The 60948-nt window shown below is 41.0% G+C and overlaps 2 protein-coding genes across 2 annotated transcripts; one reads left to right on the plus strand and one right to left on the minus strand.

The window, feature by feature from the left end:
- The first annotated feature begins 14756 nt into the window (after nt 1-14756).
- Nucleotides 14757-15266, plus strand: LOC108937308 (guanine nucleotide-binding protein G(I)/G(S)/G(O) subunit gamma-T2-like). The gene is made up of 2 exons (XM_018757136.2): nt 14757-14840; nt 15141-15266. The coding sequence occupies exons 1-2, from the start codon at nt 14757-14759 to the stop codon at nt 15264-15266; spliced, it is 210 nt and encodes a 69-aa protein (XP_018612652.1).
- A 12564-nt stretch (nt 15267-27830) lies between these two features.
- tbl1xr1a (TBL1X/Y related 1a) lies at nt 27831-60140 on the minus strand. Its single transcript, XM_018757405.2, has 17 exons — nt 59639-60140; nt 40948-41015; nt 37936-38002; nt 34152-34254; nt 33786-33931; nt 32837-33053; nt 32405-32537; nt 31757-31898; nt 31097-31160; nt 30693-30790; nt 30463-30523; nt 30219-30340; nt 30044-30118; nt 29741-29868; nt 29468-29633; nt 29070-29171; nt 27831-28258 (listed from the first exon to the last, which is right to left on the minus strand). The coding sequence occupies exons 4-17, from the start codon at nt 34207-34209 to the stop codon at nt 28232-28234; spliced, it is 1539 nt and encodes a 512-aa protein (XP_018612921.1). The 5' UTR covers nt 34210-34254; nt 37936-38002; nt 40948-41015; nt 59639-60140; the 3' UTR covers nt 27831-28231.
- Nucleotides 60141-60948: the final 808 nt, after the last annotated feature.

Consider the following 60948-nt stretch of genomic DNA (forward strand, 5'->3'; position numbering starts at 1 on the left):
GGCGCAGTGGGTTGGACCACAGTCCTGCTCTCCGGTAGGTGTGGGGTTCGAGTCCCGCTTGTGGTGCCTTGTGACGGACTGGCGTCCCGTCCTGGGTGTGTCCCCTCCCTCTCCAGCCTTACGCCCTGAGTTGCCGGGTTAGGCTCCGGTTCCCCGCAACCCCGTGTGGGACAAGCGGTTCTGAAAATGTGTGTGTGTGGGTGTGTGTGTATATACACACATACACCGCCATCTAGTGGGCAATTAGAAACCTAACAACAGTAGAGTGCCATCTAGTGGGAAATTAGAAATCCAATGACAGTAGACTGCTAGGCAGTGGGAAGTGAGAAAACTAATGAGAGTAAGTGATATGATGTCAATTTAAATTTATTCATTTAGCTGATGCTTTTCTCCAAAGCATCTTACGGTGTTAAGGTTACAGTTATCATTTACCCACTTATACAGCTGAGTAGTTGCCATATAGTGGAAAATTAGAAAACTAACAAGAGGGGGACAAGATGGCGCAGGGGATTTGGCCACTGCCTACTCTTTGCGGCGTCTGGGGTTCGAGTCCTGTGTGGGGTGCCTTGCAGCAGCATGGCGTCCTGTCCCACTTTTACCCCGGGTCTTGTGTTGTGGGACCAGGCTCCTGCTTGCTGCAACCCCGCTTTGGAGAGTTGTTTGGGATGTTAGACAGGTAATGACAGTAGACTGCCATCTAGTGGGATATTAGAGAAGCAAAGACATTATACTGCCACCTAGTGGGAAATTGCACACACTGTCTGAAATCACTGCTCCCAAGGGGGGTTGCAGCAAAAACCCGCTCTGTCACAATGCATCCCAAGCAGGACTCGAAGCCCAGACCCACCAGACATCTGGACTCAGCCAAACTGGCTGTGCCAGTGTGCCCCCGAGTACAAAATTAGAAAATGACAATAGGTTGCCATCTAGTGGAACATAAGAAAACTAAGGCCAGTACACTGCCATCTGTTGAATAATTAGATAAACTAACGACAGGAAAGAGTCACAGCGTGCTTGGTTCTTCGGTCAAGTGGTTAGCGTTGCATGTTGCGGTGCAAGAAGTCTTGGGTTCAAATCCACATGTGGGGATCTTCCTGCTTTTTAATCTCTTTGAAACTAATGTCTGTCAAAGGTACATGAGATGTTTGTAGACAAGCGCTTGTCAGCTGTGGAGGTGTGGCAGAGTGGTTAGTGCAATGTCCTCCTGGGTAGCAAAGCTACATATCAAATCCTATTGTTTTGACAACCCTGCAACAGTCGCATTTAATAACACAAGAGCGCAAAAAAAAAAGAGACAGGTTGTGGCTGCTTCTGTGGTGTGAGGGGTTAAGCACTGCACTTGAAGGAAGACAACCTGGGGTTCAAGTCTCAGACCAGGGAGGAGCAGTACATTTAAGGTAAGTGTAACAAATCTCTCCTATCTACCCAATGCATACTTGAATGTCAATTTGCCTAAGTCTCCCTGGGGGAGATGGTCTCCAGTGTGTAGAGACAGAGTTGACTGCCCAAAGACCCTTGAGAAAGGTCAATAAATGAAACTACAAGTTAAAGAAAGTAAACTATTACTTCTTGTTGAAAGACTATAGAAAGGCCCTGGACAGGGCACTTTTTTTTCCCCTTAGACATTCACTCCAAAACACCCTCACACCTCCATCACTCACACCAACGGATCCTGAAGCGCTGGTACCATGGGCAGCAGCAGGCTCAGGTGCACAGTCCATACTTACCTCCCCGGGGAACCGAACCAAGGACCTCGTGACTAGGAGTCAAGCTCCTAACCTGTTACACCACACCACTGCCCAGGAATTAGACCTTCTAACATCTCTGTTGTTCCTCCACAGCTCAAGGCTTCAAACAGAAAGGTAGGTTAGGGTGCCTTGCAATTAAAGAAAGAGGGCACAGAGACTCGAACCAGCAACATCAGAGACTTATTCCTGCACGATGCCAGTGAGCTATTCAAGAGTTGGGACTTTTTCTTTTTTTTTTTTAACTTTGTACCGGTACCAAAGAGCTGAGCCACATGACTCAAGAAAAGTCCACCTTGAAGTCACCAAAAGTGGAACAACCAGGGATTGAACCAGAAAGCCTGACAGGGAAAGCACGTGCACTTTGACAGCAGACTACAGAGCCTCTTGCCTTTTGTCCCTCCCAACTTCCAATGGTTAGGGCCACAGGGATTCAGCAAGCAGGACTCAAACCAAAAACACCAAGAAAAAAAAAGCGCACACTGTTAACCACAGCCCTACCAAAGAACTGCTTTGCGCTTACGAGTACGAGCCACGTTATTCAAAAGCTGTATGTCCGCCTTCAGAGGATTCGAACCCCCGGTGCAACGGGTCAGCATCCGTCAACTGCTGCGCCACATGGACCCATCGCTCGTCTCTCCAACGACGCTCACTTTGGCTCACAAAGGAGGTGCAAACTGTTGTCTGAGCCCCGATCCAGACAGCGTTACATCACAAAAGAGTCTAACAAAGAGTCACAGAGGTATAAATGTTTGTTCATACTGAATTGAGTACTTCACTGACAGAATGAAAATGACATTCCTCAAGGTCACACTATGGACATTACTACAAGAGCAAACGCCTTTGGTGCCACAAACACAAAGGGGCCCACGGTCTTTTGACTCATGGGTGATTTTTATTTTATTTAATTTTTTTTCCTTGTTCTTTTATGATTTGCTTCTGACAGCCCCTCCAAATAAGCTTCTAATTATCGATGTGGACTTAAAATTAAAGTAACTGTAACTTGTCAAATACATTTTAAAAATCACCCAAAGGTTTCTGGGAAATTAAAAGGTAAACAAAACACTGACAGGGTTATTTTGCCTTAATGCAAAAGCAGCAAAAAACATGTCTACTTTGCATGACTTTTTCATGTACTCGCGGTTGGTTTGGCCAGCGCCCCCTGTGTGGCAGGTCGGGGGTTTGAGCCGTGCTTGGGGTGCCTTGCGGCTCACTGTCGTCCCATCCTGCATGTGTCCTCTCCCTCTCTAGCCTTGCACCCCGTGTTGCTGGGTTAGACTTTGACTTGCCGTGACCCCACTCAGGACAAGCAATTCAGAGACCCATGGATGGATGGAAAACTTTCCAGAGTAGACTGCCATCTAGTGCCAAAGTAGAAAACTAGCGACAGTAGATTGCTAGCTAGTGGGAAAGGAGAAAACTAACAACGGTAGAGTGCCATCTAGTGGGAAATTAGAAATCCAATGGTAGTAGACTGCTAGGTAGTGGGAAATTAGAAATCCAATGGCAGTAGACTGCTAAGTAGTGGGAAATTAGAAACCTAACAACAGTAGACTGCCATCTAGTTGGAAATTAGAAAACTAACGACAGTATACCGCCATCTAGTGGGAAATTAGAAACCTAACAACAGTAGACTGCCATCTAGTGGGAAATTAGAAAACTAATGACAGTATACCGCCATCTAGTGGGAAATTAGAAACCTAACAACAGTAGAGTGCCATCTAGTGGGAAATTAGAAATCCAATGGTAGTAGACTGCTAGGTAGTGGGAAATTAGAAATCCAATGGCAGTAGACTGCTAAGTAGTGGGAAATTAGAAACCTAACAACAGTAGACTGCCATCTAGTGGGAAATTAGAAATCCAATGACAGTAGACTGCTAAGTAGTGGGAAATTAGAAACCTAACAACAGTAGAGTGCCATCTAGTGGGAAATTAGAAATTCAATGGTAGTAGACTGCTAAGTAGTGGGAAATTAGAAACCTAACAGCAGTAGACTGCCATCTAGTTGGAAATTAGAAAACTAACGACAGTATACCGCCATCTAGTGGGAAATTAGAAACCTAACAACAGTAGAGTGCCATCTAGTGGGAAATTAGAAATCCAATGGTAGTAGACTGCTAGGTAGTGGGAAATTAGAAATCCAATGGCAGTAGACTGCTAAGTAGTGGGAAATTAGAAACCTAACAACAGTAGACTGCCATCTAGTGGGAAATTAGAAATCCAATGACAGTAGACTGCTAAGTAGTGGGAAATTAGAAACCTAACAACAGTAGAGTGCCATCTAGTGGGAAATTAGAAATTCAATGGTAGTAGACTGCTAAGTAGTGGGAAATTAGAAACCTAACAGCAGTAGACTGCCATCTAGTTGGAAATTAGAAAACTAACGACAGTATACCGCCATCTAGTGGGAAATTAGAAACCTAACAACAGTAGACTGCCATCTAGTGGGAAATTAGAAATCCAATGACAGTAGACTGCTAAGTAGTGGGAAATTAGAAACCTAACAACAGTAGAGTGCCATCTAGTGGGAAATTAGAAATCCAATGACAGTAGACTGCTAAGTAGTGGGAAATTAGAAACCTAACAGCAGTAGACTGCCATCTAGTTGGAAATTAGAAAACTAACGACAGTATACCGCCATCTAGTGGGAAATTAGAAACCTAACAACAGTAGACTGCCATCTAGTGGGAAATTAGAAATTCAATGGTAGTAGACTGCTAAGTAGTGGGAAATTAGAAACCTAACAGCAGTAGACTGCCATCTAGTGGGAAATTAGAAATCCAATGACAGTATACCACCAGTGGGGGGTGCGGTGGTGCAGTGGGTTGGACCACAGTCCTGCTCTCCGGTAGGTGTGGGGTTCGAGTCCCGCTTGTGGTGCCTTGTGACGGACTGGCGTCCCGTCCTGGGTGTGTCCCCTCCCTCTCCAGCCTTACGCCCTGAGTTGCTGGGTTAGGCTCCGGTTCCCCGCAACCCCGTGTGGGACAAGCGGTTCTGAAAATGTGTGTGTGTGTGTGTGTGTGTATATATATGTATATGTATATGTATGTGTATGTATGCATGTATGTATGTATGTGTATATATATATATATATATATATATGTATGTATGTGTATATATATATGTATGTATGTATGTATACACATACACCGCCATCTAGTGGGGAAATTAGAAATCTAACAACAGTAGACTGCCATCTAGTTGGAAATTGGAAAACTATCGACAGTATACCGCCATCTAGTGGGAAATTAGAAACCTAACAACAGTAGACTGCCATCTAGTGGGAAATAGAAAACTGATGACAGTAGACTGCTAGGTAGTGGGAAATGAGAAAACTAACAACAGTAAGTGATATGATGTCAATTTAAATTTATTCATTTAGCTGATGCTTTTCTCCAAAGCATCTTACGGTGTTAAGGTTACAGTTATCATTTACCCACTTATACAGCTGAGTAGTTGCCATATAGTGGAAAATTAGAAAACTAACAAGAGGGGGACAAGATGGCGCAGGGGATTTGGCCAGTGCCTACTCTTTGCGGCGTCTGGGGTTCGAGTCCTGCGTGGGGTGCCTTGCAGCAGCGTGGCGTCCCGTCCCACTTTTACCCCGGGTTTTGTGTTGTGGGACTAGGCTCCTGCTTGCTGCAACCCCGCTTTGGAGAGTTGTTTGGGATGTTAGACAGGTAATGACAGTAGACTGCCATCTAGTGGGATATTAGAGAAGCAAAGACATTATACTGCCACCTAGTGGGAAATTACACACACTGTCTGAAATCACTGCTCCCAAGGGGGGTTGCAGCAAAAACCCGCTCTGTCACAATGCATCCCAAGCAGGACTCGAAGCCCAGACCCACCAGACATCTGGACTCAGCCAAACTGGCTGTGCCAGTGTGCCCCCGAGTACAAAATTAGAAAATGACAATAGGTTGCCATCTAGTGGAACATAAGAAAACTAAGGCCAGTACACTGCCATCTGTTGAATAATTAGATAAACTAACGACAGGAAAGAGTCACAGCGTGCTTGGTTCTTCGGTCAAGTGGTTAGCGTTGCATGTTGCGGTGCAAGAAGTCTTGGGTTCAAATCCACATGTGGGGATCTTCCTGCTTTTTAATCTCTTTGAAACTAATGTCTGTCAAAGGTACATGAGATGTTTGTAGACAAGCGCTTGTCAGCTGTGGAGGTGTGGCAGAGTGGTTAGTGCAATGTCCTCCTGGGTAGCAAAGCTACATATCAAATCCTATTGTTTTGACAACCCTGCAACAGTCGCATTTAATAACACAAGAGCGCAAAAAAAAAAGAGACAGGTTGTGGCTGCTTCTGTGGTGTGAGGGGTTAAGCACTGCACTTGAAGGAAGACAACCTGGGGTTCAAGTCTCAGACCAGGAAGGAGCAGTACATTTAAGGTAAGTGTAACAAATCTCTCCTATCTACCCAATGCATACTTGAATGTCAATTTGCCTAAGTCTCCCTGGGGGAGATGGTCTCCAGTGTGTAGAGACAGAGTTGACTGCCCAAAGACCCTTGAGAAAGGTCAATAAATGAAACTACAAGTTAAAGAAAGTAAACTATTACTTCTTGTTGAAAGACTATAGAAAGGCCCTGGACAGGGCACTTTTTTTTCCCCTTAGACATTCACTCCAAAACACCCTCACACCTCCATCACTCACACCAACGGATCCTGAAGCGCTGGTACCATGGGCAGCGGCAGGCTCAGGTGCACAGTCCATACTTACCTCCCCGGGGAACCGAACCAAGGACCTCGTGACTAGGAGTCAAGCTCCTAACCTGTTACACCACACCACTGCCCAGGAATTAGACCTTCTAACATCTCTGTTGTTCCTCCACAGCTCAAGGCTTCAAACAGAAAGGTAGGTTAGGGTGCCTTGCAATTAAAGAAAGAGGGCACAGAGACTCGAACCAGCAACATCAGAGACTTATTCCTGCACGATGCCAGTGAGCTATTCAAGAGTTGGGACTTTTTCTTTTTTTTTTTAACTTTGTACCGGTACCAAAGAGCTGAGCCACATGACTCAAGAAAAGTCCACCTTGAAGTCACCAAAAGTGGAACAACCAGGGATTGAACCAGAAAGCCTGACAGGGAAAGCACGTGCACTTTGACAGCAGACTACAGAGCCTCTTGCCTTTTGTCCCTCCCAACTTCCAATGGTTAGGGCCACAGGGATTCAGCAAGCAGGACTCAAACCAAAAACACCAAGAAAAAAAAAGCGCACACTGTTAACCACAGCCCTACCAAAGAACTGCTTTGCGCTTACGAGTACGAGCCACGTTATTCAAAAGCTGTATGTCCGCCTTCAGAGGATTCGAACCCCCGGTGCAACGGGTCAGCATCCGTCAACTGCTGCGCCACATGGACCCATCGCTCGTCTCTCCAACGACGCTCACTTTGGCTCACAAAGGAGGTGCAAACTGTTGTCTGAGCCCCGATCCAGACAGTGTTACATCACAAAAGAGTCTAACAAAGAGTCACAGAGGTATAAATGTTTGTTCATACTGAATTGAGTACTTCACTGACAGAATGAAAATGACATTCCTCAAGGTCACACTATGGACATTACTACAAGAGCAAACGCCTTTGGTGCCACAAACACAAAGGGGCCCACGGTCTTTTGACTCATGGGTGATTTTTATTTTATTTAATTTTTTTTCCTTGTTCTTTTATGATTTGCTTCTGACAGCCCCTCCAAATAAGCTTCTAATTATCGATGTGGACTTAAAATTAAAGTAACTGTAACTTGTCAAATACATTTTAAAAATCACCCAAAGGTTTCTGGGAAATTAAAAGGTAAACAAAACACTGACAGGGTTATTTTGCCTTAATGCAAAAGCAGCAAAAAACATGCTTATTTACCATCGGTTTTTTGTGTTCTCGTGGTTAGTTTTGAGCTCCACGTGTTAATGATCTTTTTGTTCAGCTCTTTTTATTCAGAAATACTGTGCTTGTAATGCTGCATCAAAACTTGCACCACTTGAGAACTCTTAGGAAAAATGCTACTTAAAATATAGGTTTAGTACTACAAGTATTGAAAAAATATCTTTACATAGAGCCACAGCTGCCTTAGTCATGGTGCTGCACTAGTACCAGGTTACTTAGTGGAAAAAAGTAACACTTTTTGCTAAGTATGTTAAATTCCATTGACTTCACTAAAGTGACCTGGGGTAGACAGTTCTGGAAGTCTAGGTGGACTGACAGATGCACTACATTGGACTTGTAGCTCAGTACACAACATAGATTATAAGTAACATGGTCTGGGGACAAGAGTTTTCATGGAACCGTCCTGTCACCTATTACTTTTCCAGTTTGAAACACCCTTACTATCATACATGCATACAGATCCTGAAGTACCAGTGGATTTACACATGCTTACCTTTCCCTGGGACTGACTCAACTTTACAGACAAGACGCAATCCTATTACCTGTTGTATTACACTACATTCCAAGAGTAAGGTTTTGAAACACTTCAGTTCGCATCGAAATACTGGTTAAGTTGACAAAAGAGATGAAACTTCAAACAGCAATCTTGACAATGTGCAACAAGGAAGAAGATGATATAAGCCCCATAGCTGAAAATTTCTCTGCTCTCAGCCTATCTGGGTACATCATCAGACACAATAGGGTGGCCAGCTATATCCACTGGGAAATGAGCAAACAAACACCCGGGGGTCCAAGTGACCGACGAGGCTGAAAAACTCTGCAAGTACCTGGAACGAAAGTCAGTAGAATGTGCAACATCAAGAGCAGGGAGATAGATACCAGTAGTGGTGGGGGCACAAGGAGCAAGAAAGGCTCTATAACAACGTTGGAGATATAAATACCCACAAAACCCATCAAGAAACACAGGCCAATGAAATGCATCTGAAGTTCATAAGAGGAGAGGGCTGCAGCTCACTTGCTTATTTTCATTGCAATGTGTTTAGAACTGTAATTCATTGATGGAAATCTGTTTTTTTCTGCAACTTTTTTCAAAGAGTGTCAGTAAGAAAAATACAACTGTTCTCCTCCTGTGGACACCAGTCACTACTGGAATTATATTCATAAAAACTGAAGTTCTTTATACAAAGTGCAGTACACCGAAAAGGTTATTTTCACAATATCATTCATCTAATGTCAATAACAACTTCTCTTGAGCAAGGTTGTGGTGATTTGGAGCCTATCCTGGCATCACTGGGCAAAAGGCTGGCGGAGGCGGGGTACACCCTGGATGGGATGCCACACCATCACAAAGGTGTAACTGTTATACACTATTAATATTAATATTAGTTCTGGCAAAATCTTGACATAACTTTCATCTTGGATCAGAATCCAGTGGAGGGATGGTATCTGCTGACCTGATGGCACCTGTTGACGAGTGAGGTTGTTCCACGACCCCCCAGTAGGACACTTTTGAACAAAAGGGAGGTGGTGATGAGGAGACTAGAGACATCGGTTATAAGTATTTCTGTAATCCCAATTTTCGCTCATAAAGGAATTAAGTCATTTATGAACCAGTTGAGACAACTGGCATATTTAAAAGATTAGACAACCATGAGGTTGGGAAAAAGTGTTCTTGAATCGTAATGCATACTGGATCGACTGAAGGAAATTCATCTATTCATCCACAACACAGAAGTCACTTTTTTTGTTCTCAGAGATGTATGTCACTTTGGTGAAAAGCACCTGCTAAATAAATGTAAATGCAATAAAGGGAGTTTTTTTCCATGGTCTTTTGTAATTTGTTTTGCATCTTTCCATGTATTAGTATGTGCTTATCTGTTGCCATTTAGCACTAAATTTAAGGACTTATAATAAAATGACCCCTGTAACTTTTTCAGTTAATTGCAGTCTTAAAAACAAAGTGGGCTTTTATTTCCTTTGAATTTCTCAGATCTTTACACTTTTTTAAAATATGGTTGACGTTAATAAAATTGCATACCCAAGACTATCCATATTGTAACGGCCCACGTTACTGTTCTGAGCGGGAAATGTGCTTATTCTAATTGGTTAGCATTTGGTGACATACAGAGAATATAAGGGGGCGATTGCGTCTGCTGGGAAGAGAAAGAGAAGAGAGCCTAGGGACACTAAGCAGGCTGGGAAGACTGGCTAGATGCAAAGGTCCTGGAGGAAACGGGGTCCTCGGACCGAGAGCATTATTTCCCTGTGTGCCGGTGTTCAAATAAAACGCTTGAAATGAAAGCTGCCTCTGCGTCCTTCTTCGCCTCATCGAAACCCACGGCGCTGCGCGCCACAATATGGAGCTTCTGTTGCAGCCTTAGTCTTGACAGAAGCTACCATTTATTGTTTGTAGTTTAGAAAGATGTATGTTCTGCTTTGATAATATCACAGTACTTCACTTTTGGTGGTGTTCTGGCTCTTCTCAAGGAAGATGCTACCAGTTCTTTGATGCCACCTGAAAGAATCCCTGGACTAGCACCAGAGTAAAGTTGAGAGTGACAGGCCTCAATACTTAATCTTTAACATAAGGACAATCACAAATCCCCAAAACAGGATTAAATTGTGATGCAAGCACTGTAAGGAGCTTGAGCTGGGAAAAGTGGGTAACTTACTTGTAAAGTTTAATTTGAACTGACATTATATAGCCTGAATTACAAATTAAGGCACTGGATCCAAGTCAAAACTGTATAAGTCTTGCTGGTGAAGCAAATTTTTGCATAAAGTTTTCCATGGTGCCATTTTTCAAGAGGTAAGACAAATACAGCTTTAATGTCAACTTTGACATTGCCTGTTGTAAAACATTTTACTACCCCAAACAAACCATTCATATATTGTACAAAAACAAGGCACATTCCCAAGAGCTGTAAAGTTTTTAATATTGAGAAAAAGAAAATTCAGCCTTAAAAGCCCTTCTACTACTTTATTTTCAACAAACCTGAGAAAAATACACTCAGCAGAACAGAAACACCACAACATGGCATCTGCAGTCCACCTGACTACAAGAGCAGAACTTCATTTCGTTTGATTCGGTAACATCAAAACACTCAAACAAGTTGCAAGCCAGATGAACAATGTCACTGGAACATTAACTGAATTACTACATCGTTGACTTAACAAGCCCTTTCACTTTAGCACAGAGGACTACAGTTCAGTAATACTAGGAATCTACTATCAAAAACAAAATAAAGTCCATAGTGCAAAGAGGATGTGTATCTGAGAAAGAAAAACTGTTTAAAAACGTTCAAACGATAGGGGTGTCAGCTATGCTGCTATACAACAGGTTTCCTGTTGTGGACCCATTCTCTGGCTTACATTCAACTGCAGAGATCACACCCTGCAGTCATGCCAAGGTCTTTGGCCACTTTATTGAATCAAGACCAAAAAGATTTGATGTGGTCACAGTCAAGGGCCCTAAACCGCTCATGGTGTCAGAGTAAACCATTAGATCGCACTTGGCACAGTACAATCTTTATTACTTTCGTTCTGAGTACGACAATAGTGTGATATTGCAAGTCAGATGTAAATCAAGAAGTTAATGAGTTTACTGTACCTCATGGCCAAAAGTAACAGTGACCTATGAAACCCTTGGACAGCCTTCATACAGAGGTTAACAATCTTAAGTCCATCACATCTTGGGTGTGAAAGTATTACTTGCTTTAAGCACAATTTGCTGAGGTTAGCAGCTGTCTCTGAAATACAGGTCTGTTTGATTCCCACTTTGTAAAGTGCAGATAAGAACCTCATAAAGGTCATAAAACCTACATAAAGGTTTTAGTAACAAAAAAGCATGCATGACAAATCCAAAATAAATAAATAAATGAATAAATTTTAGAACAGTCCACATAAAAGCACAAAAACATTTTTACATATACACACAAATTTACATTAACTTAATCAGCTCTGGTTAAACAGCAGTCCTGAGCTTCATAAACCTCTTCCAACGAAGTGCATGACTAACAAAGAACCTCTTATCTTGTATTTAAGTGGTAATTGACCCCAGATATAACTGGTATTTAACTTATATATTCAGTAATTGACTTACTAGCCTCACCCAAAGTAGCACTTCACCAAATTAATGTAGCCATAAAAACTTAACAAAATAATAGAAAAAACACAGTTACTGACAAAGTACAATTTACCTTCAGTTCCTTGGAACTTTCCTCATATCCACATAGGAGAAAAGGTAACACTTCAGCGATCCATGCAGGGATACATTTTCATTCCTCAAACAGGAGGGAACCGATAACAGTATATGCCACTGGAAGACACCCGGGTTGGGAAGTGACCGGGAACAAGCACATTTGTAGCCTTTATTACTTCCCTTTCCCCAATTTAAGGAACACAAATGAACACAGGCAACTTAAGTAGGCTTTTTGGCTCTAAAACAACAAAGAAACAAAAGATTTAACTATTAATCAGACATCTGAGAAATAAAATACAGCACATTTTTTAAAAAAAATAACCCTCCAAATATGACCAAAGACCAAAACAGTACAGCCCAATGCAAATATTTTGAAATATATAATTCCTTTATTATTGTTGTTGTTATTAATGGCAACCACAACAATAACAACAACAACAATAATAATAATAATAATAATAATAATAATAATAATAATAATAATAATAAAACCTCCATAACAGCTGAAAAACCAATCATCTTTCCACCTCTTGAAACTTTCTATTAAACACTCTTTAATTACATTAATCGGCCACACTTGGTGCTTCTTTCATCATGACAAACTCTAGGTGCAGTAAGGGGCTGGGTGTGTTGTATTGACTTCTTCCTGACACATATTACTGTTATTAAATTGTTCTTCATTTATAATGCAATAATACATTTCAGAAGCATTCTGTAACCTGTCTAAAAGTGAGGTCAAAAAACCTAGGAATAAAATGACAAACTTGAAATGGTTGAACTCTTGACAGAAATCAACACAACTGTTAATGGTGTGTGCGCACAGGCCACTTTATGTGCCTTTTTTCATTATTGAGAAAGGCCACTGCTGATCTGGTTGTTTTACTAATTAATTTATTTAATTGGGCTTTCAAAAAGTGTTTTCACCTTTAACTGTCATGTTGAGGTGAGCAGGATATGCAGCTTAATGCATCTGTCTTGTAAAGGTCCAACTGCCAAGTAGCGAAAGCAAGGAAGTGGGCGAAGCGTTGGCCACGGCCTCCTTGCTACCTTCCTACCTTTCTGTGCTCTGGCCTCCATCCAGGCTTTGAGGTTAATGTGATTTGGAGACTGACATTTGGCTTGCTAATTACTCTGAAGGTCTAAGCCGATGCAGGGATTCTGCGATGTCCGTTAACCGATCCTCACCACCTCCTCCTTTTCCCATCCGCCATCTGGATGGAGCGCTGAAGAGAGGTGGCCTTCTAGGTAAAGAGGTCAGTCTCACGCCCGTAAGCTGTCTGCTCCTACAGGAGGGTGCCGGTTCTGCTCTTCTTGCTCCCTCTACCATAGGTAAGAGTTTTTAGCATGACCTCTAACTGCTTGTTTGGTGATGGTAAAAGGAGGGATGCATACTTAGAGCATCACAGTGAATGCATGTCCAGTACTGGAATAAACTTTTGGTTAGTGATTTAAAAGGTTTGTTTTTCTTGAGGCTTGTATTGCCTTGATGTGACATATGAATTTACCTACACTGGGATTATTAATTGTTTAGACCAAAGAAAAATGCTAACTCATGGTTACTGGGAGCCAAAGAATTGATGGTGTCCAGAGTACCATTACACTAACACTTACCTTTTCAGTTCATGCTCTTCTCCAGAGTGACTTAGTATAAAGTTAATCATTATACATTTGAGTAATCCTTGTCAGAATATAGTGTAAGTACCTTGTTCCAAGTATACTACAGCAGGAGGTGAGTTGTAAGCCTGGGTCCTTCAGATGTTAAGTGGCAGCTCTAAACACTGTGCTCCCTGCTGTGATGGTGTTTCTAGAATTGTTTCAAAATTGTGAATTGGTGAAATTTGTGACTGGAAAAAGAGCAATGCCTGCTGTAAAACGTTTAAGAAGCATGACTGAGGACAGTAGGTAATCTTCCTGTATTGTATATGAATCATGTTGCGCAGTTAATTTCATTTCACAGTATTTACTTATTCAGTTAGCTGCTGCTTTTCTCTAAAGTGGCTTACAATGTTAAGGTTACAATTATTACAGGCTGGCAATTATTTATACAGCTGGGTAATTTTACTGGAGCAATGGAGGGTAAGACATTGCTCAAGGGTACTACAGTCAGGTGGGGATAAAACCTGTGACCTTTGGATTGAAAGGCAGCAGCTCTAACCACTACACAACCAGCTGTCCCCACTATAACTTTATGGCACATTTGTCTTGTTTTTAGGCTTATGACACCAATTTCTTTGGCATTATAATGGATGTCTTTTCAAAAGTAAAGTGTTTTAATCAGGGAAAATAAGTATCCTACTGCAGTTTGTAACACATCTGTGAAGAAAGGGCGATATGGTCGCTTCCTATAGTTGGGATCAGAAAACAAGGTGTACTCTGTGGATTTCTACACAAATATTGTAGAACACTTGAATGTTGAGGGGATAATGCCCTGCTGTTACACTTAACAGTAACATTTGTGTGATTCATGACAATCGCCAGAAAAACTTTCAAAAATGGAAAAACTTGCACATGAAATGTGTAACTATATTAAAATGGGTCATTAACCAGTGTTGGACAACTACATGTGAATTTTCAAAAGTCTTCTACTAGCTAAGCACAATCCCTGCTGGTGGACATGGTCACCAGTCCAAGAAAAAAGAACTTGGGCTGAAGACAGAACAGGGAGGGAAAAGCACAGATGTAGCAGGGATAACAGATCACCTCCTAAAACTCCTCCTCTCGAGATTAAGGGTTTCAGAAATGGGAGTCAAAGCCTCTTTGGTACAAAGGCCTGTGTGATCCTGATTAATACGGAATGGAAATGCTCTTAGAATTAAACGGTAAAACTGAGAGTAGATTGTTTCTACTTCTGTCTTTTCTGCACTTCAACTCATGAGAATTTGAGTCAATCTTCTTCCTCTTTCTTTGTCTCAGGGCAAGATGGCGCGTGACATGTCTGATATCGACATCCTCAAGATGGAGCTGCAGCAGCTCCAGAAAGAGGTGAAAAACGAACGGGAGCCGGTAAGTGTCCCTCGTGGTGTACACCAAGAGACAAAGGAATTGAAGAGACTGCAGAACACACAACTATATTATTCAACAAGGCAAAGTGCAGGAATGTCGAGCATCCCAGTTAGGTGGATATTTGGCTTGTCTTTGGACTGTTGTAGAAAGATGTTTCAAAGTTTGTGATGGTGGGACATTTCGGTTCAGACTAATTCTCACTCTCCCATGTAACAATGTGGAGAGGGGAAACCAACACAGCGCCAAATCGGTAGCCGTTACCTCAGTTTAAGTGTAGTGTGACTCCTTCCGATCTCACAGGTCTCGAAGACGGCCAAGGAGCTGGTGGATTGGGTTGAAGCCAATTCTGCTGAAGACATCCTGCTCAAGGGTGTGCCAGAAGATAAAAACCCCTTCAAGGAGAAGGGTGGCTGCATAATAACATAGCCCGGGGATGGGTGCCCCGGGCTCAAACGCAAGAGGACTTGTTCTCTTTAAGCCTTTTCTTGCATAATTTAAGAAAAGCTATAAGCGCTATAATTACTTTGATGTATGCATATTTATATACAGTGGATACAAGCAAATTCTTACCTCAGTTAGGTATGGCGGACTGCAACAATGTCTCTTCCAAATACACAGCTGACACAGGTAAGAATGGTACCAGTGAAACTCTGTTCTTTGGCCTAACTACTTTAAAAGAGCGTTTTCCTGTCCGAAAAGAACTCTGAAGCATACCTGTGATTCTTTGTACCAGGAAAAAGCCCAAATGTGTCCCCCACACCCATCTGTGTATCCTTGCTGTCCACTCATTGGCTCAAAGTGAAACATTCAAAGCCCCGTAGCAGTTCTGGGTGGTCAGGGTCTGCTTTTAAATAAAGCAAATTTAGCCATGCAACACTCAACTCGTTTACTTCTTTCTTTTTTCCATCTGATACTTTTATTGAAGAGGCAACTTGTAAATTCATAGTGCTGGACATTGCAGATGGAGCAATCCATGTTACCCTGTCTAAGGTCACAATCGCAGGACCTCTGGTGATGCTTTAAATATTTGTCTTTAACCAAGTCATCTGCTCTCCTGCCGGTTTCCTCAAACATTGTTTGCCCTGTTCAGAGCATTTGAGGGGGAAAAAAAACTTTTCTGAATTCTCCATAGGCCACATAAACATATCAAGAAGAAACTCAAAACAAAAATTTTAGTTCCAGGACCCTCCAGTACTCGGAAGCGTTGTTGTTTCTATGTTAAACACAAATTTGGGGGGGAATAGGGGAAAAACATGTACTAGTGCATTCTCCTTTATTTTTCCTCCCTCTGCTATCTGAAGGAAACAGTTCCACCTTTCCATTAGCAGGAATTATTTACAAGGGGGGTAAGGATCTAAAGTCTCAACAAAAATCAGAAAACATTCAGCCTGTTACTACAGGTGTGACTTAATTGATTTATCATGACTATATATCTGGATAAGTGACTGCATATGTGCATGTAAACAAAGTCAAAATTGCTGTAGTTCTGTTACCCACTATATGCTGAATGAAAAGGTATCTGCATAATATGATGCATCGCCTACATAACATCTACTCTCCCTCCTACGCTGGAGCGTAGCCTTCCTAGTCTTTTACTGTTTGAGTGAGACCTTCCTCTCTGGCAGTTCAAATGAAAAATTGTACATTGCCTGTCAGACATGGCTGAAAAAACACTGCACTGCCTTAGACGCAGAGGGTGGCGGTGTTGGTTAAGTTTAACACAGCGCTCTTCCCTTTTCACCTAACTGTTATTACACGGCTTTACATTTATTTGATACTTTTCTCTGGAGTGACTTGGTGTCATTACCAATGACACACCTGTTTTCACAGGTGCGTATATGAGAACTGCAGCAATTTAGCATATGTACCTTGCAGCTCAGATTCAAATGGAAGGCTGCAGCTTTACCTACAATACTACCTGTGAATCACAAAGCAGTGCTTTATATTCTCCTGTGTACACTGAAATCTGGAAACAAAATGTAGGAACTTAACTCACAAAGCTTCTTTCCCCCCCCCCCACATTTTCTAGCAATCAAGTTTACATGGAGATCCTTACTCATCATTCTCTACTTATTAACCTTTACCAAGGTGACACCACAGTAAGGCAACTTACAATGTTACATAACCAGCTTGACAGTGACATCCATTTATGCACAGGGCAATTTTATTGTATTGGTTCAGGGTGAGAGATTTGAACCAAAGACCTTCAGCTTACAAGGCAACAGACGTAACCCTACGCTACCTGCAGATTATTGCTGACCTGTCACTGTCAAGCCGATTACAAGAAATAAATCTGTCGTTAATGTGCTCAATGGAATGACTCAATAAATATTTTTTTTCAAACAAGACTGTACTGAAAGAGAATTATTTGTAATTTAACCACAACAAACCCAGATGTAGTACATAGCTTCATAAATGCCTGGTGAAATGGAAGTCTTTGTGAGGGTATAAAATTAATTGAATGTTAATGAAGTTAAATAATACTATATACTGCTATCATTTATAGCATTATTTAACTTTGTTAGACTGCCATTTTGAACCTTGGCACCCACTGGATCAGTAAATATTCATTCCTTATAACATCCAACATATTCCTACTAGCGGTGGTCACTGATTTATGATGCTGCGACTTACGATTTTTCAACTTTACGATGGTGAGCTGGAGATAGACATTCAGTAGAAACCATACTTCGAACTTTGAATTTTCATTTTTTGCCAAGCAAGCAATATGCGGTACCATATTCTCTTGCGATGCTGGGCTGCGGCAGCGATCCGCATCTCCAAGTCTATCACGCGGTTGTGTTTTGCACATCCATAATGTCACAGAAACATCCATCTGTATCTCGTGCTACTGGTGGCAAGAAGAAACAGAGGGCTATTACTCTTGAGGAGAAACTCAAGATAATTGCCCAGCATAAAGGCGGTAAGCCCGTAATGGACATCGCACATATGCTAGGCTATAATGTTCGGGAGGTTGTGTATTAAATGCATTTTCACATTCCTGGCAAGAGACTTCCATCTAATGGCAAAATAGAAAACTAACGAAAATAAACTGCCAGCTAGTGGGAAATTGGAAGACTAATGACAGTAAACTGCCATTTAGAGAGAAAGTTGAAACTTAAGGAAAATAGACTGCCATCTAGCTGGAAATTAGAAAACTAATGACAGAACACCGCCATCGAGTGGAAAATTAGAAATTTAACGACAATAGACTGCCATCTAGAGGCCAATTAGAAACTTAACAACAATAGACTGCCATCTAGTGGCCAATTGGAAAACTAACGACAGTAGACTGCCATCTAGTGGCAAATTAGAACACTAACGACAGTAGACTGCCATCTAGTGGCAAATTGGAAAACTAATGACAATCGACTGCCATGTAGTGGCCAATTAGAAAACGAATGACAGTACACTGCCATCTATTGGCAAAAAGAAAACAAACGACAGGAGACTGCCATCTAGTGGCAAATAAGAAAACTAACAATAGACTGCCACCTAGTGGAAAATTAGAAAACTAACGACAGAAGACTGCCATCTAGTGGAAAATTGGAAAACTAACGACAGTATACCGCCATCTAGTGGCACATTAGAAAGGAAACGAAAGTAGACTGCCATCTAGTGGGAAATTATAAGAGTAACGACTACAGACTGCCATCTAGTGGCCAATTAGAAACCTAACGACAATAGACTGCCATCTAGTGGCCAATTAGAAAATTAACGACAGTATACCGCCATCTAGTGGCCAGTTGGAAAACTAACGACAGTATACCGCCATCTAGTGGGAAATTAGAAGACTAACAACAATCAAATGCCATCTAGTGACCAATTAGAAAATGAATGACAGTACACTGCCATCTATTGGCAAAAAAGAAAACAAACGACAGGAGACTGCTATCTAGTGGCCAATTAAAAAACTAACGACAGTAGACTGCCACCTAGTGGAAAATTAGAATACTAACGACAGTATACCGCCATCTAGAGGAAAATCAGAAAACTAACGACAGTACACTGCCATGTCATGGCCCATTAGAAAACTAACGACAGTAGACTGCCATCTAGTGACAATTTAGAAAACTCACGACACTATACCGCCATCTAGTGGCCAATTGGAAAATTAACGACAGTCCACTGCCATGTCGTGGCCAATTAGAAAACTAACGACAGTAGACTGCCATCTAGTGACAAATTAGAAAAGTAACGACAATCAAATGCCATCTATTGACCAATTAGGAAATGAATGACAGTACCCTGCCATCTACAGGCAAAAAAGAAAACAAACGACAATAGACTGTCATCTAGTGGCCAGTTAGAAACCTAACGACAGTAGACTGCCACACACACACACACACACACATCTTCAGAACCGCTTGTCCCATACGGGGTCACGGGGAACCGCAGCCTAACCCGGCAACTCAGGGCATAAGGCTGGAGGGGGAGGGGACACACCCAGGACGGGACGCCAGTCCGTCGCAAGGCACCCCAAGCGGGACTCGAACCCCAGACCCACTGGAGAGCAGGACTGTGGTCCAACCCACTGCACCACTGCACCACCGCACCCCCTTCAGTAGACTGCCATTTAGTGAAAAATTAGAATACTAACGGCAGTATACTGCCATCTGGAGGAAAATTAGAAAACTAATGACAGTCCACTGCCATGTCGTGGCAAATTAGAAAACTAACGACAGTACACTGCCATCTAGTGGCCAGCAAGAAAACAAACGACAGTAGACTGCCATCTAGTAGGAAATTAGAATACTGACAACAGTATAACTCCATCTAGTGGCAAATTGGAAAAGTAACAATAGTTGACTGTCACACACACACTTTCAGAACCGCTTGTCCCATACGGGGTCACGGAGCCTAACCCGGCAACACAGGGCATAAGGCTGGAGGGGGAGGGGACACACCCAGGACGGGACGCCAGTCCGTCGCAAAGCACCCCAAGCGGGACTCGAACCCCAGACCCACCGGAGAGCAAGACTGCAGTCCAACCCACTGCGCCACCGCACCCCCTCTAGTTGACTATCATCTAGTGGTAAATTAGTAAACTAACGACAGTAGACTGCCATCTAGTGTCAAATTAGAAAACCAATGACAATAGACTATCTATCACTCACTCACTCACATCTTCAGAACCGCTTGTCCCATACGGGGTCGCGGGGAACCGGAGCCAACCCGGTAACACAGGGCGTAAGGCCGGAGGGGGAGGGGGAGGGGACCCACCCAGGACAGGACGCCAGTCCATCGCAAGGCACCCCAAGCGGGACTTGAACCCCAGACCCACCAGAGAGCAGGACTGTGGTCCAACCCACTGCACCACCACACCTTCCAATAGACTATCATCTAGTGGCAAATAAGAAAACAAACGACAATGGACTGCCATCTAGTGGCCATTTAGAAAACTAACGACAGTAGACTGCCATCTAGTTGGAAATTAGAATACTGACGAGAGTATAACACCATCTAGTGGCAAATTAGAACACAAACGACAATAGACTGCCATCTAATGGCAAATTAGAAAGCTAACAACAGGAGACTGCCATCTACTGAGAAACTGCCTCTACTAACCACTTCAAGTGTGTACTCTGGCCACGTATGTGGCAGTGTAAAACATCACACGGTTGCCAAAAGAAATTTTTTTAGTTTTTAAAATTAAGTATGTTAAAAATAGTGCAGTGGTTGCACACCTTAATGGTGCATACAAAAGTATCTCTTGAAAGTGGGGGGAAAAAGCAGTTTCACTCCCCCAGAACGAAAGGAGCGGGCTGGACTGCCAGTAGTCTGCAGAGAGGAGGCTGAACGGCTCACTGCTCCTAAATTAGATCACAAATTTTCTGGCTCACAGCAGTATCTCGGTGCTCACCCTGGAGGCAGAGTTCCGCACAGATTACCGCGTCACACCCTGCTCTTACTTTACCCACGTTGTTGCCTCTTAGATGCAGGAGCTAAAATGCACATTTTGGGACACTCCTGGTCACTTTCCTTAAAATCCAACAAATTATTCCTGCCTAAGACTTTAATGCAAGTGATATCTATTGGCAGCACAGCAAACAGAGGTGGAGGAGAAGAGAAGGTTGGTAAACTACAACTGGCATCAAAGTGGAAGTCGATGTCTGGACCTCGATTTAGGATTCCTGCTATGGGTGTCTTGCCATCAGTCCTTCCTTGAGCACGTGTTGCCTCGCCTGCCCTCTTCTGCTTCCACCTTTTCTCTTGCAGCACAGCCACTTCCCCAGGCTGTTCTCTAGGCACCGCTGCCTCCCTCCGCTTGTCCTTCCGCGAGCGCACACTAACCGTAACCTCTACTTGCTTCCTTTAATCCTATCATTTAATCTATCAAATATTGATTAAACATTTTCAGATTGCATTTTATGGAACACATTCATTTTTATTTGGTGAAGAGCACATTTTCGGAGGCAGAGGTTCTTCCCTCATTCGTGTTATGTTAATATGTTTTTTTTTTTTTCCTTCCCCCACTCTCAAGATCATTATTCAGAAGTACAGCCACTTCTCCTGGGTGACACAATTAGTGGAAACTTTTATTGCTGTTAGTATCACAGTGTCATTTATAGTGATGGGCTCTGCAATGAAACACTCAAGTATGTATTATTATAATAGTTCTTATTTTTTATGCTTTTTATTGTGGTGCGTGTCCTATTTCATACAAAACTTTTACATAAAGCGGTTCTCACAAAGTTTTTTAATATTTAATATTTTCAACAATAATTTTTTCATGTTTTTGCTATTAAAGTGTTTACATTTTTGGGATACTCAGATTTTTGCTATGTTCTTGAGAGACTATATAACAGCAATTTTATTGTGTTTGCAAATCAACTGTGTGAATAATGTTTTACTGGGGTGACACACACACACACACATTTTCAGAACCGCTCATCCCATACGGGGTCACGGGGGAACCAGAGCCTACCCGGTAACAGAGGGCGTAAGGCCGGAGGGGCAGGGGACACACCCAGGACGGGACACCAGTCCGTCGCAAGGCACCCCAACCGGGACTCGAACCCCAGACCCACCGGAGAGCGGGACTGCGGTCCAACCCACTGCGCCACCACACCCCCGGGGTGACACAGACAAAGCTGAAAGGGTCCAAGAAGAATTTGTGTTTTCTGAGAGATGACATATCAGACTAGGTGATGGGGTGCGCATAACAAGTTCCAAATTGAACACTTACTGTAATTTAATGTGTTTTTAATTCCAGTTTGTAGAATGCCTTCTGTTGCTCCCAGGCCCATTTGTGATCGTTGTAATGCTGGCCTCAGTAAATGGTACATTCATCTGCAGTGTCCCAGTCTGTGGGGATTTGAATTTAGGGACTGGTTGACCTCACTTCCACTTTTGACCTTAAGTACGTATCTGATTTTTGAATGGAATTCTGTCACTTTTTTCCAACTTTTTTCATTCAGCTGCCATTGAAAACCAAGCAGCAGCATTAAATTCTCTACTTCAGTGCCGTAATCACGGACATCAAACTAATTGTGCTTCAGCTGAGGACAAAGCTTTCACTGGGGCGTGTGGTGGGTGAGTGGGTGGGTGGGGGGTCCTCACAGCCCTTGCTGTCCCTCATGGGCATCATGGTGTTGATCTGTAATTCTCTGCATTGTGTACAGTCTTCAGAAGCGGTGCACATCAAAGCATATATGTATTTGCATTATTTATTATGATATGCCAGTTAATGCATTCCTCTTTATCTAGCTTAATAAGCATGGAAATATGCAAAAGCCGTGCGCATAAATTAGCAAACAACATTTGATGATGTCTGAAAACACAGTTATGCTAAATTTTCAGGATGGAAACACAGATAACTTCCTTGTGTTATAAATGCTGTTTAAATACCACTATGTAAAATTCATATACAGTTTATATCTAAGAAAAAACTATGCAGGAAAAGCAGTTCATCTTTAGTATTTCTTGAACAGCTATAATTCATTTGGCTCTTTTATAAATTGACTCAGATTTTAAAAAAAAAAAACATCTGTGCCATATTGTTCATATAGAATGTTGCCAAGCACATGATTTATTCTCTTTAATTTTGACACTTCAGCTGAATATTGTTTCAGCTGACGGTTTGGTAAAAGTGCACTGGAACATGAAGATGACATGAATGCCCAAATGTTGTGAGAAGACACTGTCACGCCACCTTCAACGGTGTAACTTTGCCAGGTACGGTGTGCTTTCTGCCCTTTTATACTGGACAGGTCAAAGAACTTCTGTTTCTTGTTCCTGGGTATTGTTTAAACCTGATTTCAAGAAATCTCCTGTTTCTAAAATTGTATGAAAGTGTTGATTTTTTTTTTTTTCCTTTTTTTGTCTTTTTCCATTTATCCAGTGGATTCGCATGTTTCCTTGCATTTGGACTCATTTTCATTGTTGCATCATATGATCCAAAGGTTTGTCTGCCTTTAAACAAAGGTTTCATGTTTCCATTAAATAAACTTGTCCTTAATTTTACTGAAAACACTATAGTTGTATAAAAAATTGCAAGTTTAAACATTATTGCAGATAATTTTATTTATTATTTTTTTTTTTTTTTACATATTTCAACTTATTCTTTTATTGCTGTTTCACTTGAAATAAGTTTTTTTTCAGGTCACATCACAAGCTAACAGAAGTGGATTCTTAGACAACGTTGAACCATCTCAGTTTATTCACCTGCAACAGGAAGTTCAGTGGTTGGAGCTGCTGCTCAACTCAAAGGTGAGAGGTTTGAATCCTACCTCCTGCTTTAGTACCCTTGACCAAGGTACTCACCCTCAATTACTCCAGTAAAAATTACACACCTGGAGTAATAACTTTAAGTGTCTTCTAAGTTGCTTGGGGGAAAAAGTGTCATCTAAATGTATTTGATATAGCCCATTTAACTAGTGTTCATGTATTTATACTCTTCACCCCAAGGAACACACAATGATTTACCCGTTTTATACAGTTGGATCATTGTTGCTGTTCTAATTCAGGATGAATACATTACTCCAGGGTACTACAGCAGAAGCAAGGATTCAAACCCGGGCCCTTCAGGCACAAGGCAGGCACTCGAAGCACTATATTACACACTGACACCAGGACTGAACTACATTTGATCCAGATTTAATAAGACTGGGAGAAACAATTAATATCCAGTAAAATTCAGTTTATTATTTATTCCAAAAACATTGGATTTGAAAGAAAAATGGACTGTGATGAATATTAAATGTGATTGCAAAGTAATTCACTTTCACTTGTGATTAAGAAGCATGTGGAAAGCTTTCTACCAGTGGCGCAGGGCAATTATTATTATTATTATGTGTTGGTTATTAAAATTCCTTTGATCCACACTGCTTCCGTGGATTACTTTTTGTTTCTCTTCCAAAGAAATCAGTTCCGATTCTTTTGTTATGTTTGGTCACTTACTCAACTAATGTATTTTCCATATAATATGAAAGAGCAGAATTAAAGTTAGTAGAAGCACTATACTTGTAGGTCAGTAGCTCTGTATGATAAGATAAAATTAAGAATAAAAATATAATTAAATCAATAACCACAACAAAATTTCTTGCATTTGAATAATTTGTTATTCACAGTCGAAAGCATTTAATATGCACTCTGTGCAAAGCACAGCTGTTTTAAGGCTTATTTGAATTGAAGAAATGGAAATAATACATTTATAAGTGCGTTTTCACTTGATGGTATCTGACATTTCCATATTGTCACTCAGTCCCATCTTAGTTAGCACAGCATTTAAACCGCAAGTATGTTGGCAGACAGTAAATTTAGCTGCAGCAATGCATTCTACATAAAACTGACATACAGCAGTTTTAAGATGAAGCAGTTCAGCTTGACCTCATGGCTGAATTCCATCTTCGCTAAAATTATAAACCAACCGTGTAAAAAAAGGTGCAGGTATTCCTCCTCAGAACTCATCCTATTCAGCTTAAATGATTTATGTTTTTAAACTATTACAAATGGTTTAATATCAGCCGTCATCATCTTCTCATCTATTTTTTCAGGCCTTTGTGGTAATTTTGGACAAGGTGGTGTCCTTCTCCTTGAATATAGAAGTGGGATTATTTTTTGTCACGATGCTCCAGACATCCAGATCAGAGCTGTACCAGTGAGTGCTTTGTGGCGTGAAGCTCCCGCTCTGTTCTCCTTCAGTACTTCTACCGACCTCATTGTCACGTCCATCATGTTCAGAGACCTCACCGTGTTGCTGCCCGTGGGAGAGCGCTTCTTCACTCTCTGCTGGCTCCTGCCCCTCTACTTCCTCTTCGCTGTGGTCTACGACATCGTCGAGAGCTTCTCGTACATGTTGAACAGCTGGACCCACAACCCATCCTCACTTCCCAACTCGTCCTTTCACTGAAGTAGAGATGAGCAATAGCTTCATCGCAGCTCATTCAGCGGTCCATGTCCACAGCAATTCAAACTAATTACACTTTAAATGGAGGGCAATCACTCAATGCTTCCCTTAAAGGGTAAAAAATATGCAGTACCAATAATGGCATCGCCAGTGTTGCGAGGACTCAGTTAACCCCGTGATCAATAGTGTGTAGGACACACAGAGAAAGCCCAAGCAATATTTTTATATGAGTAAATTAAGGCTCTGTGTAATTCCAATCAGTATTTTATATGGGCTTTTTAATGCAGTTATTTGGCTTTCTTTATATCATTGCTACAATAGTTACTTAAACAATGATCTAATTATATATATATAAAAAAAAAAAGGATAGACAGTGTGCCAAAGAAACTGTAATAAAGAAAATAAAGAATAAGAAAAACAGCTTCTAACGGAAGAAGGAAAACTTTGGTAATTAAGCAAAATATTTTTCTGAGCATAATTAAAAGATTGCTCAAAATTACAACAGAATTCAACAGCTAGTCATTTTACATTTAGTCACAGTTACTATAAATAAAAACAATGTTTCATTTGGCAATTTCACAGGCATTCTACTTCAGTGTTACATAACCCTTCGGTCAGTTGCATAATTTACCCATAAGGGTTCATGTAATGCCATATAACTAAAGATTTGGGGAAGGTTTAGCAGTTGATGACTGGAAAGCTATTTCAGCATTATTTTCAAATTCATTCATTTACAGCCATACCGAGATAGTTACATAAACGTGCACTTTTTAGACATTACCAAAAAGCCAATACTCCATCAGCAGCTACTACGCAATACAATTATAACCTTTATATTAAACAGTACTTTCCAAAAATAGGCAAACAGCAATAATATCAAAATATATTTTAATCTGGACTTCTTTTTCAGATCAGTTTCAAATTACAACAGTCAGACCAATACAACGCAAAGGGAATCGGGGGGGGGGGTGATTTAGTAAAGCAATAAAGGCTGGGTGTGGGCAATCAAACGCAGTGTGGAACTCGAGATAAACTGCGTATGTACATGGTCCAGGATATACTATTATGTTCAGTTCTTGTTTTCAATTCTGTTTTTTACAACTACAAAGAAACATGAATTATAAAAGGTCCCAAAGAATAAAAAGCCTCCAGGAGGCGCGCACGCACACACACACACACACACACACACACACACACACACACACACACACACACACACACAGACAAACTGTTCCTGGGGAGGTGACAGCTGAGACAATAAAGAGGGAAGCAGAAACTGGACAGCATCCCTTCCACAACAAAACAAAACAATAATAATAACAACAATAATACAGTGTGTCAAAATGGTGGATCTACTTACAGTAGACTGAACTGAAAGTGACGTTCCAAAAAAGAGACCGAGAGGCTCTCGGCTGTGCTGGGAGGTCGACATTTGACATTGAGCTAACAATATGCCGTTTTTAATCGAGTAATATGTACAACACTAATATCCATGCTGAGCTATAACAAGTTGTGTGACCAAAGTACTATTACCAAGCCAATATTTTAAACAGCCAAATCCTGGGGACAATTTATTTAAAAAAAAAAAAAAAAAAAAATAGTTTCAGCCGCCAAAAGACATGTGAGACAGAAGACAAAAGAATGATCCTCTTTAGGAGAATCTTATTGGATTTTCTGAAGCAACAACTGAGAGAACCACTGTCTGGTAAAAACATTCCACGTAATGTGTAATTTCCACACACTGGCAATTGTGTTTTAAACGGCACAAAATAATACACTATAAAACTACCCTTATTTATGAGTAATATATAAAACAATGTCCTGTGAATAAGGTTTCGATGTGGTTACAATGCTTGTTCCATATCACTCTCTGCAGTTTCTTCCACCTGCCCAGCACCCAGACTGGCTTTAAGCTTTTAATATTTAAAACAACATTTGATGCTGCACTACTGCATTTCTGTCAAAAAACTAAATATGAAAAACTATGAAACATTAACTGGAAAAGTTCAAGTTTACAAGTTTATCAAAAAAAGCAAGTCTTCCCTTTTCTAGTGATATATTGTAGATGTTAGTCTATCTAATGTTCGTTTTTAATAAACTGTGCCATGCACATTTCGTATAGGCTACACCTCATCAGTGATTAATACTGAAGTCTAATTTTGTTGTGAACCAACAAGTTATCTGCAATATACTAATGAAGGGAGATTCCTGAATACACTTACAGCAGTCATCCTTTGTCCAGAATGTTCTATGAATGAACATTTTTATGTTGCTTTATCAATAGTGCACAATCTAACCATAATTATGGTTTTAAAGCAAAATGATGCATAATGCATCTTCTCAAATTTTTGTGCCCACCTTATTTTTAGTATTCCTTTATATTCCGCAGAATAAATATCCCCTTAAAAAAATCTGCTGCACCTGTATGTCAACAGTAAAACCATAGTCAAAAGTAGAGAAAGGAAAATTAAAAATTAAAATAAAATAAAAAAACAGCAGCCCCACGTGTTTGAACCATATTACGTACAGTGCCAAAGACATTTTAAAACTGCATTCTCTCCAGAAGAAGTGGAGGAAGCCGATTCGACTCCGCCATTTCATGCAGCTGTAACCTAAACAAAAAAATTCAAATTAAAATTAAAAAAAAAAAAAAAAAAAAAAAAAAAAAACGTTTAGAAAGGAAAAAATCCTCCTGCCACATGTGAAGCAGATATGTCACACACATAGTGATCTACCAATAAAGAATAAAAATCCTTGGTTTGGCTAACCAAAAGAAATCTTTCAGATTTTGGTACATGTATACGGGTCCTTATTCCTCCGTTTCCAAGTCGACACATAACATCGGTTTTGCGTCAGTGGGTGGTGTCCCCAGCGTGGACAACAGGGTAGGAGCGCGCCCTCTTCTCTTCTTCATTCTGCTTGTTTTGGCTGTAGTGGTCGGCCATGGTTCCGATGGGACCGCAGCAGTAAACGAGGCAGGGACAGTCAATTTTGGCTATGTACACATTCATAGTCGGTCCATGGCTTCCAACAAGCAGTGTTATTTCCGCAGGTCTAATACACACACCTGTAAAGAGCAAGACAGGAAGAACACGTACAAGCTCATTCTGTTTGACAGTTTCACCTGCCAAAACGGTCATTCTAAAACTCCTCAGTTGTTCTCGCTGCGCTATTTTCACTTTCGTTACTAATTCTATAGCTCTTTCGATGGCTGCTTCTCTTCCGTACCACCAGGACACTCACTTTTTCACTTGCTTGTCATTTTAAATAAACACTAACTTGAAGAGAATCACAAACAAGAAGCTTTATAAAGAAACCAGAGTCACTGCTGGACACCCAAACACTGAGTGAGACCCAAACAGTAAAAAACATGGGTTCCTTGATATTGTAGAGTAGGCAGAGTGGTCATCGTCAGGCCAAATGTGAGGACTCAAAAAAAAAAATAAAAAAAATAAAAATAAATAAATAAATAATACGGTGGATGAGACGGCCATCATCAGTCCAAGCAGTCATAAGTTGAGAACTACCAGTACTTTTTGTCCATGCATCTGCCTTCCTCACTCTCCCTCGAACCCCTTCTGTATTATACTGAAATGCTGACACAGGACATGTGTAGCCCATGAAGAAACTGATACAACCGCGAGTTAAGGTAACCAAGTTATCTTGGTCATAAATCCTTGCCCCAGCAGAGCAATGCAAATAATATTAAGCCCCTATGTAAATACTGTTCACGTCAGGCTAATGACACTGTTTGAGCTCAAAGCACCGGGGGGTCCAGTGTGTGCTTCGAATGAGGACCACCCAGCCCCTGAGAATCAGTTTAAAAATAAAACAAACCCCTTTGAAGAAAGAACAGCATGACGTTTGTAACCACTTACCGATCCGTCTGATGCACTTGCGCCCACTTTGTCCCCTGTGGCATTCCAACAAACCTCAAAGATGCCTCCTGTTCCCCTGTAGCTATGAACTAAAGAACCAGTCTGTGAACAGGGAGAAGAAAGGCATATTATTATTATTATCATTATTATTATTAAAATGCGTATTATTACCAAGGAAGGTGTGGAGAACTGCTCAATGACTGAACACCTTCACAACTTAAAGGTCACTGACTGAACCCCTGTGGAGAGTACACCAATTACTATTCTTAATGTTATTAAAATTTGTTACCAATTACTATTCTTCATCTTAATGCTTACCGTTAAGTTTTAACAGCAAAAGCTTGCCGTGTCCAAATATCTACACAAGTGAACGTGTAAAAAGCTGTACACAACTATACCTGCGTGTTCCAGATATGGACACACTTGTCAAAGGAGCCACTGGCCAAGTATCTGCCGTCTGGGCTGAAGGCAACACTGTACACGGGTTCCTGATGTTTGGTCAATGTGTGGATGCAGATCCCTCGGTCGACATCCCACAGTCGAACAGTCGAGTCGAAGGACGCACTGCGAGACGATTTTAAACGTTAAAGTCAGTGATATTCAAGGAATTGCTGAGCGTGAAAAAGTACTCCACCCAAAATCAATGAAACCATGCGTATGTGTAGCAGTACCTGGCAAGCATAAGGTTGGCATTAGGGTTGTTGGTTCCAGGCCCAGTGGGACTCCATTTAATAGTATAAATTTCTTTGCTGTGCGCTTGCAAATCATGAACACAGGTGTCTTGTTTCATACTCCAGATCTGCCAAGAAGCCAAAACCCTAAAACTCAGTAATAAAACCATAGTCAAGTGCCAATGCCCTCTGTGACACTTCAGCATCTGATGGGCATCGCTACGGCTTAATACTGAATTGTTAAATGTCCGTTTAAGGTTTTATCCCTACCCCAAAGGGAGCCGATTATACCACGAGACTGACCTTCAGGGTCATGTCATCCGAACAGGATGCCAGTAGATTGCCAGTCGGATCCCACTTGATTGCATTCACTTCATTCTGAAAGGACAAAAACAGGAGGCAAACACTGAGCAAGGGCATCTTCAAAACCATGTTCATCTTTTTCAAAACCATGAGACAGAGCTAACACACAACTTACTGTGTGCCCCTGGAATGTCTTGATGGGTCTGTCCTGGCCAAGTTTACACACGTGGATACACATATCAGTGCTGCACGAAGCAAACGTGTTGTTACTTTGCCAGTCCACATCCAGTGCAGGAGCTGCCCGGGTGAAGGACAAACAAGACATGTCTGTGACACCACTATTTGTTGCCACCAGATCTTTCAAAAAACACAGCAGGTATGATGCACTGATTTGCAAGTAGGGAAGAACTGTAACTGACCTGAATGAAAGGGAAACTGTTGCTTTGCTTCTCCGGTGTGAGCATCCCAAATGATTGTGGTCTGAAAAGGATGAATCCAACCGTCACATCTGCATTGCCTTTAACTCTCAGTATCTGTGCGTCGTGACAGTGCATTTGTACAAGACAATCATCTTTAAATAAAATTTGCATGAATCGCAAAAATTAACTAAACATGAAAGTGTAAAGCTCAATCTATTTATCCACCTTACCTTATCAACACCAGCACTGAGAATGAAATTTCCTTTTTTATTCCACTTCAAGGCAAAAATAGGACCCTTGTGCTGACCCAAGGTACTGGCAAGATTACCTAGAAAGCAGTCAATGATTTAACATCAAGAACTAACTCCAACAAAAGATCTAACTTCCAAGGCCAAATTAAAAATTTTTAAAAAATACGCATTTTTATATATAAAATATATAAAAATCACCAGTGCAATATACAGTGTAAATATTTAGATATGCATACATGTATAGTACTGATGGTAGAAAACTTGACACAGTGATCTGTTCAGGGATTGACACCTGCAAAGAAGCCAACTTCCTTTTCTCTGTATATATATTAACGTGCCAAAGAAATAATGTATCACACTTAAAGGAAAACAGTGATCCATACCATCTTTCGTCCATATTCTTGCAAATCCATCATAAGAGCCAGTTGCTAGTAGTGTGCCTTCACTCTGTCGCAGAACACAATCAGTTTAAAATTAGCCACACGTTAACACACATATACTGAAACGCGCAGTTTAACCATGTTACATAACAGTGTTTAATGGTACATTTATTCATTTAGCAGATCCTTTTCTCTAAAGCGACTTCCACTGAACACTCTGTAGTGGTGACCCAAGGTGACTTACACTGCAAGATACACAATTTACAAAGGGTTACTCATCCATACACTAGTGAAACACGCATTTTTTTTTTTTATTTTATTTTTGATAAAAAGGGTCACCCATTCATCTGAACAGGCCATCTTTGGACTATGGAAGGAATGCAGCTCACCCGGAGGAAACCCACACAGACACAGAGTAAATATGCAGACACCACACAGACTGAGCGGGGGTCAAACCCACATCATCTCGCACTGCCCAGGCACTGTGAGACAGCAATGCTACTCGCTGTGCCACCCTGCTGCTCATATTAAACCACAAATGAGAGCGATTACAATTTACTGCTGAATGAAAAGGCAATTTTTGTGCTGTTAAAGCACACCACAGGCCTGAGGCTGCTAGCACCCTTTACGAAACGTATGCCTCCTCCCGAAGCGTGAACTCACATTCCAGTCTAGTGACGTGACGTCCTTGTTGCTCGGCACATCCTGCCCTCCTTCTCGTATGCAGTGCCGCAGCACGAGCTGCGTGGAGCCGCTGCTACTGTTCTCGCTCAGGTTCCAGATGCGAGCCGTCGAGTCCCCGGACCTGCACAGAAAGGTGCCGTCACACCCATCACCTGTCACTGTGCGCGAACAGTAGCGGTGACCCGTACTGCACAACGCTCCGTTTTCACCACACTGTGCTGTTCCACCTACACCTTGACAGTAACACACTGGGCAAACAGGCACAACCTGCTGTTGCAGGGAAATCACCCAACAGTAACCTGAGGAATACACCTGCAAGTGGAGCTACTGTAGCATCACACACACACACGTGTGAACACTTTCAGCAACAGATCACTTGAAGCAGGCTTAATAAGGTCAGTTTAAAGCACAGAGGAATAGTTAACGTTCCCATTAAATTCATGTTTTGGGACTAATTTCTAAAATCACACCGGTGACATTCATCTGTTCCACGGGCCCTCAGTGACTTGCAGTTCCCCTGTGAGCCGCCCTGATCTTGCTGCAGAGACAAAGTAAGAGGTTTGAGGGTGGGCGCAAGCTGGTGGGATGGGATCAGACTGTGATGTTGACAGCGACAGCGACACTGACCCAGAGGCGAGGAGGTCACTGACAGGATTCCAGGCGCAGATGAAAACCTCTGACTCGTGGCCACGTAGCACCATGGCTTTGTTCTGCGGGATCTCCACATCACCATCCACCTCCATCATGTCGGCATGGTTGTCTGAGAGTAAGAATCACATACTGAATCCATAAAATATATATTTACATTTATTCATTCATTCATTACACTTTATTTTTCTGCCAAGTCACTGAGTGTTACATACCATACGGTGCACCAGGCTTTGGAAAAATGATAAATCAACCATTGCAAATTCTGTACAATAATTCAGATGTTTCAAATGTTTTATCACAATAATTATATCATATCTCCTGGCATTAAACGCTGTACCAGGGAAGTGACCAGGCAATTCAGGTCAAACTCATGTATCTTCTGTCAAAATTCCTTGTATGCCGGCTCACTTGCTAAGGTGTGAGCCCCATTCTCCTCGCCGTTGGTGGTGCTCTCGCCATTCTTAGCGCTGCCCTGCAAGCTGGTGGCAGCAGGGGGTGCTGCAGCGGCCTGTTGCTGGGCCAGCTTATCCCGGTAGGCCTGCTGTCGCGTCTGCACCACGTCGGGCATCACTGCATCAATAAGCGAGAGCGATTCGATCGGCCGGCCGTCAAACAGGGTGCCATCCTGCAGAGGGAACACCACAGTTCCACACAATCTCATGGGTCAAATACAGTTATTATCCTTCATGTAAACAAAATGTTCACAGAACATTTGAACCAAATATTCCAGGTCACAAATAAATGTAGTAAGTTTAAAAAGGGCTAACTTTCAGAGAAAGCAAGAAAAAATTACAAATGCAGAGGGGGATAAACATACATGTATTAACTGAGAACAGAAGAGAATACCATCATTCAATCTTCAACCAATTCATTCATCTCTTTCGACAATGATTCGGTATGTCTTCATGTGTACTGTCTCAGTATCACTAATTTACTAAAGTGAAACGTGATTTCTTTCACAGGATTTAAAAATTTACCGAGTAGATATGTGGTGTTTTAAGAGGGGTAAAAAACAAATCTACTACGTGAAGTAAAATTTTATCATTGATGATAAGTCCACAAAAGCAGAACTAGGCGTGCTTTAATCAAAAAACAGTTTAATGGAATTATACTGTTTTATATTAATTTAAAAAGTATTTTTATTTTTTAAAGTAAAACTGGGAGGGAAAACCCAAACCTGCCTGTTTTTATGCCATTTCATATGACCCGATTTTGTGTGGTGCTACTATTTTTAACCGTTGCCAATGCATATGTGTCTTTTTAGCCGCAGTACAGATGAGAAAAAAGGTGTGTCGCTAAACTCTATGATCTGATCCAATTAAATGCAGTAAAGGTACTGCGAAGGGTGTGACTGAACCTCGTTGATGCTGACTTCTGCCTCCACGTACTGCAGGCCCTTCTGTATGATGGAGATGAGAGCAGCAGGGGGCACCAGGGCGCCGTTGATGTTCGACTGGCTGATGTGGCTCTCTATACCAAACGTGAACGCTGAATGGGAGAAGCCTGCCAGGAACACAGAGACATAAACCGTAGTAAGTACACAGAGAACACTTCTCTTTACACTGCTACGAAAACAGAAACCTGCAAATACATGGTTTTTTACATTTTTATTGCTTTCGTCTTGTCAAAAACTGAATAAATTAGTAAGGTTTAACGATGGTTAAAAAAAACTCCATAAAACTTAACATCTGGAAACTTGACAAAGTGTCAGCTCAGCACCTACCAGACTCCTGCAGGTATCTGTAAACGAGGAAGTTGACCTCATCACTGCTTATGCTCATCTTTACTCGTGGTTACACCATGAGGTCAGCACAGAGGACGCGAGCCTGCACAGACATTTTTGTGTGTGTGTGTGTGTGTGTGTGAGACAGAGAGAGAGAGATTTACTTTTAACTTTATCATAAAATAACAGACATAGTAGTTAACTTCTTTAAAGGGGACTGGTCTAAAAAGAGCTGTATTACTGTATAACGTTCCAGTTAAAGCCTTTTGTTGCAGATCCTGCAAATGTGTTTGCAGCTCACATTCCTCACACTGTTGCACCATTCACAATAGGTCATAGTATGTGGTCTCTCAGAAGACACAGTATGCTTGCTTTGGCAAAGGTCAACACCAAACATTGATGATGCTTCTTATTACACAGGAGAGAAAAAAAAAATTCAAGGTGCAGTTCAGTCACTGCTCTATGGGGGCAGTGTTGAGCCAACATGAAGCTTCGTGTCTCACTCCTTGTACCCCTATAACCTGCATTCATTTGACTATAAAGAATATAATGGTTCAGGTAAGAAGTGCTGGAGAACAACCTGACCCAAAATCAGACTTGGGTAATTCGAAGGAGCGCTGCCGATGTGGGCTATGAATGTCAAATCTCAAAGTTTAACCATTTTATACAGCAAGTAAAATATTTCAGTCCAGCACTGACTGACGTTTTTTTTTTTTTTTTTTTTTAAATTCAAAGTATTTCTGGAAAGCTGGAATGCAGGTGCAGGGACTTTTTTCTTTGTGTTCTATGATTTATGTCTATACGCAACAGAAGCTGAGTGAAGCACTTTGCTGCTAAAATTAGATAACATTAAAATGCCTCCCTTTTAAAAGTAAAGGCTACATTCTTTCACTTGTTCTGTTCCTCTTCCAGCTGTTTTCTACATGATTATGAATATTTATTTTAGTAATTGAAAAATATTTATTTTAGTAACAGTACTTTACAGCCACTTGACACTGTAAACATGATTTACATTTCTTTATTTAGGTGATGCTTTTCTCCAAAGCAATGTATAATGTTTAGCTACCTACAATTATTTACCCATTTCTACAGAGTGGTAATTTTTACTAGAGCAACTGTAAGGTGAGTACCTTGCTCAAGACTACTACAGTCGGAGGTGAAATTTGAAATATGACATTTGTGTTCAAAGGCAGCAACTTTGAGCGTATCACCCAAAAGGCAGCTATCTAACCCAAAACCAGTCTAAGTAGCTCAAAGGAGCACAGCAAAATGTTGGGGGGAAACTCATGTCCACAGCCTCTTACTAAGAGCTATGTTATGTAACATGGTGCTGCATTGCTCTACCAGGTGCAACAGGACATACACACAAGAGTTAAAAGGAAGAGGAGTTGCAGTGTGATGGAGGATCATGCCGGGAAAATGTTATTTCAAAAAATGCTTCACTTCAAACACTGATCATGTTATATGGTAATGCCACAAAACTGACAACAGCGCATTACACAAACATGGAACGCAGAACTGCAAGTGATTTTCCCTCTGCAAATGAGAAATTTTAGAAAATACAGGGGTGAATAAAATGTAACACACACATATATTAAACAAAATGTTAGAAAACCAATTTTTTTGAGTGACAAAGAGTGTGTGTGTGTTCCACTGATGTATGGATGAGTGACCCAGTGTAAGTAGTGTACCTAGCAGTGTAAGTCACCTTGGTGAATAAGGTGTGTGAGCTGATAACACTACATTGTAAGTCGCTTTTGAGAAAAGCATCTGTTAAAAAAATAAATGTAAATGCAGAAATAAGTGAAAACATGAAAATACCATACCACAGTTATATTAATACATATTAGTAATATCTTCACGTAAATATTGTGTGAAATTGGAGGGAAAAAATATAACAAGGCCCTATTACACAATGTAGCATTCATGCATGTAAATAGTTTTTTACATCCTTATGGTTTATATAGTGCAGTATAAAGGGATTTGCAATTATTTGACTTTGGGATGAATCAACTTATGACAAGGTTGTTGTAAGGAAACGCCATCATATGTCAAGGACTACGTCCATGTCTTAAGACATCTTGAAACATGCCTTTCTAGACTCAGATCGGCACTTACGGAGCTGGCATAACAGCAACAAATTCTCCCTGCAGACTCTCACTTGACCTCAACAGAAAAGGTTTATCCCACATATGTAACTTTTTTCTGTAAATTTAAATGTATATAATATGGATATAACCACCACTTAAAGCATCCAAGCATTTCAGTAGAACAGCACAATAACAGCAGCTAATGAACAGCACTCAGACTGACTCATTTGCTGTTAATTGCAGGGAACAGTTCAGTCAACATTTCTGAGAAAGAAATAATTAAATCTGACATTTATCTTATCTCTGGGGAAAAATACTACAGGGTAAACCATGTTCTGCCGAACGGACTTTTGATTTATAGCATAATGCAGACACACACACACACACACACACACACACACACACACATTTTCAGAACCGCTTGCCCCATACGGGGTCACGGGGAACCGGAGCCCACCCGGTAACACAGGGCGTAAGGCCGGAGGGGGAGGGGACACACCCAGGATGGGACGCCAGTCCGTCGCAAGGCACCCCAAGTGGGACTCGAACCCCAGACCCACCGGACAGCAGGACTGTGGTCCAACCCACTGCGCCACTGCACCCCCCCGCAGACACACACTTGTATTATAATATGAAGAAAAATTTGAAAAAAAGGTGTGAAACATTAACAAAATCAGCCTCTACCTCCTCATTTTTACTAGTCAAAATAATACTGCTCATCTGCTGGAAAATGTTGCTCATTGCACAGACATGGCTCTTCTGATCCAGCCTCACCTTCTTCTCACCAGTGCAGCTGGGATCCACTTAAACACTCCCCTGACCTATGTCTCCCTACTCACAACCTTTACATTCCCATCATACCTATGAAAGACCACAAAGCCTCTATTCAGCCTCTAACAGCCTGCTCTCAGTGTCACATCTCCCCAGACTCATTCTCTCTCCTAGGCCTTACCTGAAAGAAGAAGCTTCAACTTCAAATCACATTTGCTTTCAATCTCCCGACCTTCCACTGCCTTTCCAAGACTCATCTACACTTACAAAACCACGGAACTCTACTACTAATTTTCTATCCGACTGCATTAGCCGACACGTTAATCTCATTGTGCTCTTAGACATACGTTATCTTTTCAACACTCTTCTTCATTGAGCTTGTCAGCTGTGCCAAGACACAGGTGATCATCTAAGAGTGGTAGTTCCTCTTACACCACCATTACACGATTCCTACCCTGTACCGTTGTACGTTCTTAGAGCTTGCAAGACTTGTCAACAACTAAATAAGAGCAACAAGAATCAGCTGCAATAACGCTTACCCTACTCTGCATAACTTTTTAACCCCATAACTGATCATTTCGTGTTTTCTTGAAAAATTTTTCTAATAATTAGCTAAAACATCAAAACATTTCAGAATTAGATGCACAAATCAGAAAATAATGCTAAAGAATGTTCTTTCCACATCATCTAAAATGAAAATAAGGTCAAAGGCAGAAAATTGTAGATAAGCTACAAAGTGAAGAATGAAAGAGAACAAAAATCCTGTACCCCAATGCTCGCATTCTAAATCATATAACTGTACTCAAAAATGTAATATCCAACTAGCTTATTCAAAGTACAACCAAATCCATCAGTCATGATAAATCAGGAAGCTGATTGTGGGATGTTTGTTTCAAGCAGTGTTATAGCATAATTAGACTTACCACAGTATTAACTCTGCAGTTTCCACAACAGAAAGTTTATATGAAGACTGTCCAAGAGTCGGAGTACCTGTAAAGACCAAACAAACTTTGATGATTTTTTTTTTTCTTTTTTTAAAAATCGATAAGTTTACAAAAAAGAATGAAGGATGGAATCGTATGACCTTTAGCATACATTTTAAAAAATTCCGATGTACAGCTACCAAATAGGTTTATTTTGTGCATTTTTTGCTTTGAACCTAAGTAGTACATTGCAGGTCTGGATTTGCTGCCCTCTTTTTCATACAGAAATTCATGAACTTATTTGCCACTGATAAGAAACACTACATTAACAGTGGCAATGGCACTTCTGCCTTAATGCCCAGGCCTAAACAATACTCAATCCATGCCCAAGTGCTGCAGGCACAGATAAGGAAAGTGAATGTTATCCAGACCTTAATGAACTATGACCGTGAGCAGAGGTACACTGCAGGCATAAACACTGTCCAGTATGGAGTGATATTCTGCGGAAAATCTGGTGCAGACAGGGTGTACTATCGTTGGTGCTACAAATTCTAAGACTCAGCCTACTGTGAAAGTCATTCTCCACAGACCTTAGATCATTTTAACAATTACAAGTGAATAACAAATCATATTTTAACTTGATTCACTGATTTTTCAGATTTCATTCAGCTTTTTTTTTTTTTACAAGAAGCAAATTGCATTCCATTTATTCATGTAGCTGATGCTTTTTTCCAAAGCAGCTTGCAATTTTAAGGTGTCTACAATTATTTACTAATTTACACACCTGGGTAATTATAGTGGAACTATTTAAGATAAGTACCTTGCACAAGGGCCCTACAGCTGGAGGTGGGCTTCAAACCTGTGACCTTTGGGTCTAAAGGCAGCAGCTCTAACCAGTTTGCTACCTGCTAAATAGAGGAACGTGTCTGTTACTGCAGGTTTTTGATTTCAAGTGACCAAATATTGATAGATATGTTCTGACAAATAAAATGCAGTTGAGATTTTAACGGGAACTTTCATTGCATTTTCCAACTCAACCTCCCTTCCATACTCCACTATTTCATATTCTCCTGTGGCACCTGAAGTACAGAAGTCACATCTAAAGTAACATGGCACTGTCTTCTGTGTGTGAAGCATAATACAATAAACTGAAGAGGAAATGTTGAACATTAAATTTTTAAATAGAGTCATTTTAATACAGACAATTTTAATGTTTATTCGTGTTAATAAAAGATAAAAAAAAATAAAATAAACTGGTGTACCATCAACGGTGCGTCCTGTTTTCGGTGCAGACACCGAGACCACGTACTGGACGAGTTAATGACAAAAAATTAACTTATTAATTCTGTTAATTTACTGAATAAGGATTTCTGTTATCTGCTGTGTATTATGCAGAAGACTTACACTGTGACTACATTCGCGATGAAAGTCATTGTTTTGTATGGGTACAAAATCTAAAATAAGTACAAGAGTAACACTCAGTTAAGGCAACTAATTGTTTTGGAATGTATATTTGTATTGTCAGAGAGGATTAACATTCGTCAAACAACTCAAATCTACATGAACTGTGAGGGCATGAATCCCATACAACCAAATTACCATATTTTACTGTGCTCTGTATAACTGAAATGTCCACTTGTAACGGGACTTCTTACATTTCACCCAGAAAGGCGGTGTGATCCACTGACCCAAAGGCTGATAAAATAATAGATACTGCTTCCTGTAACTTCTGCCTTTCTGTAGCTGATCATCTGTGCTCTAGAAGGTTATTTGCATATGTGCTGCAAGGTTTCGGTTACCTTGACAGCAGTGACAAACCGGGGCACTACTGAATCTCTAACTTACCGAAGCAAGCATCGTCACACATTAAAATAAACGTTGGGAGGGTTGGCCTGCTGTCTTAATGCATCAGGAAACGCTTACAGCATGATCATTAACCTTTATTTATGCGGCGCCTTTGTCCAAAGCAAATTACAGTCTCTAACGTGCAATGTTTACAATTTCACACACACTTACACATGGGGTATTCTTACGGTACCGATTTAGGGTAAGCACCTTGATCAAGGGGCGCGATTCTGAACCGGGGCTTTGAGACTACACGGTGAGAGCACAAAGCATGAAGGTACCAGCTGCCTCAGGTGGTATGTTCAACGTAAGAGGTGAAGAGATTTTGTCCTATTGCTGCTCAGCACAACCCAGCATATTCTCACCATGAGTAGTGAGCCTAACCTGACTACCTCCACCCACACATTCCTGAGGTCTCCCAAGCAACAGGATTCCCTTGTCTGGTAAATATGGCTCAGAGGAAAGAGCAATGTAAACAAAGGAATTCAGTCTAATAAGTCAAGAACAGTGACAGCAAAGTTGTTGATAAGTGAAACAATTTGTCAAATATTACAGTTAAAATAAAAAAATCTGTGCGCTATAAAGCTCGACTTCAGAGCCTTACATGATTATACAAGAGTCTTAGAAACCAGAATAACTGAACACACAAGCATATAAACATGGACTGAGGAAAGAGAACAAGCAGTAATAGAAACTTTGAATATATTAAGATTACTCAAAAGCTGAGTGGAAATAAGCAGCGAGTCACAGAATCATGACCAGATTGTTAGAGCTGTGACTGAGAAGCTCCAACTCTTCGCTGCAGAAAAAGCAAAGTGCAACCATATATTTCACTGTGGTTCACCACAGAAGGTCTCTACATATTGAGTTCCAAGAAAAAGAATATTAACACCATTTGCAGCTGTACGGTAAACAGATTCAACAGAGATCAAGGCAGTGGCAACGAAAGGAACCACGACGAAAAACAAGATTAACTGCACAACGTGGTAAGCCGAGGCAAATAATTTATCTCGGGAAATGTCCGCGAAGGCTTTTTTTTTTAGTGTGAAAACAATTGAAAGTGCACACTCACTGCAGATTTTTTACATCTAATGTACTGCTATATAAAGTAGAAGACACAGCAAAAACAAATCATGCAGTACATGTGGAATAAGCCTAACTGCTTACCATGTGACCAAGCGATGTTTAGATGTTGACAGTCAACGTCATGGCACTAGACAGGACATTTCTTCAGCCTAGGGAGAAAGGGGAAAAAAATAAATTATATACATTACTGCCTTCAAAGGATGACAGTACAGAAATTGGACATTGTGTGTGTGTGTGTGTGTGTGTGTGTGTGTGTGTGTATAAAATGTGAATGGGAGACTGACCCAAGTAAGATTTACTTGGAATTTTGAGAAGTCCTGCAAAGCTAGGTGAAGCACAATCAATTCTGCAGGAGGAAATACAGTCAAATTTTTCAAGATGGTTAGGCTACCATCTTCTGTCATCTTATTTGATTTCTGGTGCGTTGTGACAAATGTCAACAATTTATGTGCAACGACTGAAGAAAAAAATCAAATACTTAGCATTATGCACCAATCAAAAATATTTCACTATTTGGAACAAACAAATAAGTAGCTTGTCCGAAATATAAAATGATACTGTAGGCTAAGCTTCAATCTATCAAACTACTCATGTCAGAGAAACATCTGTAAGGTAGCTGTCCCCATTTAAAATCCAACTGAAGAAAATGCAAGAATTCGTATAATTTTGCACTGTAGATGGCATTTCATTCTCTGCATTATAATAGCCTTCAGCCTTGAGAAGCTCATAAAATTCAGCTTTAGCCTAGCAATTGAAGTTTCACTCCAGTGTCAGCGCTAATTTACATATGCAAAATACGTTCAGTTTCTCTAACTTAAAAGTCCTTAGTGCAAATCCAAAATTAAATTTCTCATTTCTCTACCATTCTTTAAACTTTAATATTAGCAAAATTAGGCACCCCACACACCATTGACGGCTTAAATTAATACAGACACTTTTCTATGTAAATCAACTAAATATTTTCAGTTTCAACAGGACTTAGAACCAGGAATATTAAGCACATGTGAAAATGAGAACTGTTAGTCTGACACATGTACCGATACTGTATCGCTATGACATATATCTATGTCACCTATCAAGTCTAAAGTTCCCTCAGTAAAGGTCAGTGCATTCAACATTTTCACATTTTGAAAACCATTCACAGATTTGCAAGGATCTCTAGGACACATAATCATGCCAAGTGGAGGATAGGATAAAATTTGGCTTTATTACTTCAAACTAAATCTCTATTGAGATAAGTCCCACAGTTTAACCATTGTGGCAGACAGACTGTTTGGACAGAAATGAAAATTAGACCAATGTGTTACTTCGAACTGCAAATGTTTGCCATGTGAAGCAATGATAATTGTAGTTTCACTTTCAACATGTTGTCAGAGCTCTGGTGGTCATGACAGTTAGAATGACCATAATTTTCCTAGAACATGCGTAATGTTCCAGTTAAATCGTTCTCTGAACGCAAGTTTTGGTTTTAGAAGGGCAAAAACAAGAGGGGGAAAGAAGAAAGAAAAAAAACCTTGTGAAAAAAACTCCCATTTCTAAAGTCTCTTCTCTAACTCTAGGTCATCCAGTGAGTACTCAGCCTTCGACTTATGCGCTTTCCCCAGAAACAAATCTCAATTCATCATTCAATTCATATTGTACTCTGTCCAACAAGGCTGCCTCGGAGCACTTGAAAACTCACGAGGTCATAAAACATGCAGAGAAGTTACGGTATTTATCAATTACAGTACTGCTGGATGAGCAGAAATGCAGAACGTACACAGTATATTGTAAAAGAAAGCATTTTTTTTTTAATCTGTTTGTCAGCACTAACAGAACTGTTACTTTCATTCAGTAACACGGCATCAACCTCATTTTTAAATGTACTTTTAAGTGCAACAGAAACTTTCAGAAGCAAAAGATTTTCTACCGCCGTTATGACTCCATATGAATGTTGATCATACTATGACTTCCTTGGTTCTTCTCAAGTTATGTGCTTTTACGGAAAGTTTCAGAGGTCACAAGCAAGTCACTAACCATGGGGGGGAGGAGAGGTGTATTAAAAGCTCCCAGAGAAGCAATCACAAAATTCCAGCAACCTTTAAGAGTTTCCCTTTGGTTACTGAATTGTTTTAATAACTGAATGTGACGCTTGTGGCATTTTGCCCTTCCAGCAGTCCAGGCAGCCACACCTAAAGGTCCCTTAACTAATGACGCACAGTTTACACTTTACACTGTGTTCCACTGTGATGCAGTGTGGACTTTACACCGAAACAGAAACGTGCTCTTTTCACAACAGCACAGCGACTGAATCATCGACGATGGAACAGGAAGACGCACAAAAATCCTGTCCAAGTTCTGCTCAGTGACGAGGACGTCCAAATCACAGGTCATTGCTGACACTGCCCCAGACCGGTGAGTGTCAGTGTGTACAGAGCACAGGTGTTTCACTCCCGAGTGGTTATGGAGCTCATCTCCAGCACAGGCCAAGTTCACATCCTGCAGATGAGGCCACAGTTCAGCCTGGAGCTCCGCCAGTCATCATGTGGAACTGGTTCTTCTCTGGAGCACCTCTGGAACGCGGCACGACACCGAGAGACCGAGGTAAAGGACAGGGCAACCCAACTAGACACGGCGCACAGTGCTATGTATGAGAAGCCATCTCTCCTTTCCGTGACACTAGCGCAGCGTTGCTCACCACGTGCAATGACAACACATTCGTGGTTAATGGACTTCTGTTGTTGTGTTCCCATGACATCTTTGACCAGACCAAAATGAATAAATAAAGTAAAATGTTAAATCTGAAATGATAAAAATGCCACGACCATTTACTTCCATCAGTCAAAGGCAAAACTCCAAGACCTTCAAGTATAATGAGCTAAATTATATAGCGTGAGTCAGAAGAGCACAAACATGCTGCTCCGTACAGAAGCCTTGAGATGCTCTCCTCACACACACACTTATCATTACTTAACACAAGTGTCCCAGCTGAAGTGAATAAATAATTAATACACGAGAAAAACTATAATCTATTTTTTTTAAACTTTTTACCTAGCGGGGACATCCCCGACACACGGATTTTTGGCCCTTAGGGGACGTTTCCTGTCTACAAGAACTTTTACACAGCATTCACACAAACTGAACGCTACTAGAGTTTTACATTCACACATACAGTACTTTGAAAATAGCACAGTAAGAAGGGCTCGTGTGAACCGATACTTGTTGGTAGAGACTGACGGGCCGAAGGGAGGCCGCGATCTACACGCGAACATTGAGATCGTTCAGCTGTAAAGTTGAATAATGCAGTAGTAACAGCAGGAGATGAGATACTACAGGAAATACTGCCAAGTCTTATAGCGGCTTACAGAATCGACCTCGCTCGGTCAACAAACATCTACACCTAAATCATCAGACTTAGACAAAATTATTACACATTATGGAAGCACTGTTTATCAAATGTCGGGACTTGTTTGAAATAAAATAAGACTCACGGAACAGCCATCATATTCTAGGCTGCTGTAAGTCAAGGACTATCTGTAGAGACAACAGGAGAAGTCAAAAGAGACAAAGTAGAGAGAGGAGCAATAGCAAAGCAACACACAAATGTCCTACATCTCTGGGAAATGCTGCAGAAGCCTTGAAAGGAATGCGGGCTCATTACTTGAGCAAAGATGTTAACCAAATACCTCAAGAACAAAACTGGTTCTCGGCAAATGTACTCAGACGTGACTTGTACTTTACACTGTAGGCCAGGTCGCAGCAATTACTGGATTAGGAAAGACATTTACTTAGAAACACAAACATTAAAATGTTAACACCACACAAAACCACACTATACAAGATGAAGAAGAAGAAAAAAAAAAAACACTTGTTCGAGAGAAACACAATTGGGGAACTGAATCCTACATGTAATTACAGTCTCATCATCTATATTCATTTACATTCGCTCATTTAGCGCACAATTTTCCTCAAAGTAAAAATGACGGTAATTACCTGACACCTGTGTCCTAGCTGACTGACAGTATCAGAGTACACGGCTCCCTACAGTCAGTCACGAATCTATACCGTAATGTAACACTCACATTTACACACTGCACTGGCAGTTTAAAGTCCCCACTTCACGAAAAACACATTTTTGGGCTGTGGGACAAAATCAGAGCCCCTGGAAGGATTCAAAATTGCACATATCGAGCTGGAGTGAAACCCTCTTGCAAATGCACAGCCTAAGTGCTGTGAGGCACCAGCACTACCCGCTGAGCCACTGTGCTGCAGTAGTGTATATTTACACATCACAATTACTCGCATTACACAACCATGACACCAAAGGGTTATTATTACACTTCTACCTCCCTGGGTGCCTTGACTTATGTAGCGCTGGTAAAGAAAACCTGGTAAAGGGTTCAGTCTGAAATCACCTCACAGGAAACGGTAAGAGAGCTGCGCTACATGCCCCCGGCTGGGGCAGGAAAGGTGGTGAGATCATGCATGGGCCACTTCCTTTGGTAGCGTTTCGCCATGCAGACAGCGACATGTGAGAAAGGCAACAGAGCAAAACTGATGACAAGTAAAAACCGATGATGAAAGTGCAGATATGACAACAGTGTTGGAGCTCAGGGTTCCTGCTACCATCGCCAGCCGTGTCCTTGTGTACGAGATCCGGAGAACGTCTACTCTGAACGTGGCGGCCGTGCACTGCTGACACACATGCTTGGGAGAAAGCCATCTTGTTTACCTCGGTTCCCACAAGTTCAAGAGGGAAAAAAACATAATCCAGGGCTGCAGCTGCACTTTGATATTTCAAAGGGGTCATTCTGACTGCAGTGGAGTAAGAGGATTACAAACACCGACAAAACAAGACCACAATGCCAAAAGGCTGCATTCGATGCACGTTCAACTCAGATGTTAAGTGCTTCCTGTTAGCATGACAAATAACATGGAGATATAAAGGCTGTGTGTCAACACCGAGTATCCTCCTTTACAGAAAATTTTATAAAGAATATACATATCGGTTAAATATACTACAGGAGAGACATACCGTATTTATTTAGCTGAATAAATAGGAGTAAATATGAACTGCGGAAACTGAACTCAGTGTGATATTTACCCTCTTTTGAAGTGCGTGGCATAATACAAGAAACACGTAATTATTCGTCAAAATTTGTAACTATAATTGCATATTTAAGATGATGCAAGTCTGAAAATGTCATATTTCATAGATCTTTTAAGATTTCCCATGCAGACAAGCCTGTCATTTAATTGCAGAAAGGGGCTTCTGTTGGGTCCTTGCTCTTATACAGTGTTTTTAAAGGGGGGGGTAGGAAAGGGAGAAAGAGAAAAAAAAAAAAAAAAAAAAAAAAAAAAACTTATTTTAATGCACAACAGTTTGAACTTTGGTGATTTCAGTGGCACACCCAGATTTTCAACACTTAATAGTCAAGTGTCTTCTGTGCCTCTCCTGACACATCTGGAATTGTAACGGACCATCAGCGCACTACCAGTACGGTCCCAGAGCAGTAACCCCCCCCCGGCCATGCAGCGAAAGCCCCAGTTTTAGCATCTTCTGTTGACAGTGTGCTGCAGATCACTCGCTCAGCACAGATAGCGTCGCTCTGCCAAAAACGCGCAATACATGTGAAGTTCGGGGCAAAACATCAGTAGGAGGAACACATTACAACTCTTTTTTTCCTCAGGTCGAGCACTCAGACAACATGGCTCTTTCTGAATTATACCTCATTATAACTCCCCTGGGTCTGGTGTCGCCAGCATCGGCAGAAATCCCCTGCAGCAATCGCTGGACAGCTTTAAGGAACCGTTTTCGTTTTCTCAGCACACCAGTCACCTATTCAGACACAAAATGTACTCAACTGTGGACATGGTGTTGAGCACAAGGTGTTTTGGAATTATTTCCATTATTGGAAACTTGCTAGTTAGGAGTGTTAACACTGACATTTATTCACTTAGAAGACGCTTTTGTCCAAAGCGACTTACAACAGATACTGTGTAGTGTTACTGGCCCACACACCTTATTCACCAAGGTGACTTACACTGCTAGATACACTACTTACAAGGGGTTACTCATCCATGCATCAGTGAAACACACTCACACACCATGGGGGAACCTGAACAGCATGTCTTTGGACTGTGGGAAGAAACCAAAGCACCCGGAGGAAACCCACACAGACATGGGGAGAACATGCAAACTCCACACAGACTGAACAGGGATTGAACCCACATCCTCTTGCACCACCCAGGTGCTGTGAGACAGCAGCGCTACTCACTGTGCCACCGTGTTAGAATTACTAAATCTCGTGCTTCCACTGTTTCAGCAATGTGCCTCCCTTGAACCAGCTGTTTAAACTTCCTGGACCGACGCACAGTTTCTGCTTCTGTAATCCATGGCGCTGTAGATAAGACTACGTCTCGCCAATGTGTTGGTTTGAGAATCATCTGAATGTAGATGTAAGCCATCTTATCGCTGTCATACAGGATCCATGACGATACATAACAATATTCATGAATGCTATGTTTTATACAAGCCTCGTTACTTTCTTCCCTCTAATTTCACATTTTCCTGTTAAAATACTAATACACAGTATTGTACATTTTCATACTGTACTATCATTTTTGCTTTAATTTCTATTCTACTGTCAAGCACCACCGTAACACACTTTTCAACTTGCTAGCTATTTTAAATAGAAGTAAGTTGAATGAAATTACACAGAGAACATTTTGTAAATCAAACGCAATGACTTTTGGACTCCCAGAGACTTCGAGACCCAAAGAACAAGAAATACAGGTGCAGTACGACAATGTGGGCAGCCGTTGTAATTTCGGGCTATCATAAGCCATGTCAAGGACACTGTAACTAAGCTAAAAAAGGTAGAATTTAACTTTGCATGACTTTGAGCAATGTTGCCTACATGGAGTACACTGCAGACTTTATTAAAATGCTGCTTATAGAGTAGGGCTGAAACGATTATTGAATGACATTTGTAACACTGGTAAGAAGAAAGCGCTGGCAACGAATTGTGGCATTTATTAGTTGGATAGCTATGTCCCACGTACCCCTACGTCCCTTCGCACAGTATATATACTATAGTATTATAGCTCATGGCATGATTAAATCGAAAAAGAACTGGGACACACTGTCACCTGTGAGTGCTTCCGGCTACGTTCTGTACACATTTCTATTCACCTCCATATCATGACTTATGTGACTTATTGCAAATCACAGTACTGCTTGAAATACCATCTATTAATTACTCTGAGGGAATAGAGGGAAGGAAGCAATGCAAAACATAAACTGAACAGATAAGTAAGCAAACTTTACTGTGAGCTAAGTTACTGAAAAACTGCTTATAGAGTAACTGGATATAACGTGGCTTTCACTGGCTGGTGAGGCACCCACCACCGTCACACCGAGCAAGACAAAGCCAGTATATTCAGTCCATGGAAAACATTCATAGATATGCCTGTTTCACAGGTTAACTGAATTAATTTGGGAAAACAAACAAATGCTTCAAGACTGAAACTGAACGTTGGATTTTAGATAATATTCATTAACTACTGCCAGTTCTAGCACAAAGAAAAAAGCCTTCCTGTGGAGATGGTTTAAGATGTTGCCATGGTGAATATTCCCTGCAGACAATGGTTTAGTTGCATAACCATTTTCAAAGTCTCATTCAGGCCCCTTCTCTTTTTGTATATGAGAGCAATGACAAATTCAAGCACAACCTTCTCACTTCTTCCAAACCAGAGCAATAAAATAAAAAGAATGTGAAATTGGATATTAGACAGTCTAATAAATTTTATGACACATGCAATGGTTTTAAATGATTGTTCCCTCCCTATGCTGACATTACATTTATAGTGTTTGCACAACATGTTTGGATGACAATTTCCCGAAGCCCTGTCCGTTTACTGTGCGAAATGTGAAGTCCTTGAGAATGTTAATTTATCCATTTGAACATTTAAAAAGATCACATATTTCTGCTTTAACCCTTCAAAAGCCAACCTATCACTCTTGTCAACTGACCCTCTAGACCAAGCTTTTAAATAGAGATCACATTTCAATTCTCCAGAGTAATTTCACTCACTGTCCATGAAATTGCTCTGGAGGTACCACTGAGAAAGTCCAAAAAAAAAAAAAAAAAAAAAAAAAACAGAACCAACATCCATGTAGAAAGGCAAAGACAGATCTCAGCATGGAAAATCAATCTCTAAGTTGTGCCTTTATTATGATAGTAGTCAGCAAAGGCCTTTGTTTCCAGCACAGTAGTTATAAAGAATAAACTATGACAAGAAAGAAAAACACGCAAAGAGAACTACTGAAACAAAAGAAATCAATCAAAGAAATGCCTTGTACCACTAGAACTGAATCAAACGTGTAATTCTGATAACTGAACGGACATCTCTCGGGAAATCACTACGTACATACGAAAGCTCCAACCCTAAGAAAGGCAGTCACTTCTTTTCATAGTATAACCTAAAAACGTTCAAGAAACTAGCTTTTCGTGAGGCTCTGATTTCGGTTTTCTGGCTTTCTGAGGCCATGATGTAACTTTCTTCCAACGTAAACCATGAAAAATAAAGCAGAACGACAGCTGGTTATCATAAAACCAACATATATACACAAAGCAAACCACATTCCACATTCGGTTCTAATTTTCACTCTCAAACTGTGCTCCCTGGTGAAAAAATGGACAAGCTGTGCCACTGCACAAATCGCCCTTTACTTAAATACATTACCTCTAAATTCAGCTGTTGTACCCGAATGCCCCATTGAAAATGTAGCTTTCAGAAAGCAATCTTTCCCAAAATACATTTACAAAATTGCTGCTGAACATATATTCAAGTCAGCTGTATGCTGCACTTTGTTAAGCACAGGAATAGTGCCGTTTTTATACCTGACACTTGCAAGATTGAAACTAAACCCTCTTAATTACCCCTTTTTATCCAAGGTGGTTAATGGAAATAAATTAAAAACTCATTATGATACTCAAATCATTATGATCCAGGCAACTATGAATACCCTACATAAAAACTAAAATTCCTGCCTTTCTTTAGTCAAAAGTCAAAAAAAGAATGCTGTGCATGTTAACAAGGAAAATAATCCATCTTGCTGAAAATGTCACAATCACAGACAAAAAGCAAATGCTTCATTTAACACACACACACACACACACACACACACGCACAGTAGTGCGCAAAAGTTTTAAGCACTGGGTTGGGGAAAAAAGCTGTGAAATGAGAATGGTTCCAAAAATAATGCTCTTAATGAATAAACTTCCCATAAAGCTTAGTATTCATCCATCGTCAACAACCGCTTGTCCTGAGCTGGGTTGCGGCAGGCTTGGCCGGGTCCCGTTCTTTGGTGGTTCTGGGGTTCGAGCTCTGCTTGGGGTGCCTTGCAATGGACTGGCGTCCCGTCCACGGTATGTCCCCTCACCCTCTAGTCTTGCGCCGTGTATTGCTGAGTTAGGCTCCAGTTCACCGTGACCCCACTCAGGACAAAAGGTCACAGACAGTGCGTGCATGTACTTTCTTTAACGACATACAAAACCCTTACTCTAATACTGTAACTTTTTTGCAAAAGGAATGCTTGGAAATCTAAAATATGCCCTTTTCCATTGATAATAATGCAGAAAACATTAAATAACTGTCTAAAACAAATATTTTTGTGAAACATCCAAGTACCTAAGACTTGTGCATAGTACTGTATAAACTTTTTCCCTGACATGAATACACAACATTCACAACAAACACACTGTCCGAAACCGCTTGTCCTGAGCGGGGTCGCGGCAAACTGGAGCCAAGCCCGGCAACGCAGGGCACAAAGCTGGAGGGGACACACCCAGGATGGGACGCCAGTACGTCGCAAGGCACCCCAAGCAGGACCTGAACCCGCGAACCACCAGAGAGCAGGCCACAGGGCAAACCCGCTGCGCCACCGCATCGCCCTTCACAACTAATATTTCATTACAAAATTATATATAATATCTAACAGCAAGATTTCTATTTCTGAACATTAGTACTAAGCGTACAAAGCAGCTACTAATACTAGAGTAGGCAATAATTTAAAGTAAACAGGCAGTCATCAAAATGTTGCAGACTGAGGAGTTCATGGATGTCCACGTTTATTGTTGTCATATGTATATAGCACATGTGCACAGCACACAATGAAACTGCCACTTGCATTTCTCCCACAAAGCATAAAGGTTATATACAGACAGCCAACCAGCAGCAATTAACCTATAAATACAATATATAAATACCAGCTATAAATATAAACCCATGCTATAGACAGCAGACTAAATATGACATTATTAAATCTTAATAAATAATGATTTTCCAGGCAGTGGCGCATCTTGTAAAACCCCTACCGTTGAGGAAGTGGCTTATGAAGAGCAGCAAAATACTCAAGATTACTACTAACACCAATGAGGAAACAAATTAATGGTACTCTTAAAAATGTTAGTTCTTGAAATTTTATTAACAAAAAGCTACTGAATACACTTCAGGTGATTTACAACCATATGACTGCACAGATATATATTTTCATAATTTGTTTGATTTGGTCATAGAGAACCTTACTGCAGACTGTAGAGGTGGGTCGTACACATCTCAATTGTCCTCTGCGGTTCACAACTCATTCCAGAACCGTTTTCCCCTCCTGCTCCCTGCTTGATATCAGAACAACACCAAAAATAGTCACTAGCATTATCGAAGCACTGTAATTTTACACCATAATGCAGCATGACTAGTCATTCAGCTTTCACAGAGGACTGCTCCCTAGCGTACCTGCCAGGGTGACTCACTACATTTGTCCTCCAGTGATGTTCAACAGCTTTGCTGCAGCCCAGATGTTTTCTTTGCAACGCAGCTCCTTAAAACGTTTCCCACAGAACGATATGGCAGTCTCAGCCAAGTAACTAATGTATCGAACCCAGGCCATTAAATGACATTTCCACTCTATAGTGCTTACATGGGTGAAAAAATGCATCTTGCAGCTGGAATACATGTCCCTATAAGAAAAAAAGGAGAACATTTGTTTCAGTGGACGAAGCACTGTTGATTTTCCGTACTGAAACTGGCACTAAACATTATCTTTTAGCTCTCCAAAATACTAAGCATTTAACCAGTATTTAAGTATTTATTACCGTTAAAGATGTAACATAATAGCGCAGTACTTTGCTTTAAAAGTCCTTAAGATGATCTTCAATATCAGGACATAGTTTTTTTTGCAACTTTCAATTCTGTGTTAAAATGCACCCCTATGCAGAATAAGAACCACACGTCTGCAACTATGTCTCTCCTTCCTCTAATGTAATGCACAAATTTTATTCTCTGAGATGTATGCCGCTTTGGAGAAAAGTGTTTGCTAAATGAATAAATGGAACTGTGAATAAATGTAAAATGCACCCTTATGTGGATCTAGCGACCAATCACAAATGTGAGCCCAGATCCAGACGTCGACAAGACGTTACAAAGTATATCTGAGCACCATACAGCTGGGACCTTCGGTAAGTACGCCTATGAAGAGAGGCACCACTGAAGAAGCATGAGCTGGACCAACTCCTACTGCGAAAGAACTGAAAACTCATCTAGAGAAAAACGCACTGCGAACGGACTGATGCTCTTTTGACTAATAAGAACAGTTTGTTTTACACTGAACAATTTACGGGTCTAGAGAGAATTCAACCAAGTTTGTCTAAAGAGTGATCACCCATCAGAAATGTTATATCCAAGACCACAGAGCCTTCATGCGAAACAGATCAATGATGCGTTACCTTTGTGTTGCCAAAAGCTGAACTGCACACATGGCACTTTGAGGCATTTGCTGGGAGGTTGGACTCTCGTGCCTGATCTCAGACAGATCCTGATCACACGGACAGATTCCACTGGCAGCTGAGTCCATCCAAAGCGCTGCTCGTCCTGATGGCTTTCCTATTAAATTGTACTAAGCGTTTACCTCTACATTAACACACATTTTAAAACTAATATATGGGGAAACCGTCCAGCACACAGGTCCTCCCAGCACTAATAGTCGGAAACTTCAATTTTTCTTCAGAAAAAGGAGAAAAACGGAGAAAAACCCACTGAAATGTGGAATATAGTTTTGCCCACGACAGAGCATGAAGTCTGGAACCTGTGGTAGCGCATGTAATGAATCCACTACGGAAGATATTTCACGACAAGTCCCTGCAACCCAAAACGGGAGCCCAGTGGGAGGAACTGCGGCCCTTGGATCGGTATGTTACAGGTTCAATTCCCACCTACAGGCGCAATAAAATTATAATTGTAAAATTGCGGCATCTTAAGATGTTTTGGAGAAGGGTCTCTTGGATTTAGCTGATGCTTAAGTCTCCATCCCAATGCTTGCTGCTTATTCAAGTCCTCTTTCGATCCCACTCAGTTCTCCAGTCTGAGACAATTATTTCACTCAGAAAAAGAAGCAAAAAAAACTTATGCACGTACATTGAAAAATCTGGATTTAGTCCAGAATTCTGGATAGGAATTTGTACTCCTCCATTCAAACATCACCTCCTTCAGCTGTCCTCTTTGCCGCTGCCTTTCTATTTCATTGGCATTCCTATCCATAAAACAAGGGCAGAAGTTCACCCTAACCCTTGTGCCTCTTGCCATTTCACTACCGGGGGGCATGAACAAACAGTACATAAGATGTCTTTTTTTTAATGCATTTCAAGTCCTCCACAATCCATTGCCACTCTCTCCAATTTTTAAGAATTGAACACTCTCAGCAATCCCTAAAAACAAGTCTGTACCCCATTCATTTATCCTTTGGCAGTGAGCTTGCTGTAATAAAGCTTCCCTTTGAAATTTTAATGTTTTACTTATGTGGGGATACAATTTGTCATCTAAATTTTGAGCAAGTGCAGGGACCAACAACTTAATGGAAACTGAGAGAACTCACATTCTACTACAGCAACCCTATTTAAGGTACTTTGAGGCCTTAAGGTGCCTTAAGCAGTGAAAGTGGCCTGTATTTCCACTCAGAGCTGTCGACCAGCAGCAGGAATGTGGTCCAGGATTCATTCCACTCACTTCCACATTGCTTACAGCTCAGAAAGGGTCTTTTGTGAATGTCTGATCAATAACAAGAAAAATTGAGCATAATTATGAAATTATTAAAAATTATTAAATACTGCCTTTAGATCCAAAGGTCACAGGTTCGATCCCCACCACTGGCTGTAGTACCCTTGAGTAAGAAACTGACCCTAAATTGCCCCAGTAAAATTACCGAACTGTATAAATAGGTAAGTAACAGTAGCCTAACACCTTAAGTTGCTTTGGAGAAAAGTGTCAGCTAAATGAATAAACGTAAATTGCGATTATTTTTTTCTACAAACAGAACTGAATAGGATGTTGTTGAGATAACAGCTTTAATAACATCAATCTCCTTACACCTGCGTAAATAAATCTTTAATCTTGCAATCACACACACACACACACACACACACACACCTTCAGAACCACTTGTCCCATACAGGGTAGCGGGGAACCGGAGCCAACCCGGCAACACAGGGCGTAAGGCCGGAGGGGGAGGGGACACACCCAGGACGGGACGCCAGTCCGTCACAAGGCACCCCAAGGGGGACTCGAACCCCAGACCCACTGGAGAGCAGGACCGTGGTCCAACCCACTGCACCACCACACCCCCATCTTGCAATCATCTAGTGTAAAACTTATGAGCAACACTGCACAGCTCTCCACAACAGCACAGTGTCCACATGCTTTGCAGAGTAGCAAAGAAAGTGTTCTTAAACTTTATTTCATTACATCATAAATATCCATGAGCAAAATTATCACAATGCTTCCATCCAGTGTACCATGCATGCTGTCTCACACCCTGTACTGGCATAATAGCCCCAAAACCCTGCATGGTACAAGTAGTGTTTTTTTGTTTCCCCCCTAATTACAAATGAATAAATTAAGGTATTGCATTGAAATAGAAACTAGAAATAATACATTTAGTTGTATTGTAAAATAAGTGCTGTCATCATATATATAAAAAAAAATACCTTTTATTTTGGTTTCTAAATTTTAGGTGACTATTTGTCTGAGAAACTCCCCCCCCTCCACTAGAAACAAAGTTAATGTGATCCCCTCCCAACAAGAATTCACCTAGTGGGGTGACTTCATGAAACCAATCTGCACTGTTTGGCCAGGGTTAGGTGTATAGTAAACCATTATCAGCCAGTGTAAAACATATGCTGTGTAAAAGAAACAATGCCCTGCAGTTCTGAGCAAAATGAAAATTTCTGCACATGCATTTAAATGTTGTGAAAATGCAAACTGTTCATTTTGAACTTCTAAAATATTAAAAGCTTAGATAACAAGAATAATGTCCATCAGGGAAAAATGTATGTAAAAATAGACACAACTATAATGTCAGAGGCATAGGCAATGATAACAGTGATTTCTAAGAGCCTGAAACATCACTATTGGTTAACTGAGTTATGTCAAAAGATGACAGATACAGTCATATTTAGACTGTTCAGTTGCCAATACACTGATCTACATCATTCTGCCGCACACATATACCAGGGAACCCCCCGATTTGATTTGCAGACATGGTGGAGTGCGAGTTTTGAATTTCATACACCATGCTACAGCTGGATTTTTCCTTCCCCCATGTGAGCAGAGGAAGGCTTACTGTTATTAGTCCAATAACAAGAATTCTGAAAATCTGGAGGAAACCCCTTTTATTTTTACAGTCAACTGTATGATTCAGCTAATCACCACTATGACAGCAGGAAAAGAGCATTTAAAGGGCGATAGTGTCATTCTTTTGCAGGACAAGAGAGCGTACGATTGTAGTTCATAATACATTTCTACTCGGTTTAGAGGTAATTTCATGACATTAATACCTTTCAACTCCATGCTGTTCTGCAGTCATTAAATATATTGACTGCTGAAAGTTGGCTTCACAGGAAATGTGTCTAGGAGGAAGAACAGAGCTCAAACAAGCAGTAACAGCAAAGAACAAAATCACAGGTCAAGATGGGACCAGCAGTGAAAATTTCAGCTCACAATGACCCCCAAAAAGCCATCAACACAATAAAACTCCGAGCGATTTGATTTAAGTAATGTATGTTTAAGCACACAGCCACATCAAAAAAGCATGTCCACAACAAGCAGTGTTACACACACTATCTGGTTCAGTCAATGGCATTAAAATTTCACTTTAACTTAATAAACTGAGATCAACATAAAGTATTTTGTGGAAAAATGTAGAATTATTAATGTAGTACAAAGGGCCTAAAGTATTCTATTTATAAACTTTAGCTCTGACTCATACAACATGCTACAGGATTTCAACTAGCTTATGCAGTTTAAGAAACGTCAGTGTTTTGAAATCAATCTGATGTGCAGTCAAATTACTTTGGTTCACATAAACACTTCTGAAAAACTGCTGAAGAGTTTAGAAAAGAATTATCGTAAAATAGTTTTCCCCCGGAATCAAAATAAATGATAGGAAAACACACCATGAATAAACGTATCACCACAGCCACATAAGCAAAATGAAATAATGTACTTTTTAAAGTTACCCAACCTATGTAACCTAACACAACCAAAGATTTATTGAAAAGCTTTAACATGAAGTTACACAAAAATAAAGTCAATGCAACTTAAGACTGGCTTAAGCATGTATGTTTCTGAAAGTTCCACAGTCTGTGTCATCATGATCTTTTATGGAAAAAGTAATGGTCACCTCTTTTTAGGCATTGCATGTAAACCTTAAAAATACATATGGAAAAATGCAAAGCCCCCCCCCATCTACTAGCCATCTTTCCACAACATTTGTTGAAACTCAGAAGCTGTTATATAAACCCTTCTAAATCTGCAATATAAAGTGACACTGTACAAGATAAAATGTCTTTTGGAATCAATACTGACATCTATCAAATGAATACTGAAAGGTAATTGCAGAAACCATCAGTTACTGAATACACTGTGTATTACTGAGGAGTTACAGGAAAGAGAGAAAAAAGACTTTAGTAAAAGGAGAGCAAAAGCAGCATCATGATTATTGCAGAGACCAATGAATTCAAAACACTTTGTGATAACTGGATAATATAAGTTCATTAATGAATGAAGTGCATTGCTAAAACATGCTAAACAGTCAAAAGGCAAATTTAAAAAAGTCACCGAACGTGATAATTGGTACTATTTCCGATTCATATGAATCCTGAACCACTATTTTACAGAAAATCCCAATGTTGTGTATGACAAGTGTATCAAAAACCAAAAAACACGGGCGAGACCAGAAGTCTTTTAATATTCAAATTGTTGGTTGGTCCAAACACCACACTACAATCAATAAAAGCTTGATGATACACATGCTTTTGATTTATTCACAGATCAGGTTCTGTACAATCATCACATAAAACTTATGAATTAAACATGTGCCCCAAGCCTTTTATTTAATTATTGCAATCATCAACATCACATACAACGCTGTGTTATGTCAGTGTTCCTCTACACAAAAAAGTAACGATGTGAGGCAGGGAACATCATGCATGGGACACCAGGCCATCACAACATACTGCCTTGAAGAAACATTACTATTAGAACTTATATAAAATTACTGGGGGGGGGGGGGGGGACGGGACACAGCCAATGTCAAGAACCTTGTGTTCAGTGTGATGTGTTCTGCTTTACACATGCAAAACAGTGCTGTTCTTCCAGTGTTTCAGAGGTGGTAATAATTAATACCTACTATGTGTCTTATAAGGGGGGCACAGCGGGTCCTGCTCTCCGGTGGGTCTGGGGTTCGAGTCCCGCTTGGGGTGCCTTGCGACGGACTGGCGTCCCGTCCTGGGTGCGTCCCCTCCCCCTCCGGCCCTACACCCTGTGCTGCCGCGTTAGGCTCCGGTTCCCCGCGACACCGTATGGGACAAGCGGTTCTGAATGTGTCTTATTTCGAACAAAAACTGACCGTGAAGGTCGGGCTGATTCATCACATAAACAGTCTGTTTGTCAGCATCTAGTCACTTTCAGTTTTCAACACAAAACAACGTAACAACAGACAAGGACCTCTACGCAGCTTCCGAGTTGTTTGTGTAAAAGCCAGGAGCAGTTTGGTGAAGCCACCCCTCCCATCACCGCCATTACTTATGCTCTCAACGACATCCACATTACATTTATTCATTCAGCAGACGCTTTTCTCCAAAGCCACGTACATATGACAGTTATCCACCGAGCATCCAAAGAATACCGCCTACACAGAGCTAGAAGTCGGCAAAAATCGTCTCGCCGTGGTAGTCTTCAAATCCATACGTACAATGATTTTTTTTGAGGTTACTGCAGCCCCAGTGTACCGACACCCGGAACGCATAGCTAACTGGGAAATACTTACCCAAATTGCTACAAACTGCCCTAAGCGAAAGCAGGTTTTCCCTGCTCCACTTCAACTAGCACGTGTTCTCACACCCAAGATTGACAGGTGTGCTCTGCACCAGCGGAAAGAAATGTGCAAAAATTCTGAACGAATACCTTACCAAGAAAACCTTGTTCGTTGGAATAAAAAGCATTTTAAAAGTCTATTTCTCCACCTGCAATGGTCAATTGACTTTATTAACCTACGGAACATTGAGAATCCGTTAAGGTTGACACCCAATAACATAACTCTGTTAAATTATAACAAGCGAGCCATAAGAACGCTATAACTGACCAGATTTTTTTTTTTTTTTGGGGGGGGGAATCAAGGGCAGAAATCCTAGTCTAATATGAGTGAATTCAAAATGAGTGGGCAGAACACCTTAAAAAAAAAAAAAACAAACATTCGGGAACTCCAAGGAAAGTCGCACGATGATACATCAACACGGTAGTGACAAGAAAGAGAACATTTTTCAGACTGAATAGGCAAATCGCACGGAACGAATGGATCCAATGATATGAAACACTGTGGAAAGCCATTTCTGAGGTACCTATTTAACAGCCACATTTTCATCACACTTGCCCTCCTTACAGGTGATGATACGCATTATAATATATACTACAAACACACATGTCATCTGTAAGGAGGACATGACATGTATGTATATACGCGCACAATATCAATATTGAAACAATGCAAATATTTAAAAAGACATTGTAGAGCATGGTGACTGAGGTGAGATGGCCTGTTTTGGTTGGGACCTCCCCGCCCCCCAGCCATGACTTTCCACACACTTCCCCCCATCCCCACGGAGCCCAACAAGACAACCCGTGTAACTTGGAGCCCACATGGATAGTGTGTGGTACTAATTCCTGGAATTTTAAAAAGAAAAACAAAAAAAAAAAAAAAAAAAAAAAAAAACACACACACACACACACACACACACACACACACACAAACACACACGTCATGTTCAACTCGACCTGGAAACGGGACATTGGAAGAAGTGGCCACTTTTGGACTCGCCGTCCACACTCCTGCACGTTTCTGATGCGAAGTGTGTGTGTCCACTTCGCCGGCTTTTTATTTCCCTAATGCTGCTCTGACAGGGGTTCTCAACGCTTATTTGCACAGCTGGCAGCTGGACGCATCCACAACACACACACACACACACACACAGGCAGGCAGGCAGGGAGAGAGAGCCCATCCCCCCACCCCATCATCATGACACACTGCAAACACACAGACGGTATTTCCAACACTTCAGCTTCGGCCACGTACGTTATGGTTATCGCGCCGTCCAACGCGCTGAAACACACGCTGCTGCAGTAAGTAAGTTATCATTAGTATTTCGCGCTAACCGCGGCGCTGGCTGCTTGCTTGTCTTACTTTACGGTCGCGGTGCTGGGCTGCGCTGCCTGCCTCTCTCGTCTCGTGCGGAATGAATCTGTGTCCTCGCGGAGGATCCGATTTTCTTCGCTGGGTGCTCTAGTCTATGGAGCCTGTTCGGGCACGGCGGTCGGCTCGCTACATTCCCCCACAAGATGCATGGTGTTTATACGCTCACACGCGTTCTGAGACCGCGGAGAAGTCGGAGAGCTGACGGGGAAAGGCGGCCGAGCGCGGTGCGGCTTCCAGCGAGCGGGGACACAGCCGCAGCCAACGGCTTCAGACACTCAGCGCCCCGCAGGTGACTCTCCGCGCGAAAATGGGGCGAGCCGTGGAAAGAACAGAATGTGCGGAGTGTCGCTCGTCTGCTGCTTCCACCGCCTTAACTTGGATTTTAAAATACATTTAAAATAATAATAATAAAAAAATGATTTATATGTTTTAAAAACTCATTGTCAACGAACGTATAACACTCACTGGAGACTGTGGCAGGTCACGTGGTCTTCAGTGTATCTCTGTTTGGATAATTAGGCAGCTGTCCCAGCATGCTTTGCGGGTGACGTTACACTTTGACGTTACTGATTGTACCGTTACTGTTGCGCCCTTCAGTACTTTGACTGTAAATGGTCTGCTGTTAAGTGCATCAGATTTGCGTGAAGTTTTAGTTGTTACTCCTTGTACCCTTTCTTTCAGTTGCTCTGGAAAAAAAAAAGTAAGGGTTTGGAACAAGTTAAGGAGTGCTGGTTAATAATTGGACAGCGATTATGATAAAAAAATGGGTAAATTTCCATCCTTCTTTGTGTATTTTAGTGGTGATCTTTTTTAATGATGGGTGTTACCATTGTTAACTTTTCTACTGAGCTTGTGTTTTCCCTGTTTCTTGGTAAGAAATTGAGAAGGTTCGGTTAAAAATAATTTTGGAATACAGAGTACATTCCTATTGGACAATTAGGCCGCTGTCCCAGCATGCTTTACGGGTGACGTAACAACGTGACGTTACGTTTGACTTACGTTTACATTTATTCATTTAGCAGACGCTTTGTCCAGATTGAGGCACATCTCACGGAAAATTCTAATGAGTGCATTACATCAACAAAAAGAGACTTATATGGATACACGTGATTCAAAGCACAGTTAATTTGTTACATTCCACTACAATGTACATCTCACGAGTAGCTGCCCAAACGTTTACCCATTCATTCTAATCACAAAATTGTTAGATTTACATCACATAATTAGCTGCACAAAGTCTATCCGATGTTCAACAGCTATCACATTATTATTGTATTAACTAAACATTGCTGAATAAG

The sequence above is a fragment of the Scleropages formosus genome, chromosome 8 (genome assembly GCF_900964775.1).
Source record: "Scleropages formosus chromosome 8, fSclFor1.1, whole genome shotgun sequence".
NCBI classification, from domain to species: domain Eukaryota; kingdom Metazoa; phylum Chordata; class Actinopteri; order Osteoglossiformes; family Osteoglossidae; genus Scleropages; species Scleropages formosus.

Bases quoted from the DNA above. Each gene is read 5' to 3' on its own strand.
- LOC108937308 (XM_018757136.2), top strand. From the start codon at position 14,757: ATGGCGCGTGACATGTCTGATATCGACATCCTCAAGATGGAGCTGCAG. The intron at 14,841-15,140 runs GTAAGTGTCCCT...CCGATCTCACAG, and splicing joins TGAAAAACGAACGGGAGCCG to GTCTCGAAGACGGCCAAGGA.
- tbl1xr1a (XM_018757405.2), bottom strand. From the start codon at position 34,209: ATGAGCATAAGCAGTGATGAGGTCAACTTCCTCGTTTACAGATACCTG. The intron at 33,932-34,151 runs GTAGGTGCTGAG...TGTTCCTGGCAG, and splicing joins CAGATACCTGCAGGAGTCTG to GCTTCTCCCATTCAGCGTTC. The intron at 29,869-30,043 runs GTCAGTCTCGTG...GCTTCTTGGCAG, and splicing joins CGGATGACATGACCCTGAAG to ATCTGGAGTATGAAACAAGA.